Source organism: Aegilops tauschii, chromosome 3 (assembly GCF_002575655.3).
Source record: "Aegilops tauschii subsp. strangulata cultivar AL8/78 chromosome 3, Aet v6.0, whole genome shotgun sequence".
In the NCBI taxonomy this organism is placed as follows: Eukaryota; Viridiplantae; Streptophyta; class Magnoliopsida; order Poales; family Poaceae; genus Aegilops; species Aegilops tauschii.
In genome coordinates, this window is record NC_053037.3 from 365769062 (window position 1) to 365841150 (window position 72089).

Below are 72089 nucleotides of genomic sequence, written 5' to 3' on the forward strand. Positions count from 1 at the left end.
CTATTCATATGTATGCTGCCAAGCTAGGAGTTGATCCTCAGGCCGATTTCACGACCTGAATCTCAGAAACTACTAGGATCAATGGTTTCATATTTTCCTTCAGGTGCATCTCGGATTTTAGGCTGACAAACACCTTGAGGGCTACTGGCAATACATCTTGTCAGCAAATAAATTTATACGCATCGGAAATAAAATCCACAAACAATCAGCCCATGACCGAGGTGCTGAGCCACCTCGGAAGCAGTTCGGCATATAGCTCGGATGCAAGTGGCTGGCTCCTTAGAGGGCATTTCCGGCATTAAGCTCGGCTAAAACTTTTTGAACCAAGGAGATCTATGGCACCTCGGATGTAGTCCGGCGTTGGAGCTTGGACATAATCCGGCATTGGAGCTTGGACACAGTCCGGCGTTGGAGCTTGGAGAGCTTGGATACAGTCCGGCGTTGGAGCTTGGATGCAATCCAGCGTTGGAGCTCGGACGCAAGAGGATACTGCCGCACGGGAAACACTTCAAACCCGAGGTGCGGCATAAAAATAACAAGGCATTGATAAAGGCCGAAGACTTAAAGGGCTCCTCGGATACCCGACGTGTGAAATCTTCAGATTTAGCTCGGCAACCCGCCAGATGGAAGATTGGAAGATTTATTGAACCAGTATTCAAGACCGACGACCGAAGACGGAGAACAGTTTGAAAGAACCGAGGAGCATCCCCAACTTGAAGACCGGTTCAGGGGGCTACTGACGGTGTCCTGGATTATGGGGTACTCACCACGTCATCTCCCGATCAGTTGGATTGGGCCGAGTACCCCCATGGCTATGGGCCAGTTCGGATAGCCGATGTATACACAAGGAAGATTCCACAAGACTTGGTGATCAAGACAAGGACTCCTCCCCACCGGCGTATTCGACTAGGACTCTTGTTATCCTAGGCATCTGGTACATTATATAAGCCAAGGCTAGGCTAGTCGATAGGGACAATGCTAGATCATTATGACATTAATCATAATCAGACAGGCTAGACTTCTAGGGTTTAGCTATTATGATCTCATGGTAGATCAACTCTTGTAATCCTCATATTCATCAAGATCAATCAAGCAGGAAGTAGGGTATTACCTCCATCAAGAGGGCCCGAACCTGGGTAAACATCGTGTCCCCCGTCTCCTGTTACCATCGACCCTAGACGCACAGTTCGGGACCCCCTACCCGAGATCCGCCGATTTTGACACCGACAGGGGGCAGCGCGCGCGCCACGTCCCCTTGGCCTGCCTCCTCTTTTCCCGTATGGCCCAATAAGGCCCATTACTTCTCCCGGTGAATTCCCGTAACTCCCCGGTACTCCAAAAAACACCCGAATCACTCGGAACCTTTCTGATGTCCGAATATAGCCTTCCAATATATGAATATTTACCTCTCGACCATTTCTATACTCCTCGTCATGTCTGTGATCTCATCCGGGACTCTGAACAAACTTCGGTCATCAAATCACATAACTCATAATAGAAATCGTCATCGAATGTTAAGCGTGCGGACCCTACGGGTTCGAGAACTATGTAGACATGACCGAGACACATCTCCAGTCAACAAAAAATAGCGGAACCTGGATGCTCATATTGGTTCCTACATATTCTATGAAGATCTTTATCGGTCAAACCGCATAACAACATACGTCATTCCCTTTGTCATCGGTATGTTACTTACCCGAGATTCGATCGTCGGTATCATCATACCTAGTTCAATCTCGTTATCGGCAAGTGTCTTTACTCGTTTCGTTATGCATCATCCCGCAACTAACTCATTAGTCACATTGCTTGCAAGGCTTATAGTGATGTGCATTACCGAGAGGGCCCAGAGATACCTCTCCGATACACGAAGTGTCAAATCCTAATCTTGATCTATGCCAACCCAATAAACACCTTCGGAGACACCTTTAGAGCATCTTTATAATCACCCAGTTACGTTGTGATGTTTGATAGCACACAAGGTGTTCCTCCGGTATTCGGGAGTTGCATAATCTCATAGTCAGAGGAATATGTATATGTCATGAAGGAAGCAATATCAATAAAACTAAACGATCATAATGCTAAGCTAGGGGATGGGTCTTGTCCATCACATCATTCTCTAATGATGTGATCTCATTGATCAAAATGACAACACATGTCTATGGTTAGGAAACATAACCATCTTTGATTAACGAGCTAGTCAAGTAGAGGCATACTAGGGACACTCTGTTTTGTCTATGTATCCACACATGTACTAAGTTTCCGGTTAATAAAATTCTAGCATGAATAATAAACATTTATCATGATATAAGGAAATATATATAACAACTTTATTATTGCCTCTAGGGCATATTTCCTTCAATGTTGTGATGTGATATGGTCAAGACATGATTTGATATACGTTATTGTAAGAGATGATCGTGTTTTGTAAAAGTTATCGGCAACTCGCAGGAGCCTTATGGTTGTCGCTTTATTGTATGAAATACAAATGCCATGTAATTTCTTTACTTTATCACTATTCGTTAGCGATAGTTGTAGAAGCAATAGTTGGCGAGACGACCACGATGCTAAGATGGAGATCAAGGTGTCAAGCCGGTGACGATGGAGATCATGATGATGAAGGAAATATGCCCTAGAGGCAATAATAAAGTTGTTATTTATATTTCCTTATATCATGATAAATGTTTATTATTCATGCTAGAATTGTATTAACCGGAAACTTAGTACATGTGTGAATACATAGACAAACAGAGTGTCCCTAGTATGCCTCTACTAGACTAGCTCGTTAATCAAAGATGACTAAGTTCCTGACCATAGACATGTGTTGTCATTTGATGAACGGGATCGCATCATTAGAGAATGATGTGATGGACAAGCCCATCTGTTAGCTTAGCATTAATGATCGTTTAGTCTTATTGCTATTGCTTTCATCATGACTTATACATGTTCCTCTGACTATGAGATTATGCAACTCCCGAATATCGGAGGAACACCTTGTGTGCTACCAAACGTCACAACGTAAATGGGTGATTATAAAGATGCTCTACAGGTGTCTCCGATGGTGCTTGTTGAGTTGGCATAGATCGAGATTAGGATTTGTCACTCCGTGTTTCGGAGAGGTATCTCTGGGCCCACTCGGTAATGCTCATCACTATAAGCCTTGCAAGCAATGTGACTAATGAGTTAGTTGCAGGATGATGCATTACAGAACGAGTAAAGATACTTGTCGGTAACGAGTTGAACTAGGTATGGTGATACCGACGATCGAATCTCGGGCAAGTAACATACCGATGAAAAAGGGAACAACGTATGTTGTTATGCGATTTGACCGATAAAGATCTTCGTAGAATTTGTAGGAGCCAATATGAGCATCCAGGTTCCGCTATTGGTTATTGACCAGAGATGTGTATCGGTCATGTATACATAGTTCTCAAACTCGTAGGGTCCGCACGCTTAACGTTCGATGATGATTTATATTATGAGTTATGTGATTTGATGACCGAAGTTTGTTCGGAGTCCTGGATGAGATCACGTACATGACGAGGAGTCTCGAAATGGTCGAGACATAAAGATTCATATATTGGAAGGTTACATTCGGACATCGGAATGGTTCGGGTTGTTTCAGATGAGTTTCGGAGTACCGGGGGTTACCGAACCCCCCCCCCCCTCCCGGGAAGTTCATGGGCCTTCATGGGCCTTAGTGGAAAGGAGAGGAGGGCCACAAGGAAGGCCGCCACCCCCCCCCCATGGCTAGTCTGAATTGGACTAGGGAGGGGGCGGCGCCCCCTCCTTCCTTCTCCCGTCTTCCTCCTTCCCTCTCTCTCCCTCTTGGAAAAGGAAGGGGACTCCAACTAGGATTGGGAATCCTAGTTGGACTCCCCTATGGCGCGCCTCCTCCCTCCTTTATATACGGGGGCAGGGGGTACCCCAAAGACACACAAGTTTCTCTTAACCGTGTGCGGTGCCCCCCTCCACAGTTACACACCTCGGTCATATCGTCGTAGTGCTTAGGCGAAGCCCTGCGCCGGTAACTTCATCATCACCGTCGCCACGCCGTCGTGCTGACGGAACTCTCCCTCATCCTCAACTGGATCAAGAGCCCGAGGGACGTCACTGAGCTGAACGTTTGCTGAACGCGGAGGTGCAGTACGTTCGGTGCCTGGATCGGTTGGATCGTGAAGACGTTCGACTACATCAACCGCGTTACTAAACGCTTCCGCTTTCGGTCTACGAGGGTACGTGGACACACTCTCCCCGCTCGTTGCTATGCATCTCCTAGATAAATCTTGCTTGATCGTAGGTAAATTTTTTGAAATACTGCGTTTCCCAACTGTGGCATCCGAGCCAGGTCTATGCGTAGATGTTATATGCACGAGTAGAACACAATGAGTTGTGGGTGAAATAGTCATGCTGCTTACCAACAACGTCTTACTTTGATTCGGCGGTATTGTTGGATGAAGCGGCCCGGACCGACATTACATGACCGCGCTCATGAGACTGCTTCTACCGACGTGCTTCGCACACAAGTGGCTAGCGGGTGTTTGTTTCTCCAACTTTAATTGAATCAAGTTTGACTATGCCCGGTCCTTGTTGAAGGTTAAAACAACACACTTGACGAAAAATCGTTGTGGTTTTGATGCATAGGTAAGAACGGTTCTTGCTAGAAGCCCGTAGCAGCCACGTAAAACTTGCAACGACAAAGTAGAGGACGTCTAACTCGTTTTTGCAGGGCTTGCTGTGATGTGATATGGTCAAGACGTGATGAGATATAAATTGTTGTATGAGATGATCATGTTTTGTAACAGTTATCGGCAACTGGCAGGAGCAATATGGTTGTCACTTTATTGTATGAAATGCAATCGCCATGTAATTGCTTTACTTTATCACTAAGCGGTAGCAATAGTCATAGAAGCAATAGTTGGCGAGACGACAACGATGCTTCGATGGAGATCAAGGTGTCAAGCCGGTGACGATGGTGATCATGACGGTGCTTTGGAGATGGAGATCAAAGGCACAAGATGATCATGGCCATATCATATCACTTATTTTGATTGCATGTGATGTTTATCCTTTATGCATCTTATTTTGCTTAGTACGGCACTAGCATTATGATACGTCTCCAACGTATCTATAATTTTTGATTGTTCCATGCTATTATATTATCTGTTTTGGATGTTTAATGGGCTTTATTATGCACTTTTATATTATTTTTGGGACTAACCTGTTAACCGAAGGCCCAATGCAAATTGCTGTTTTTTGCCTATTTCAGTGTTTCGCAGAAAAGGAATATCAAACGGAATCCAAACGGAATGAAACCTTCGCGAGGATCGTTTGTGGAACAAGCGCAATCCAGGAGACTTGGAGTGGATGTCAAGGAAGCAACGAGGTGGCCACGAGGTAGGAGGGCGCACCTAGGGGGTTAGGCGCGCCCCCACCCTCATGGGCCCCTCGTGGCTCCACCGACCTACTTCTTTCGCCTATATATACTCATATACCCTGAAAACATCCAGGAGCACCACGAAACCCTATTTCCACCGCCGCAACCTTCTGTACCCGTGAGATCCCATCTTGCGGCCTTTTCCGGCACTCCGCCGAAGGGGGGATCGATCACAGAGGGCTTCTACATCAACACCATAGCCTCTCCGATGATGTGTGAGTAGTTTACCACAGACCTTCGAGTCCATAGTTATTAGGTAGATGGCTTCTTCTCTCTCTTTGGATCCCAATACAAAGTTCTCCTCGATCTTCTTGAAGATCTATTCGATGTAATTCTTTTTGCGGTGTGTTTCTCGAGATTCGATGAATTGTGGGTTTATGATCAAGATTATCTATGAAAAATATTTGATTCTTCTCTGAATTCTTATATGCATGATTTAATATCTTTGCAAGTCTCTTCGAATTATCAGTTTGGTTTGGCCTACTAGATTGATCTTTCTTGCAATGGGAGAAGTGCTTAGCTTTGGGTTCAATCTTGCGGTGCTCGATCCCAGTGACAGAAAGGGAAACAACACGTATTGTATTGTTGCCATCGAGGATAAAAAGATGCGGTTTATATCATATTGCTTGAGTTTATCCCTCTACATCATGTCATCTTGCCTAATGCATTACTCTGTTCTTATGAACTTAATACTCTAGATGCATGCTGGATAGCGGTCGATGTGTGGAGTAATAGTAGTAGATGCAGAATCGTTTCGGTCTACTTGTTACGGACATGATGCCTATGTTCGTGATCATGCCTAGATATTCTCATAACTATGCGCTTTTCTATCAATTGCTCTACAGTAATTTGTTCACCCACCGTAAAATATGCTATCTTGAGAGAAGCCACTAGTGAAACCTATGGCCCTCGGGTCTATTTTCCATCATATTATTTTCCTATCAACTAGCTATTTCTATCATTGTTTATTTTGCAATCTTAACTTTCCAATATACAATAAAAATACCGAAAATATTTATCTTATTATCTTTATCAGATCTCACTTTAGCAAGTGGTCGTGAAGGGATTGACAACCCCTTTATCGCGTTGGTTGCAAGGTTCTTGATTGTTTGTGCAGGTACTAGGGACTTGCGTGTAGTCTCCTGTTGGATTGATACGTTGTTTCTCAAAAACTGAGGGAAAGACTTACGCTATTTTGCTGTATCACCCTTTCCTCTTCAAGGGAAAACCAACACATGCTCAAGAGGTAGCAAGAAGGATTTCTGGCGCCGTTGCCGGGGAGATCTACGCACAAGTCAAGACATACCAAGTACCCATCACAAACTCTTCTCCCTCGCATTAAATTATTTGCCATTTGCCTCTCGTTTTTCTCTCCCCCACTTCACCCTTGCCATTTTATTCGCCCTTTTTCCGTTCGTCTCTTTTCGCTTGCTTCTTGTGTGCCTGTTTGCCCTGATGGCCTTGCCTAAAAACGTTGATCCTCACCTTAGAAGGTTGGAAGAAATTGAAAACAACGTTAGAAGCTTTATGACTTTGCAATTTGAGCATAATAATTTCTTTAGAAACGAGCTTAAAGAACAAAAAAGCTTTATGGAGTACATGAATAAAGAGCTTGATGATATGTCTAAGGAATTTTATGGTTTGAAATCTCAGTTTGCTCATCTTGAAAATTTAGTAGGCCAAATTTCGGATAAGCAAGCCACCTTAGTTAATAAGATGGCCGCCAAACCGGTAGAGCTAGAGGGTAATAAGGATGAAGATCTAAAAGTGATTGATGTGTCTCCTATTAAATCTTTGTTTTCTAATATGAATCTTGATAAAGATGGGACTGGAGATGAGTAAACTTTAGTTAAAAGGTGTCCCGATGATTCGGAGTTTTTAGATCTTGATGCAAAAATTGGTAAAAGTGGGATTGAAGATGTCAAAACTTTACATAGCAATGAACCCACTATTTTGGATTCCAAGGAATTTAATTATGATAATTGCTCTTTGATAGATTGTATTTACTTGTTGCAATTCGTGCTAAATTATCCTCATGCCTATAGTCAAAATAAAGCTTTTACCCAACATATCGTTGATGCTTTAATGCAATCCTATGAAGAAAAACTTGAATTAGAAGTCTCTATCCCTAGAAAACTTTATGATGAGTGGGAACCTACTATTAAAATTAAGATTAAAGATCATGAATGCTATGCTTTGTGTGATTTGGGTGCTAGTGTTTCCACAATTCCAAAAACTTTGTGTGATGTGTTAGGTTTTCGTGAATTTGATGATTGTTCTTTAAACTTGCATCTTGCGGATTCCACCATTAAGAAACCTATGTGAAGGATTAATTATGTTCTTATTGTTGCAAATAGGAATTATGTGCCCGTAGATTTCATTGTTCTAGATATAGATTGCAATCCTACATGTCCTATTATTCTTGGTAGACCTTTCTTAGAACGATTGGTGCAATTATTGATATGAAAGAAGGAAATATTAGATTCCAATTTCCGTTAAGGAAGGGCATGGAACACTTTCCTAGGAACAAAATTAAATTACCTTATGAATCCATTATGAGATCCACTTATGGATTGCATACCAAAGATGATAATACCTAGATCTATTCTTGTTTTTATGCCTCGCTAGGGGCGTTAAACGCTAGCGCTTATTGGGAGGCAACCCAATTTTATTTTTGTTCCTTGCTTTTTGTTCCTGTTTAGTAATAAATAATTCATCTAGCCTCTATTTGTATGTGTTTTTATGTTTTAATTAGTATTTGTGCCAAGTAGAACCAATAGGATCTTCTTGGGTGATAGTTGTTTGATCTTGCTGAAAAAGACAGAAACTTGGAGCTCACTTAAATAATTGTTAAAATTCACCAGAACGTGATAAAATACCAATTCTTTTTGCAGTAGATTATACATAAATTATCCAGGTTGTCCTAGTTTTTCAGAATTTTTGGAGTTCCAGAAGTATTCGAACAAATAAAATTTCTACAAACCGTTCTGTTTTTGACAGATTCTGTTTTTCGTGTGTTGTTTGCTTATTTTAATGAATCAATGGCTAGTATCGGGGGTATGAACCATAGAGAAGTTGGAATACAGTAGGTTTAACACCAATATAAATAAAGAATGAGTTCATTACAGTACCTTAAGGGTGTGGTTTGTTTTCTTATACTAACGGAGCTCATGAGATTTTCTGTTGAGTTTTGTGTTGTGAAGTTTTCAAGTTTTTGGGTAAAGATTTGATGGATTTTGGAATAAGGAGTGGCAAAAGCCTAAGCTTGGGGATGCCCAAGGCACCCCAAGGTAAAATTCAAGGACAACCAAAAACCTAAGCTTGGGGATGCCCCGGAAGGCATCCCCTCTTTCGTCTTCGTCCATCGGTAACTTTACTTGAGGCTATATTTTTATTCACCACATGATATGTGTTTTGCTTGGAGCGTCTTGTATGATTTGAGTCTTTGCTTTTGAGTTTACCACAATCATCCTTACTGTACACACCTTTTGGAGAGACACACATGAATCGGAATTTATTAGAATACTCTATGTGCTTCACTTATATCTTTTGAGCTAAATAATTTTGCTCTAGCGCTTCGCTTATATCTTTTAGAGCACGGTGGTGGTTTTATTTTATAGGAATTATTGATCTCTCATGCTTCACTTATATTATTTTGAGAGTCCTTTAGAATAGCATGGTAATTTTCTTTGGCTATAAAATTAGTCCCAATATGATAGGCATCCAAGATGGGTATAATAAAAACTTTCATATAGAGTGCATTGAATACTATGAGAAGTTTGATACTTGATGATTGTTTTGAGATATGAAGGTGGTAATATTAAAGTTGTGCTAGTTGAGTAATTGTGAATTTGAGAAATACTTGTGTTGAAGTTTGCAAGTCCCGTAACATGCACGTATGGTAACCGTTGTGTGACAAATTTGAAACATGAGGTGTTCTTTGATTGTCATCCTTATGAGTGGCGGTCGGGGACGAGCGATGGTCTTTTCCTACCAATCTATCCCCCTAGGAGCATGCGTGTAGTGCTTGGTTTTTGATGACTTGTAGATTTTTGCAATAAGTATGTGAGTTCTTTATGACTAATGTTGAGTCCATGGATTATACGCACTCTCACCTTTCCATCATTGCTAGCCTCTTCGGTACCGTGCATTGCCCTTTCTCACCTTGAGAGGTGGTGCAAACTTCGCCGGTGCATCCAACCCCCGTGATACGATACGCTCTATCACACATAAACCTCCTTATATCTTCCTCAAAACAGCCACCATACCTACCTATTATGGCATCTCCATAGCCATTCCAAGATATATTGCCATGCAACTTTCCACCGTTCCATTTATTATGACACGCTTCATCATTGTCATATTGCTTTGCATGATCATGTAGTTGACATCGTATTTGTGCAAAGCCACCATGCATAATTTATCATACATGTCACTCTTCAGTCATTGCCCATCCCGGTACACCGCCGGAGGCATTCATATAGAGTCATACTTTGTTCTAGTATCGAATTGTAATCTTTGAGTTGTAAATAAATATAAGTGTGATGATCATCATTAATAGAGCATTGTCCCGAAAGAAAAAAGAAAGGCCAAATAAAAAAAGGGAGGCAAAAAAAAGGAAAGGCCAAATAAAAAAAGGAAGGCCAAATAAAAAAAGAAATAAAAGGAACAATGCTATTATCATTTTTTTTCACACTTGTGCTTCAAAGTAGCACCATGATCTTCATGATAGAGAGTCTCTTTTATTGTTAGTAGCATAAACTAGTGGGAATTTTTCATTATAGAACTTGGCTTGTATATTCCAACAATGGGCTTCCTCAAATGCCCTAGGTCTTCGTGAGCAAGCAAGTTGGATGCACACCCACTTAGTTTCTTTTGTTGAGCTTTCATACATTTATAGCTCTAGTGCATCCGTTGCATGGCAATCCCTACTCCTTGCATTGACATCAATTGATGGGCATCTCCCTAGCCCGTTGATTAGCCGCGTCAATGTGAGACTTTCTCCTTTTTTGTCTTCTCCACACAACCCCCATCATTATATTATATTCCACCCATAGTGCTATGTCCATGGCTCACGCTCATGTATTGCGTGAAAGTTGAAAAAAGTTTGAGATTACTAAAGTATGAAACAATTGCTTGGCTTGTTATCGGGGTTGTGCATGATGAGAGCATTTTTGTGTGACGAAAATGAAGCATAGCCAAACTATATGATTTTGTAGGGATAAGCTTTCTTTGGCCATGTTATTTTGAGAAGACATAATTGCTTAGTTAGTATGCTTGAAGTGTTATTATTTTTATGTCAATATTAAACTTTTGTCTTGAATCTTTCGGATCTGAACATTCATGCCACAATAAAGAAAATTATATTGAAAATTATGTTAGGTAGCATTTCACATCAAAAAATCTGTGTTTATCATTTACCTACTCGAGGACGAGCAGGAATTAAGCTTGGGGATGCTTGATACGTCTCCAACGTATCTATAATTTTTGATTGTTCCATGATATTATATTATCTGTTTTGGATGTTTAGTGGGCTTTATTATGCACTTTTTTATTATTTTTGGGACTAACCTATTAACCGAAGGCCCAGTGCAAATTGTTGTTTTTTGCCAATTTCAGTGTTTCGCAGAAAAGGAATATCAAACGGAATCCAAACGGAATGAAAGCTTCGCGAGTATCATTTTTGGAACAAACGAAATCCAGGAGACTTGGAGTGGACGTCAAGGAAGCAACGAGGCAGCCACGAGGTAGGAGGGCGCGTCCAGGGGGTAGGCGCGCCCCCACCCTCATGGGCCCCTCGTGGCTCCACCGACCTACTTCTTTTGCCTATATATATACTCATATACCCTGAAAACATTCAGGAGCACCACGAAACCCTATTTCCACCGCCGCAACCTTCTGTACCCGTGAGATCCCATCTTGGGGCCTTTTTCGGTGCTCCGCCGGAGGGGGAATCGATCACGGAGGGCTTCTACATCAACACCATAGCCTCTCCGATGATGTGTGAGTAGTTTACCACAGACCTTCGGGTCCATAGTTATTAGGTAGATGGCTTCTTCTCTCTCTTTGGATCTCAATACAAAGTTCTCCTCGATCTTCTTGGAGATCTATTCGATGTAATTCTTTTTGCGGTGTGTTTGTCGAGATCCGATGAATTGTGGGTTTATGATCAAGATTATCTATGAACAATATTTGATTATTCTCTGAATTCTTATATGCATGATTTAATGTCTTTGCAAGTCTCTTCGAATTATCAGTTTGGTTTGGCCTACTAGATTGATCTTTCTTGCAATGGGAGAAGTGCTTAGCTTTGGGTTCAATCTTGCGGTGCTTGATCCCAGTGTCAGAAAGGGAAATGACACGTATTGTATTCTTGCCATCGAGGATAAAAATATGGGGTTTATATCATATTGCTTGAGTTTATCCCTCTACATCATGTCATCTTGCCTAATGCGTTACTCTGTTCTTATGAACTTAATACTCTAGATGCATGCTGGATAGCGGTCGATGTGTGGAGTAATAGTAGTAGATGCAGAATCATTTCGGTCTACTTGTCACGGACGTGATGCCTATGTTCATGATCATGCCTAGATATTCTCATAACTATGCGCTTTTCTATCAATTGCTCGACAGTAATTTGTTCACCCACCATAAAATATGCAATCTTGAGAGAAGCCACTAGTGAAACCTATGGCCCCCGGGTCTATTTTCCATCATATTATTTTCCTATCAACTAGCAATTTCTATCATTGTTTATTTTGCAATCTTTACTTTCCAATCTATACAACAAAAATACCAAAAATATTTATCTTATTATCTTTATCAGATCTCACTTTTGCAAGTGGCCGTGAAGGGATTGACAACCCCTTTATCGCGTTGGTTGCAAGGTTCTTGATTGTTTGTGCAGGTACTAGGGACTTGCGTGTAGTCTCCTACTGGATTGATACCTTGGTTCTCAAAAACCGAGGGAAATACTTACGCTACTTTGCTGCATCACCCTTTCCTCTTCAAGGGAAAACCAACACATATGGTCAAGAGGTAGCACATTATAAGATGATCTCTCACTAAATTTCAAGGTACAAGTGTTCTCCCTGAGTATGCACCGTTGCTACAGTTCGTCGTGCCGAGACACCACGTGATGATCGGGTGTGATAAGCTCTACGTTCACATACAACGGGTGCAAGACAGTTTTGCACACGCAGAATACTCGAGTTAAACTTGACGAGCCTAGCATATGCAGATATGGCCTTGGAACACTGAGACCGAAAGGTCGAGTGTGAATCATATAGTAGATATGATCAACATAGTGATGTTCACCATTGAAAGCTACTCCATCTCACGTGATGATCGGACATGGTTTAGTTGATTTGGATCACGTGATCATTTAGATGACTAGAGGGATGTCTATCTAAGTGGGAGTTCTTAAGTAATATGATTAATTGAACTTTAATTTATCATGAACTTAGTACCTGATAGTATTTTGCATGTCTATGCTATTGTAGATCAATGGCCCGTGCTACCGTTCCTTTGAATTTTAACGTGTTCCTAGAGAAAGCTAAGTTGAAAGATGATGGTAGCAACTACACTGACTGGGTCCGTAACTTGAGGATTATCCTCATTGCTGCACAGAAGAATTACGTCCTGGAAGCACCACTAGGTGCAAGACCCGCTGCAGGAGCAACTTCAGATGTTATGAACGTCTGTCAGAGCAAAGCTGATGACTACTCGATAGTTCAGTGTGCCATGCTTTACGACTTAGAACCGGGACTTCAACGACGTTCTGAACGTCACAGAGCATATGAGATGTTCCAGGAGTTGAAGTTAATATTTCAAGCAAATGCCCGGATTGAGAGATATGAAGTCTCCAATAAGTTCTACAGCTGCAAAATGGAGGAGAATTGTTCTATCAGTGAACATATACTCAGAATGTGTGGGTACCACAACCACTTGACTCAACTGGGAGTTAATCTTCCTGTTGATAGTGTCATTGACATTGTTCTTCAATAACTACCACCAAGCCACAAAAGCTTCGTGATGAACTATAATATGCAAGGGATGGATAAGACAATTCCCAAGCTCTTCGCAATGCTAAAGGCTACGGAGGTAGAAATCAAGAAGGAGCACCAAGTGTTGATGGTTAACAAGACCACTAGTTTCAAGAAAAGGGGCAAAGGGAAGAAGGGGAACTTCAAGAAGAACGGCAAGCAAGTTGCTGCTCAAGTGAAGAAGCCCAAGTCTGGACCTAAGCCTGTGACTGAGTGCTTCTACTGCAAAGGGACTGGTCACTGGAAGCGGAACTGCCCCAAGTATTTGGCGGATAAGAAGGATGGCAAAGTGAAAGGTATATTTGATATACATGTTATTGATGTGTACCTTACTAATGATCATAGTAGCGCCTGGGTATTTGATACTGGTTCTGTTGCTCATATTTGCAACTCGAAACAGGGGCTACAGATTAAGCGAAGATTGGCTAAGGGCAAGGTGACGATGCATGTGGGAAATGGTTTCAAAGTCGATGTGATCGCCGTCGGCACGCTACCTCTACATCTACCTTCGGGATTAGTTTTAGACCTGAAAATTGTTATTTGGTGCCAGCTTTAAGCATGAACATTATATCTGGATCTTGTTTGATGCGAGACGGTTATTCATTTAAATCAGAGAATAATGGTTGTTCTATTTATATGAGTAATATCTTTTATGGTCATGCACCCTTGATGAGTGGTCTATTTTTGTTGAATCTCGATAGTAGTGATACACATTCATAGTATTGAAGCCAAAAGATATAAGTTTAATAATGATAGTGCAACTTATTTGTGGCACTGCCATTTAGGTCATACTAGTGTAAAGCGCATGAAGAAACTCCATGCTGATGGGCTTTTGGAATCACTTGATTATGAATCACTTGATGCTTGCGAACCATGCCTCATGAGCAAGATGACTAAGACTCCGTTCTCCAGAACAACGGAGCGAGGAACAAACTTGTTGGAAATAATACATACTGATGTATGCGGTCCAATGAGTGTTGAGGCTCGCGGCGGGTATCGTTATTTTCTAACCTTCACAGATGATTTGAGGAGATATGGGTATGCCTACTTGATGAAACATAAGTCTGGAACATTTGAAAAGTCTAAAGAATTTCAGAGTGAAGTGGAAAATCATTGTAACAAGAAAATAAAGTTTCTACGATCTGATCGTGGAGGTGAATGTTTGAGTTATGAGTTTGGTCTTCATTTGGAATAGTTTCACAGCTCACGCCACCTGGAACACCACAGCGAAATGGTGTGCCCGAACATCGTAACCGTACTTTATTAGATATGTTACGATCTATGATGTCTCTTACTGATTTACCGCAATCGTTTTGGGTTATGCTTTAGAGACGGCTGCATTCACGTTAAATAGGGCACCATGTAAATTCGTTGAGACGACACCACATGAACTGTGGTTTGGCAAGAAACCCAAGTAGTCATTTCTTAAAGTTTGGGGCTGCGATGCTTATGTGAAAAAGCTTCAACCTGATAAGCTCGAACCCAAATCAGAGAAATGTGTCTTCATAGGATACCCAAAGGAGACTGTTGGGTACACCTTCTATCACAGATCCGAAGGCAAGATATTCGTTGCTAAGAATTGATCCTTTCTAGAGAAGGAGTTTCTCTCGAAAGAAGTGAGCGGGAGGAAAGTAGAACTTGATGAGGTAATTGTACCTGCTCCCTTATTGGAAAGTAGTTCATCACAGAAATCAGCTCTAGTGATTCCTACACAAATCAGTGAGGAAGCTAATGATGATGATCATGAAGCTTCAAATCGAGTTACTACCGAACCTCGTAGGTCAACCAGAGGAAGATCCGCACCAAAGTGGTACGGTAATCCTATTGTGGAAGTCATGTTACTAGACCATGAGGATCCTACGAACTATGAGGAAGCGATGATGAGCCCAGATTTCATGAAATGCCTTGAGGCCATGAAATCTGAGATGGGATCCATGTATGAGAACAAAGTGTGGACTTTGGTTGACTTGCCCGATGATCGGCAAGCAATAGAGAATAAATGGATCTTCAAGAAGAAGACTGACGCTGACGGTAATGTTACTGTCTACAAAGCTCGACTTGTTGCGAAAGGTTTTCGACAAGTTCAAGGAGTTGACTACGATGAGACCTTCTCACCCGTAGCGATGCTTAAGTCTGTCCGAATCATGTTAGCAATTGTCGCATTTTATGATTATGAAATTTGGCAAATGGATGTGAAAACTGCATTTCTTAATGGATACCTTAAAGAAGAGTTGTATATGATGCAACCAGAAGGTTTTGTCGATCCAAAAGGTGCTAACAAAGTGTGCAAGCTCCAGCGATCCATTTATGGACTGGTGCAAGCCTCTCGGAGTTGGAATATACGCTTTGATAGTCTGATCAAAGCATATGGTCTTATACAGACTTTTGGAGAAGCCTGTATTTACAAGAAAGTGAGTGGGAGCTCTGTAGCATTTCTGATATTATATGTGGATGACATATTGTTGATCGGGAATGATACTGAATTTCTGAATAGCATAAAAGGATACTTGAATAAGAATTTTTCAATGAAAGACCTCGATGAAGTTGCTTATATATTGGTCAGCAAGATATATAGAGATAGATCAAGACGCTTAATTGGACTTTCACAAAGCACATACCTTGATAAAGTTTTGAAGAAGTTCAAAATGGATCAGTCAAAGAAAGGGTTCTTGCCTATGTTACAAGGTTTGAAGTTGAGTCAAACTCAATGCCCGACCACTGCAGAAGATAGAGAGAAAATGAAAGTCATTCCCTATGCCTCAACCATAGGTTCTATCATGTATGCAATGCTGTGTACCAGACCTGATGTGTGCCTTGCTATTAGTTTAGAAGGGAGGTACCAAAGTAATCCAGGAGTGGATCACTGGACAGCGGTCAAGAACATCCTAAAATACCTGAAAAGGACTAAGGATATGTTTCTCGTTTATGGAGGAGACAAAGAGCTCGTCGTAAATGGTTACGTCGATGCAAGCTTTGACTCTGATCCGGATGACTCTTAGTCACAAACCGGATACGTATTTATATTGAATGGTGGAGCTGTCAGTTGATGCAGTTCCAAACAGAGCGTCATGGTGGGATCTACATGTGAAGCGGAGTACATAGCTGCTTCGGAAGCAGCAAATGAAGGAGTCTGGATGAAGGAGTTCATATCCGATCTAGGTGTCATACCTAGTGCATCGGGTCCAATGAAAATCTTTTGTGACAATACTGGAGCAATAGCCTTGGCAAAGGAATCCATATTTCATAAGAGAACCAAGCACATCAAGAGATGCTTCAATTCCATCCACGATCTAGTCAAGGAGGGTGACATAGAAGTTTGCAAAATACATATGCATCTGAATATTGCAGACCCGTTGACTAAGCCTCTTCCACGAGCAAAACATGATCAGCACCAAGACTCCATGGGTGTTAGAAACATTACTATGTAATCTAGATTATTGACTCTAGTGCAAGTGGGGGACTGAAGGAAATATGCCCTAGAGGCAATAATAAAGTTGTTATTTATATTTCCTTATATCATGATAAATGTTTATTATTCATGCTATAATTGTATTAACCGGAAACTTAGTACATGTGTTAATACATAGACAATCAGAGTGTCCCAAGTATGCCTCTACTAGACTAGCTCGTTAATCAAAGATGGTTAAGTTTCCTGACCATAGACATGTGTTGTCATTTGATGAACGGGATCACATCATTAGAGAATGATGTGATGGACAAGACCCATCCGTTAGCTTAGCATTAATGATCGTTTAGTTTATTGCTATTGCTTTCATCATGACTTATACATGTTCCTCTGACTATGAGATTATGCAACTCCCGAATACCGGAGGAACGCCTTATGTGGTATCAAACGTCACAACGTAAATGGGTGATTATAAAGATGCTCTACAGGTGTCTCCGATGGTGCTTGTTGAGTTGGCATAGATCGAGATTAGGATTTGTCACTCCGTGTTTCGGAGAGGTATCTCTGGGCCCTCTCGGTAATGCTCATCACTATAAGCCTTGCAAGCAATGTGACTAATGAGTTAGTTGTAGGATGATGCATTACGGAACGAGTAAAGAGACTTGCCGGTAACGAGATTGAACTAGGTATGGTGATACCGACGATCGAATCTCGGGCAAGTAACATACCGATGACAAAGGGAACAACGTATGTTGTTATGTTGTTTGACCGATAAAGATCTTCGTAGAATATGTAGGAGCCAATATGAGCATCCAGGTTCCGCTATTGTTTATTGACAAGAGATGTGTCTCGGTCATGTCTACATAGTTCTTGAACCCGTAGGGTCCGCACGCTTAACGTTCGATGAAGATTTATATTATGAGTTATGTGATTTGATGACCGAAGTTTGTTCGGAGTCCCGGATGAGATCATAGACATGACGAGGAGTCTCGAAACGGTTGAGACATAAAGATTCATATATTGGAAGGTTACATTCGGACATCGGAATGGTTCGGGTTGTTTCGGATGAGTTTCGGAGTACCGGGGGTTACCGGAACCCCCCCCCCCCCCCCCCCCGCGGGAAGTTCATGGGCCTTAGTGGAAAGGAGAGGAGGGCCACAAGGGAGGCTGTGCCCCCCATGGTCAGTCCGAATTGGACTAGGGAGGGGGCGCTGCCCCCTCTTTCCTTCTCCCCTCTTCCTCCTTCCCTCACTCTCCCTCTTGGAAAAGGAAGGGGGACTCCAACTAGGATTGGGAATCCTAGTTGGACTCCCCTATGGCACGCCTCCTCCCTGGCCGTCGGCCTCCTCCTCCCTCCTTTATATACGAGGGCAGGGGGCACCCCAAAGACACACAAGTTTCTCTTAACCGTGTGCGGTGCCCCCCTCCACAGTTACACACCTCGCTCATATCGGCGTACTGCTTAGGCGAAGCCCTGCGCCGGTAACTTCATCATCATCGTCGCCATGCCGTCGTGCTGACAAAACTCTCCCTCGTCCTCAATTGGATGAAGAGCCCGAGGGACGTCACCGAGCTAAACGTGTGCTGAACGCGGAGGTGCCGTACGTTCGGTGCTTGGATCGGTTGGATCGCGAAGATGTTCGACTACATCAACCGCATTACTAAACGCTTCCGCTTTCAGTCTACGAGGGTACGTGGACACACTCTCCCCGCTCGTTGCTATGCATCTCCTAGATAGATCTTGCGTGATCGTAGGTAAAATTTTTGAAATACCGCGTTTCCCAACAGATGATGCTTTGGAGATGGAGATCAAAAGCACAAGATGATGATGATGGCCATATCATGTCACATATTTTGATGTGATGCTTATCTTTTATGCATCTTATTTTGCTTAGTACGGCAGTAGCATTATAAGATGATCCCTTAACTAAATTTCAAGGTATAAGTGTTCTCCCTCAGTATGCACCGTTGCGAAAGTTCTTCGTGCTGAGACACCACGTGATGATCGGGTGTGATAGGATCTACGTTCACATACAACGGGTGCAAGACAGTTTTGCACATGCGGAATACTCAGGTTAAACTTGACGAGCCTAGCATGTACAGACATGGCCTCGGAACACTGGAGACCGAAAGGTCGAATGTGAATCATATAGTAGATATGATCAACATAGAGATGTTCACCATTGAAGACTACTCCATCTCATGTGATGATCGGACATGGTTTAGTTGATATGGATCACGTGATCATTTAAATGACTCGAGGGATGTCTATCTAAGTGGGAGCTCTTAAGTAATATGATTAATTGAACTTAATTTATCATGAACTTAGTCCTGATAGTATTTGCATATCTATGTTGTAGATCAATAGCTTGCGATGTAGCTCCCCGTTTATTTTTGATATGTTCCTAGAGAAAAATAAGTTGAAAGATGATAGTAGCAATGATGCGGACTGGGTCCGTGATCTGAGGATTATCCTCGTTGCTGCACAGAAGAATTATGCCCTTGATGCACCGCTAGGTGACTGATACGTCTGCGTCCTATCTATAATTTTTATTGTTCCATGCCAATATTATACAACTTTCATATACTTTTGGCAACTTTTTATACTATTTTTGGGACTAACATATTGATCGAGTGCCTAGTGCCAGTTCCTTTCTGTTGCATGTTTTTTGTTTCGCAGAAAACCCATATCAAACGAAGTCCAAACGGGATAAAAACTGACGGAGATTTTTTTTTGGAATATTTATGATTTTTGGGAAGAAGAATCAACGCGAGACGATGCCCGAGGGGGCCACGAGGCAGGGGGCGCGCCCTGGACCCTCGTGGCCACCCCGTAAGGCGGTTGGAGCCCTTCTTTCGCCGCAAGAAAGCTAATTTTTGGATAGAGATCCTGTCCAAAATTCAGCCCAATCGGAGTTACGGATCTCCGGTTATAAAAGAAACGGTGAAAGGCCAGATCTGAGAGCGCAGAAACAGAGAGAGACAGAGAGACAGATCCAATCTCGGAGGGGCTCTCGCCCCTCCCGTGCCATGGAGACCAAGGACCAGAGGGGAAACCCTTCTCCCATCTAGGGAGAAGGTCAAGGAAGAAGAAGAAGGGGGGCCCTCTCCCCCTCTCTTCCGGTGGCACCGGAACGCCGCCGGGGCCATCATCATCACCGCAATCTACACCAACAACTTCACCGCCCTCATCACCAACTCTTCCCCCCTCTATGCAGTGGTGTAACCCCTCTTTTACCCGCTGTAATATCTAATTAAACAAGGTGCTCAACGCTATATATTATTTCCCAATGATGTATGGCTATCCTATGATGTTTGAGTAGATCCGTTTTGTCCTATGGGTTAATTGATGATCGTGATTGGTTTGAGTTGCATGTTTTATTATTGGTGATGTCCTATTGTGCGCTCCGTGTCGCGCAAGCGTGAGGGATCCCCGCTGTAGGGTTTGCAATATGTTCATGATTTGCTTATGGTGGGTGGCGTGAGTGACAGATGCACAAACCCGAGTAAGTAGGTTGTTTGCGTATGGGATAAAGAGGACTTGATGCTTTAATGCTATGGTTGGGTTTTACCTTAATGATCTTTAGTAGTTGCGGATGCTTGCTAGAGTTCCAATCATAAGTGCATATGATCCAAGAAGAGAAAGTATGTTAGCTTATGCCTCTCCCTCATATAAAATTGCAATAGTGATTACCAGTCTAGTTATCGATTGCCTAGGGACAAATAACTTTCTCGTGACAACAAGCTCTCTACTAAAACTAACTTAGTTGTGTCTTTATCTAAACAACCCCTAGATTTTATTTACGCGCTCTTTATTTTCTTGCAAACCTATCAAACAACACCTACAAAGTACTTCTAGTTTCATACTTGTTCTAGGTAAAGCGAATGTCAAGCGTGCGTAGAGTTGTATCGGTGGTCGATAGAACTTGAGGGAATATTTGTTCTACCTTTAGCTCCTCATTGGGTTCGACACTCTTACTTATCGAAAGAGGCTACAACTGATCCCCTATACTTGTGGGTTATTAGTGACGGACCTATTGCAGGAGCAGATGCAGACGTTATGAACGTTTGGCAAGCTCGGAATGATAACTAGTTGATAGTTTAGTGCGCCATGCTTTACGGCTTAGAACCGGGACTTCAAAAACATTTTGAACGCCACGGAGCATATCAGATGTTCCAAGAGCTCAAATTGGTATTTCAGACTCATGCCCGAGTCGAGAGGTATGAGACCTCTGAAAAGTACTTTGCCTACAAGATGGAGGAGAATAGCTCAACCAGTGAGCATGTGCTCAGAATGTCTGAGTACTACAATCACTTAAATCAAGTGGGAGCTAGTCTTCCAGATAAGATAGTGATTGACATAGTTCTCTAGTCACTATCACCAAGTTACTGGAACTTCGTGATGAACTATAATATGCAAGGGATGGAAAAGACAATTCCCGAGCTCTTCGCGATGCTAAAGGCCGCGGAGGTAGAAATCAAGAAGGAGCATCAAGTGTTGATGGTTAACAAGACCACTAGTTTCAAGAAAAAGGGCAAAGGAAAAGAAAGGGAACTTCAAGAAAGAATGGAAAGCAGGTTGCCACTCCTGGGAAGAAGCCCAAGTCTGGACCTAAGCCTGAAACTGAGTGCTTCTACTGCAAAGGGACTGGTCACTGGAAGCGGAACTGCCCCAAGTATTTGGCGGATAAGAAGGATGGCAAAGTGAAAGGTATATTTGATATACATGTTATTGATGTGTACCTTACTAATGCTCGTAGTAGGGCCTGGGTATTTGATACTGGTTCTGTTGCTCATATTTGCAACTCGAAACAGGGGCTACGAATTAAACGAAGATTGGCTAAGGACGAGGTGACGATGCGCGTGGGAAATGTTTCCAAAGTTGATGTGATTGCCGTCGGCACGCTACCTCTACATCTACCTTAGGGATTAGTTTTAGACCTAAATAATTGTTATTTGGTGCCAGCGTTGAGCATGAACATTATATCTGGATCTTGTTTGATGCGAGACGATTATTCATTTAAATCAAAGAATAATGGTTGTTCTATTTATATGAGTAATATCTTTTATGGTCATGCAACCTTGATGAGTGGTATATTTTTGTTGAATCTCGATTGTAGTGACACACATATTCATAATATTGAAGCCAAAAGATGCAAAGTTAATAATGATAGTGCAACTTATTTGTGGCACTGCCGTTTAGGTCATATTGGTGTAAAGCGCATGAAGAAACTCCATGCTGATGGGCTTTTGGAATCACTTGATGCTTGCGAACCATGCCTCATGGTCAAGATGACTAAGACTCCGTTCTCCGGAACAATGGAGCGAGCCACTGACTTATTGGAAATAATAATACAGATGTATGCGGTCCGATGAGTGTTGAGGCTCGCGGCGGGTATCGTTATTTTCTAACCTTCACGGATGATTTGAGCAGATATGGGTATATCTACTTGATGAAACACAAGTCTGAAACATTTGAAAAGTTCAAAGAATTTAAGAGTGAAGTGGAGAATCAGCGTAACAAGAAAATAAAGTTTCTACGATCTGATCGCTGAGGCGAATATTTGAGTTACGAGTTTGGCCTTCAATTAAAATAATGTGGAGTAGTTTCACAAACTCATGCCACCTGGAACACCATAGCATAATGGTGTGTCCGAACGTCGTAACTGTTCTTTATTAGATATGGTGCGATTTATGATGTCTCTTACCGATTTACCACTATCATTTTAAGGAGATATGGGTATATCTACTTAATGAAACATAAGTCTGAAACATTTGAAAGGTTCAAAGAATTTCAGAGTGAAGTGGAAAATCATCGTAACAAGAAAATAAAGTTTCTACGATCTGATCGTGGAGGAGAATATTTGAGTTATGAGTTTGGTCTTCATTTGAAACAATGTGGAATAGTTTTCAACTCAAGCCACCTAGAACACCACAGCGTAATGGTGTGTCTGAACGCCGTAACCGTACTTTAAGATATGGTGCATCTATGATGTCTCTTACCGATTTACCGCTATCATTTTGGGGTTATGCTTTAGAGACAACTGCATTCACGCTAAATAGGGCACCATATAAATCTATTGAGACGACACCATATGAACTGTGGTTTGGCAAGAAACCTAAACTGTCGTTTCTTAAAGTTTGGGGCTGCAATGCTTATGTGAAAAAGCTTCAACCTGATAAGCTCGAACCCAAATTGGAGAAATGCGTCTTTATAGGATACCCAAATGAGACTGTTGGGTACACCTTCTATCACAGATCCGAAGGCAAGATATTCGTTGCTAAGAATGAATCCTTTCTAGAGAAGGAGTTTCTCTCGAAAGAAGTGAGTGGGAGGAAAGTAGAACTTGATGAGGTAATTGTACCTTATCTTTAATTGGAAAGTAGCTCATCACAGAAAACCGTTCCTGTGATGCCTGCACCAACTAGTGAGGAAGCTACTGATAATGATCATTAAACTTCGGATAAAGTTACTACCGAACCTCGTAGGTCAACCAGAGCACGTTCCACACCAGAGTGGTACGGTAATCCTGTTGTGGAAGTCATGTTACTAGACCATGACGAACCTACGAACTATGAGGAAGCGATGATGAGCCCAGATTCCGATAAATGGCTTGAGGCCATGAAATCTAAGATAGGATCCATTTATGAGAACAAAGTATGGACTTTGATTGACTTGCCCGATGATCAGGGAGCCATTGAGAATAAATGGATCTTCAAGAGGAAGACGGACGCTGATAGTAGTGTTACTATCTACAAAGCTCGAATTGTCGCAAAAAGGTTTTCGACAAGTTCAAGGTGTTGTACGATGAGATTTTTCTTACTCGTATCGATGCTTAAAGTCTGTCCGAATCATGTTAGCAATTGCCGCATTTTATGAAATCTGGCAAATGGATGTCAAAACTGCATTCCTTAATGGATTTATTAAATAAGAGTTGTATATGATGCAACCAGAAGGTTTTCTCAATCCTAAAGGTGCTAACAAAGTGTGCAAGCTCCAGCGATCCACCTATGGACTGGTGCAAGCATCTCGGAGTTGGAATATACGCTTTGATGAGTTGATCAAAGCATATAGTTTTATACAGACTTGTGGTGAAGCCTGTATTTACAAGAAAGTGAGTGGGAGCACTACAGCCTTTCTGATAAGTATATGTGAATGACATATTGTTGATCGGAAATGATGTAGAATTTTTTGGAAAGCATAAAGGAGTGTTTGAAAGGAGTTTTTTCAAAGAAAGACCTTGGTGAAGCTACTTACATATTGGGCATCAAGATCTATAAAGATAGATCAAGACGCTTGATAAGACTTTCGATGAGTACATACCTTGATAAGATTTTGAAGGAGTTCAAAATGGATCAGTCAAAGAAGGAGTTCTTGCCTGAGTTGTAAGGTATGAAGTTGAGTAATACTCAAAACCCGACCACGGCAGAAGATAGAGAGAGAATGAAAGTCATTCCCTATGCCTCAGCCATAGGTTCTATAAAGTATGACATGCTGTATATCAGACCTATTGTGTACCTTGCCATGAGTTTGGCAAAGGGATACAATAGTGATCCAGGAGTAGATCACTGGACAACGGTCAAAATTATCCTTAGAGGACTAAGGAAATATTTCTCGGTTATGGAGGTGGTAAAGAGTTCATCGTAAAGAGTTACGTCGATGCAAGCTTTAACACTGATCTGGATGACTCCGAGTCTCAATCTGGATACATATTGAAAGTAGGAGCAATTAGCTAGAGTAGCTCCATGCAGAGCATTGTAGACATATAAATTTGCAAAATACATACGGATCTAAATGTGGCAGACCCGTTGACTGAACTTCTCTCACAAGCAAAACATGATCACACCTTAGTACTCTTTATGTATTAATCACATGGTGATGTGAACTAGATTATTGACTCTAGTAAACCCTTTGGGTGTTGGTCACATGGCAATGTGAACTATGGGTGTTAATCACATGGTGATGTGAACTATTGGTGTTAAATCACATGGCGATGTGAACTAGATTATTGACTCTAGTGCAAGTGGGAGACTGAAGGAAATATGCCCTAGAGGCAATAATAAAGTTGTTATTTTATATTTCCTTATATCATGATAAATGTTTATTATTCATGCTAGAATTGTATTAACCGAAAACTTGATACATGTGTGGATACATAGCAAAAACACCGTGTCCCTAGTAAGCCTCTACTAGACTAGCTCGTTAATCAAAGATGGTTAAGTTTCCTAACCATAGACATGTGTTGTCATTTGATGAACGGGATCACATCATTAGGAGAATGATGTGATGGACAAGAACCATCCGTTAGCTTAGCATAATGATTGTTCATTTTTATTGCTATAGCTTTCTTCATGTCATATACATATTCCTTTGACTATGAGATTATGCAACTCCCGGATACCGGAGGAATGCCTTGTGTGCTATCAAACGTCACAACGTAACTGGGTGATTATAAAGATGCTCTACAGGTATCTCCGAAGGTGTTTGTTGGGCTGGCATAGATCGAGACTAGGATTTGTCACTCCGAGTATCGGAGAGGTACCTTTGGGCCCTCTCGGCAATGCACATCATAATAAGCCTTGCAAGCAATGTGACTAATGAGTTAGTTGCGGGATGATGCATTACGGAACGAGTAAAGTGACTTGCCGGTAACGAGATTGAACTAGGTATGAAGATACCGAGGATCGAATCTCGAGCAAGTAACATACCGATGACAAAGGGAATAACGTATGTTGATATTACGGTACGACCAATAAAGATCTTCGTAGAATATGTGGGAACCAATATGAGCATCCAGGTTCCGTTGTTGGTTATTGACCGGAGAGGTGTCTCGTTCATGTCTACATAGTTCTCGAACCCGTAGGTCCGCACGCTTAACGTTCGATGACGATTTTGTATTATATGAGTTATGTGATTTGATGACCATGTTGTTCGGAGTCCCGGATGAGATCATGGACATGACGAGGAGTCTCGAAATGGTCGAGAGGTAAAAATTCATATATTGGAAGGTTATATACGGACACCGGAATGGTTCCGAAGAGCTTCGGAGATTTTTGGAGTGCCGGGAGGTTATCGGAACCCCCGGGAAAGTTAATCGGCCTCATGGGCCATAGAGGAGAAGAGGAGGCAGGCCACGGGAGGTGGCGCGCGCCCCCCTTTGCCCAATCCAAATTGGACAAGGGGTGGGGGCGCGGCCCCCCTTTCCTTCTTCCTCTCCCCTCTTTCCCCTTTCCCCCCTTCGTTGGAAGGAAGGGGGGCCGAATCCTACTAGGAGTGGAGTCCTAGTAGGACTCCCCCCTTGGCGCGCCTCCTCCTGGCCGGCCACCTCCTCCCCCTCTCCTTTATATACGGGGGCGGGGCACCCCAAAGGCACACCAAGAATTCTCTTAGCCGTGTGCGGTGCCCCCCTCCACAGTTTACTCCTCCAGTCATAGCGTCGTAGTGCTTAGGCGAAGCCTTGCACTGATCACATCACTATCACCGTCACCACGCCGTCGTGCTGACGGAACTCTCCCTCGACCCTCTACTGGATCAAGAGTTCGAGGGATGTCATCGAGCTGAACGTGGGCTGAACACGGAGGTGCCGTACGTTCGGTACTTGGATCGGTTGGATCGCGCAGATGTTCGACTACATCAACCGCGTTAACCTAACGCTTCCGCTTTCGGTCTACGAGGGTACGTGGACACACTCTCCCCTCTCGTTGCTATGCATCTCCTGGATAGATCTTGCGTGACGTAGGAATTTTTTTAAAATTGCATGCTACGTTTCCCAACAAGTTGACTGTTCCTCAAAAATAATATCAGGTAACACTACCTTCAGGCGGTTAGCTATTATCTTCCGAGAGCGCGTTTTAGCTCCTAGGCTCAGATGAGCTCGGGTGTGAACAAAAAAAGTTAAAAATATTAAATAAATTCAAAAAAGTTTGAATTTTTTTGTGGTGAAAGCTGGCTGAGTGCGTGATGACCGTGCCAAATTTTAGAGCATTTGGATGTTCAAGTAGGTCTTAGCGAAAAAGAGAAATTTAAGGTCTAATTGAGTGTAGGCTTCTTTAAAAATGTGAATTGGTTCCTCCTATCCTATATAGAATAGAAATCTATTGCTTTAAACTAAAGTGATTCATAATATTTTTTCTCTTTGAAAATTCTATACTCCCTCCGTTTTTATTTAGTCCGCATATTAGTTTTGATCAAAGTCAAGCTTTATAAACTTTGACCAAGTTTATAAACAAAAATATTAACATATACAATAACAAATCAATACTATTAGATTTATTATTGAATGTACTTTCGCATCATATAGATTTGTTACAGTAAATGTTTATATTTTTTTTCTATAAGCTTGGTCAAACTTTATGAAGTTTGACTTCAGTCAATCTGATATACAGAATAAATAAAACGGAGGGAGTATTATGAATTTCTACAAGATTTCTACCAACTAAAAGAGGCCTGATGCTATTTTACAGGGCACTGCAAAGGCTGGTACGAAGCCCAAGAAGACCACATACGAGCCACCGACCACCCAGTGGAGTGAAGGAAGAAAAGGGCTCGATGTGGCGAATTCGCAGCCGCGTAAAAGTTATCGAGCCCATCACCACCATTCAAGAGCGTTGGGCAGCATATCACGCGCACCTACTCACCTCGATGCACGAGTCCATTACCCACCGTGTCCTCCTTCCTTCGTGTTTTTCGCAATTCTTTTCTCCCGCTGCATCAGTTTGAACCAAGCAAATGCGGACACCTGGGAACTCCCCGCTCTACACAACGCGTGTCCTACCAACGTGGCGCCCATCTACATGCGCCTGCGCGCCACGTGCCCCGGCATCTCTCCCAGCTCAACCGCTATAAAGACACCAGCCGATCAAGCTGCTCATCACAACAGCAAAGCATCCAGCATCGCCAACTTCCAAAATCAACCTACGTTGTACACTTTTCGAGCCCTATCCAGTTTTTGTTTCTATACACTTCTTGCGAAGACATGGCTTCTCGTCAGGATCAGGCTAGCTACCACGCCGGGGAGGCCAAGGCCCGCGCCGAGGTCAGTTTCGTGCCTGCTCCGCCCTGCCGGCGTGTCGGTTTTGACATGCACTCAAACTGTGGTTTTGGTGCGTGCGTTGCAGGAGAAGACGGGGTACGTCGTGGGCGCGGCGCAGGACAAGGCGAGGGAGGCCAAGGACACGGCGTCCGACGCCGCGGGCCGCGCCATGGGCAGGGGCGGCGACGCCAAGGAGGCGACCAAGGAGAAGGCGTACGAGGCCAAGGACGCGGCGTCGGACGCCACTGGCCGCGCCATGGACAAGGGCCGCGGCGCCGCGGAGGCCACCAAGGAGAAGGGCTACGAGGCCAAGGACAACGCGGCCGACACCGCGCAGCAGACCGGGAGCTACATCGCCCAGACGGCCGAGGCCGCCAAGCAGAAGGCGGCCGGCGCCGCCCAGTACACCATCGACACGGCCCGTGCCGGCACCGAGCAGACCGGGAGCTACATCGGGCAGACGGCCGAGGCCGCCAAGCAGAAGGCCGGCGCCGCAGCGCAGTATGCCATGGACACCGCCGTGGCCGGCAAGGACAAGACCGGCAGCCTCCTCGTACAGGTACATTGTCACATTCTTGCTCGTAGTAATTAATCATTTCATCTTGCAACCGACGTTCTGAAGATGATCCTGTGTGGATTTTTTGTGTGCAGGCAGGGGAGACGGTGAAGGGCGCGGCGGTGGGGGCGAAGGACGCGGTGATGAACACGATCGGAATGGGCGGCGGCACCAACGGCAGCACCGACGTCACCGCCAAGGACACCAGCACGTACAAGCCCGGGACCAGGGATTACTAATCGTGCCATTGTCAAGGCGACCCTGATGTATCTTTCTAAGCTGTAGTTTAATTTCTACGTGGCCATCTGCCGCCACTTTGGTTTCTAAATTAGCTCACCTCGTGGAGGTTGTAACTTGTCAGGACCTAGACAAATGCCCAATGAGGCATCCTGACTCCTCCCTCCCATACTTGTTTCCGTGTTTCAGAATCTAATAAAGTTGGAATCCTAGTGCATCTTTTGTAATCCTGTTCACAGTACTACTGTGATATGCACCCATTTGCCATCCTGGTGAATATAGTCATGTATACGGAGACACAACCTTGCAGTTTAAAATGCAAAACTACGACACTTGCATTGGATCGGAGGGAGTTAAAAACACAACCGTAACTTGTTCTTGCGAGTGCACACGGAGACACAAAACGATCTCACACAAGTCGGGTACAAAGACAGCAACAAACGCACGCTCTTGAAACGAATACGGATACTGCAGTGGATTGCATTACCAGCTGAACCCCCGCCAATATTCAGTGTCAGAAGCCGGCGAATTTGGATTTCATGGCGGTGACATCATCTTCGCCCATGAGGAAGGTCTTGGTGAGCACCTCCATCGGCATGGCCGGCTCGGTCGCGAAGAGCGCGAGCGTCGGCGTGACCAGGCCCGGCGACTGGGCGTCGAACATGGCCATGAACACGGCGTCCCCGGTGCCAACGTTGAGCTGGTAGTGCTGCAGGCCGCGGGGCACGACGTAGAGCTCGTTCTCCTTCACCACCTTGGTGAAGAGCCGGTTGGTCGCCGAGGTGAACCCGACCATGACCTCGCCCTTGAGCACCAGCACGAGCTCCGAGCCGCGAGGGTGCGAGTGCGGCGGATTGAGGCCGCCCACGGCGAGGTCGGTGCGCGTGATGGAGAGGCCCAGCGTGTTGAGGCCCGGGAAGACCGACACGGTGGCGCGCGTGGAGTTGACGCCGAAGGGGTTGGTGTCGGTTCTGGGCGCGGCGACCATGGCGTCGGAGAAGAAGTCGTCGTCCACCACCGTCGACGGCGCCTTGCAGGGGAACCCGTCCACCGCCGTGGCGGCCTTGAGGTCGGCTACGCAGAAGTCCTGGAGCGGCGGCGGGTCCGAGAGGACGCCCGGCGCCGCGGCGAGGGCCACCGCGAGCAGCAGCGCCTGGAGCATCGCGGAGCGAGCCGATGCCATCAGGCGTACGTATCGATCCTAGGCTCGAGTTGCTCCCTGGTGTTTGGTTCCGTGGAATGGCAACGTGCTCTTGGTAGTGGTGACATTGTCGTGCAGCTCGTTCAGTATAAATAGATCGCGATGCACGGGGTGATGACTGATTGACCGATGCTGTTGCAGGCGGTTTACTGGGTCGTAAAGTGCGTGAGGAACCCAACCAATGATAACGCGCGGAAGGGGCTATGTTGCTCGTCGTCACCGTTTGTTGCTGTCGAGATTATGACACCATTTGGCCCCGGATGGGACTCACTCAGATTTCCCGCAGCGACGGGTTCTGGTGTTTGTGAGCGGCGCGGTGCAGGTGCCGAATGGCTGGACGCAGGGTGCGCTGCTCTTCGATTCAAGCTGCTACGACGTCTGCTGCTTCCATTTGTGGTGCGCTGGTGACACACACCTTCTGGCTGGGAAATGGTCGGTCCACTTGCTAAGTATGGGTGCGGCTACCTCTTGTGGCCTGTGGTGCTCGTGCAGGAGGAGACCCCAAACCTGCCATATTTTCAAAATCAATAGTTAAGAGTACCCCTTTGTAAAGTTCATTCTCATCTTCTTTGGTGATGACAAGTGGCGCATTGTATGTGTGACATTTGTCACAATCAGAGAGTTTTGAGCTTTTTTAGATTCGCTTAAAACATTTTATCATTTAAACCGTGCGACCAAATCATGAATCGTTTTTATCGTTGCGTTTCTCACGTCACAATCAGAGAGTTTTGAGCTTTTTTAGATTCGCTTAGAACATTTTATCATTTAAACCGTGCGACCAAATCATGAATTGTTTTTATCGTTGCGTTTCTCACATCACAATCAGAGAGTTTTGAGCTTTTTTAGATTCGCTTAAAACATTTTATCATTTAAACCGTGCGACCAAATCATGAATCGTTTTTATCGTGGCGTTTCTCACGCCACAATCAGAGAGTTTTGAGCTTTTTTAGATTCGCTTAAAACATTTTATCATTTAAACCGTGCGACCAAATCATGAATCGTTTTTATCATTGCGTTTCTCACGTCACAATTAGAGAGTTTTGAGCTTTTTTAGATTCGCTTAAAACATTTATCATTTAAACCGTGTGACCAAATCATGAATCGTTTTTATCGTTGCGTTTCTCACGTCACAATCAGAGTTTTGAGCTTTTTTAGATTCGCTTAAAACAGTTTATCATTTAAACCGTGCGACCAAATCATGAATCGTTTTTATCGTTGCGTTTCTCACGTCACAATCAGAGAGTTTTGAGCTTTTTTAGATTCGCTTAAAACTTTTTATCATTTAAACCATACGACCAAATCATGAATCGTTTTTATCGTTGCGTTTCTCACGTCAAGATCTATGAACTAAATCCCCTGTTCATAGGTTTGGATGATTAAAAAAACATAAACACAAAAAAGCTGGAACCGAAAAAGGGAAACAATAAGCACAATTATGCTTCACACAAAGGCACATTTTGCGCTTCACTTCTTTGAGAAGCACTTTCTTTTCACGCGGAAACACAACTTTGCTTCACGTAGTGCACAATCGTGTTTTACACTTTTTGGGAAGCACACTGAGACACATCTGTACTTCACGCAGTGCAAAATTGTGCTATTCACTTGTTGGGAGCATAGTTTGTGAGTGCTTTTCACTTTTCGAGAAGCGCAATTTGTGTGCTTCACCATAAACCATAGTTGTTGCTTTCAGATGATGTGCTTCATGCAGGAACAAGAAAAAAAAAGCAAATTCTATTCTTCAAAAAATCTAGGGAAAATCAAGCAAAATCCGAAGAAGAAAAAACATGTGCAGCGAAAATCATACTGTCGGGACCAACATGCCTCCGCAAAGGCCCAAACTATCCCTATTTGTCTGGGCTATCTACACCGTCATAAGGGAGCTCCTTTTTTAGGCAAATAAGGGAGCTCCAATTGGGCGCTTCATGCGCCAGGGATGCTCCCTGGCGCCCACACGGCACCCTTGGTGGGCCAGCCCATGTAGAGTGAGATCGATCACATTTTATTTCCTCTAGGTTCGCTCTATCGCATTCGGAAAGAAGAAGAAAAAAGAATCATAAAAACGAAAACAAATCATAAATTCAAATGGATTTTGAAAAAGTTCATCAATTTGAAAAAGTTCATCAAAATTGAAGAAATGTTCATATTGTTTTAAAAAAATCATCAACTTTGAAAAAAAGTTAATAGAAAATAAATAAAATTCATCGGATTAAAAAAATCATTGATTTGAAGAAAAAATTCACGTATTTGTAAACAATTCATCGAACTAGGAAAAAGGAAAAAGAAAAAAGAAAAAAGAAAAATAGGGAAGGAAAACAAAAGAAGAAAAAAGGAAAAAGGAAAAGGAAAGAAGAAAAGAAAAAAAAAGGTTGAAGGTTACCAGATCCCGCTGGGTGTAGGGGTGGTTACACCAGCGTACCTAGATGATGAAGGTCGCTGGTTCCATTCACATACATTGCGCTTGTTCGCGGATTAAAACCTAGCTTGGGCCGACCCAACCAATGATAACGGGCGGAAGGGGCTATGTTGCTCGTCGTCGCCGTTTGTCGCTGTCGAGATCATGACAACATTGGGCCCCGTATGGGACTCAGATTTCCCGCAGCAACGGGTTCTGTTGTTTGTGTGCGGCGCGGCGCGGTTGCGAATGGCAAATGCCAAGCGGGTGCGGTGCTCTTCCATTTGTGGTGCACTGGTGACACACACACACACACACACACACACACATACACACACCCCTTCTGCCTGGGAAATGGCCGGTCCACTTGTTAAATGTTAGAGCATCTTCAACCTCCGCCTCATAGGACACCTTTTTAGGCTCAGTTTTAGGTTTGGACGGCGTTTTTTCCCCCAAAAACGGCCCACTCACGCCCCCGGCGCCCCCAAGGATGTCAAAATAGCGCCAGCGAACCCAGGCGAAACCCAGCGCGTTGGGGGGGGGGGGGGCTCTTGGGGACGCCGACAGAATTTCGGCGAATCATGTCGCCCCACATGTTCTTTTTCTTGGCCCACTTAATCATTTCCCTCACAAACTTTTGGATGGGGTGGGATGTGGCTGGAAGATGCCCTCCCCATGCACCCCTATTTCAGCCGGATGAAGCATTTGGCCCCCCAAGACACCAACTTTTTGGCTCAGTGGTGTTCTTCGAGGCTCCAACGGCTGGAGATGCTCTTAAGTATGGGTGCGGCAACCTCCTGTGGGCTCCGTTGCTCAGGCAGGAGGACCAAGGCGCAATGAAATACGAACATCTCCAAGTGGAGACCCAAAATTTTCGTAATCACTACTTAAGAGTGCTCCTTTGTAAAATTCATTCTTGTCTTCTTCGGTGATGACAACTGGCGCGTTGTATGCGTGATATTTGTCACAATATGAGAGTTTTGAGCTTTTTAGATTTGCTTGAAACATTTTATCATCTAAGCCGTGCGTCCAAATCATGAATCGTTTTCATCGTTGCGTTTGTCACATCAAGATCTATGAACTGAATCCAATGTTCATAGGTTTGGATGATTTAAAAAAACATAAAAAAAAAATGGAACGGAAAAAGGGAAACCAGAAGCACAACTATGCTTCACACATAGGCACATTTTGCGATTCACTTCTGTTAGAAGCACTTTTCTTTTTCACGTGGAAACACAACTTTGCTTCACGTGGTGCACGATCGCGTTTTTCACTTTTTGGGAAGCACGCAGAGGCACATATGCACTTCATGCAGTGCAAAACTGTGATATTCACTTGTTGGGAGCACAGTTTGTGAATACTTTTCACTTTTCGAGAAGCACAATTTGTGTGCTTCACCATAAAACACAGTTGTGCTTCAGACCATGTGCTTCGCGCGGGAACAAGAAAAAAAGGAAAATTATTTTCTTCAAAAACTTTAGGGAAAATCAAGCAAAATCCGACGAAGAAACAAACATATGCAGAGAAAATCGTACTATCTGGACCAACATGCTTCCTCAAAGGCCCAAACTATCCATATTTGTCTGGGCTGTCTGGACCGTCATAAGGGACTTCCTTCTTTTTTGAGGCAAATAAGGGAGCTCCAATTGGGGTGCTTCAAGCCCAGGGATGATGCTCCCTGGCGCCCACACGGCAACCCTGGTGGGCCGATCCATGTACAGCGACATCGATCACATTTTATTTCCTCCAGGCTCGCTCTATCGCTTTTAGAAAGAAGAACGAAAAAAACCTGAACTCAAAAAATTTATGGATTTTTTAAAAAGTTCATGGATTTTTTAATTTGCAAAAAAGCACGATGTATGTGAATGGAACCAGCGACCTTCATCATCCAGGTACGCTGGTTGGAAAGACAGCGACGACGCTGCGTTCTTCATTTTGTTTATTATTTTGTGGGTTTTACGTTGTTGCTTCGTTTCATTTTTTGTTTTTAGGTTTGGGTTTTCTTCCTTTTTTTCTTCCTTAAAGGTTATGTACTATAAATATTTTTCTAATATACAGTGACATATTTCAAACACATTTTGAACATTTTTTATACACGGTGAACATTTTTAAATACATACCGAACATTTTTTAATATACAATGAACATTTGTTATTTACAGTGCACTTTTTTTAATATACAGTTAGATTTCTTTCTAATACACACAAAAGTTTTTTAAGTACACGATATTTTTCATGTATTTCTACAAATAGTTTTTTTATTTGGATTGATTTTAGAAAGTCCAATGGTCTTTTCTTAGAAAAAGCGATGAGAAAAATATTGCAAGGCAAACCTGTGTGACTAAGTGCGCTAGAATGGTCGGCCTATTAGCGGCTTCGTTCAGGTGTCGCCTCCCCTACTAGACACCCTAGATGGGTCGGCCCAGCATGGGGGCGCTTGAGGCGCCCGTTTGCAAAAACACTAGTAATGGAGACGTCTGAAGCGCCAAATAGGAACCGCCCTGTCATAAGTAGTATAGGCAAACCATAATTGACACCAGCAGCGACGCGACATGGGCCAGCCCAGTTTCTATGTTCTCGCGTGTAGTGGCTCTATTTCATTTAGCAGATGGACCAAATCCTATCAATCTTTCCTTACGACTTGACTTACAAAAAAGGCCGGAGAGGGCTGAAGGTAGTATCTTTAGTCTACCCAACTCCCTTGCTCCCTATTTCCTTCTATACGGTCATTCCGTGGAGCCACAAGCACCATCAATTGTGTTATCCCCGGTACCACGCATCACTTCAATCAGAATAAGCGGGAATGCTGGTTGGAAAGACAGCGACGACGCTGCGTTCTTCATTTTGCTTACTATTTTGTGGGTTTTACGTTCTTGTTTTGTTTCACATTTTGTTTTTAGGTTTGGGTTTGCTTCCATTTTTTTCTTCCTTAAAGGTTTATGTACTATAAATATTTTTCTAATATACAGTGACATATTTCAAACACATGCTGAACATTTTTTATACACGATGAACATTTTTTAATATACAACGAACATTTGTTATTTACACTGAACTTTTTTTAATATACAGTTAAATTTCTTTCTAATACACACAAAAGTTTTTTAAATACACGATATTTTTCATGTATTTCTTCAAACAGTTTTATTTATTTGGATTGCTTTTAGAAAGTCCAATGGTCTTTTCTTAGAAAAAGCGATGAGAAAAAAATTGCAAGGCAAACCTATGTGACTAAGCGCGCTAGAATGGTCGGCCTATTAGCGGATTCGTTCAGGTGTCGCCTCCCCTACTAGACACCAATAGACGCCCACTAGGAGGTCTCGTAAATACAACCCAGACATGGGGTGGATATAGGGTTGCTCGGACATGTCTAGACATGTCCATCGCGTCGGCCCCACCTTAAACCCCAGAAAACCCCAGTCGTCTCCACCGAAACTATAGCCCCATCCTCATTGATCCACTCCTATTCGTCAGCACCATGTACGGATCAGAGGACAATGACGTTGATTGGGACCTCATGGCGGTGAAGGGCGTCGAGGACCTCACCCCCCTCTCGTGTTGCCCTCCGTTGGCCCTAGGTGGAAACCCGTGGCTCGAGCAGCTAGTAACCATCCCCGCCGCCCCGCCGTGATTCGAGCAACAGTGATCCATCCTCCGTCGCCCCGACGGTGGATGCTCACTTGTTGCTTTCCGTCCCCATCGCCACACGGGTGGAGCGTTGACGGTGGTCGTTCAATCTTGTCTGCTCTGTCCCGGCTACCCAGGTGGAGCAGAGGCAGTGGCAGGCGAAGCTACTGCATCTACCCCGAGTCGGCGGCACAGTGGCTGGCCATGCCCCTCTTTGTGGGGGTGGATCTAGCTCGCGCAACACCGGTGTGTTCTCCTTGACCACGAAGGAATCTGACGTCGCTGCCCGCGTTGGAAGAACACGAAAGCTCTTCGAGAGGGTATCAAGGCTTTGTAGTATGAGGTCGAAGCTGCTGCCCATGCCAAAGCACCCACCGACGAGCAAGCTTGCGCCGACCGAGCCCCCGGCGGACCACAGGACTCCGCGACCCCTACGACCCTTCAACCTGCACTTCCACTTCAAAGGAGGAAAACGCTGGTGAAATTTATTTTCGTCCCATGCCCTATTGCTAGTTTTTTTTGTTAGTACTTCATATGTTGTTGGACTATGTTTTTTTTGAACTATGTTCTTTTTAAACTATTCTTCAACTATGTCAATTTGAATGTCCTACGTCTGGATGTGTGTGTGTGTTGAACTATGTCCTCAATTTGCGAGGTTCTAGAACTAGCTGCGATTGATTGTATGAACCTTGTTGATGAGTAATGCAAGTTTTCACCCGCAAAATAAAATAAAATTGAACTATGTCTGATGTCAAAATGTGCCCGAGGTATGTGATACTCCCTCCCTTGAGGTTTACAGAGTTTATCTCAAAATTTTAGTTTTTTATTTTATAAGTCTCAAATTGATTGTTCTCAATCACATCTTCAGATTTTAAGATACATTAAATCATGCATGCAAGGATTAAGAGAAATTTGACTAATGCACGTAGAAGTTCTTAGTCATTTATTGTTTTTGCGTGCATGCATTACAATCAATGCATTGGTAAGCCCAACTCTTTAAGGAAAGTGAGCACAATAATGAGTACTTTTTCAGACTGCAAAAACTATTACACCACTTAGGCTGGTCATAATGGGGAGTAACTTATACTAGTGTCATGTATATGACACTAGTCTAAGTTACTATTTTCATAGTGCAAAGTAACATAGTACTAGTGTCATAGATGGCTTCATTTATTAACTTGTAGACTCATCTCTTTTTGGGAAGCGCTATGTTACAGTAACATATTATGTTACTCTAAACACATCTCTCATCATTAAATACATGCCACATAAGCAAATTTGTCTTGAAACCCGCTATGTTACTAGCTAAGTTACTCCCACTATGACTAGCCTTAGGCTACTTATAATGGGGAGTATCAAATACTAGTATCATGCATATAACACTAGTGTATGATACTACTCCCTCCGTTCCAAATTACTCGTCGTGGTTTTAGTTTAAATTTGAACTAAAACCACGACGAGTAATTTGGAACGGAGGGAGTACCTTTGTAGTGCATAGTACTCCCTCCATTCCAAAATATAGTGCGCCCGCGCTTTCCGAGGTCGAACTTTGACCATAAATTTAACGAACGAGACCGACTGCGGCGGGTGAAAAAATTACATAATTAAAAACTTCTTTCGAATACAAATTCACTGATATAATTTTTGCTCCCGCCGCAATCGGTCTTGGTAGTTAAATTTACGGTCAAAGTTGAAGCACGGAGATAGAGGAAGCACTACATTGTGGAATGGAGGGAGTATCATATATGATCATATTTATTGCCATGCATGAGATAAAGTAGCATATTATTTAACATGATACGGTATCTACCTATGTTACTGAAAGAAATATGCCCTAGAGGCAATAATAAAGTTGTTATTTATATTTCTGTAACACCCCAGTGTCAAGCTACAGAAACCCTCTGTAATTAAACTAATCATTTTTCCAAACAGTGCTTAATCACCTTGTTCAATATCCCATTTGAACATTCCAGTCAATTCAAATTCAAGTGAAGTTTGAAGTTGCTCAAAAGTTGCTGGAAAAATGTTCATCATTTGACAAAAAATCCATAACAATTATTTGTTTAGGAACACAACATCACTTCTGTGCAAAGATGAACATTAGCAATTATAACAGCATCAATTCAGCATTTTTAAATGCTATCCTTTTTATGAAAAATACCAAATGAATTCCCCTGGCCTCCAAACTTTTTGTGGCACTGGCTAAAAATGCCTTCGATTTTATGGGCCCAGTCCCATAATTTATTTAGGATATTTGGATGTCCAATTAACTTTCTTTCTTTCTTTCTCTGTTTATTAAACAAAAGGAAAACAGAAAAAGAGATAAGGCCTAAGTGCACCGTGCACTTAGGCCTGCTCGCTACAGGAGCCGGCCCAACCCATCTAGGCCCCCTTTCGCCTTCTTCCTGTTCAAGGGGGGTCGTGGCAGAGATCCCCCGGCCATGGCCGCGCCATGCCGCCGTGGCGGCCATCCGTCGCCTCCCCGCGCGTATAAGGTTCCCCTCTTGTCCCCTGGCAAACCCTAGAACACTCCTCCTCTCTCCCTTCCTCCCTTGCTCGCCTCTCTCTCGATCTGGATCGGAGCCGAGCGCCGCGGTCGCCGTGGCTACGAAATCGTCGCGACCACCCTCCAACCCGAGCTGCGCCAAGGCATCTAGGAGGACCGGTGCCCTTGTCCTCGTCCATCTCGAGCACCAGGACGAGCCGGGCCGCCCCGCAGCTCGCCGTCGCCGTCGTCCTTCCCCGCGCACGCTCCTCTGCTTCGCCATCTCCCTCGAAGCTCCCGACGCCCCCGGACCACCCCGCGTCCTCCCTCCTCGCCGGCAACCGCCGCTGTGAGCTCCCCTCGATCTCCCCTCTGTTTTTCCCATCGAATTCGTGTCGTAGCTCCCTGTCGCTCGCGCTCGTCACGGCCACCGATGCTCATCGTTGCTATCGCTGGTTCCGGCCACACCTGCGCTCCCTGCTGCGCCTTGCGGCCTCGGGGCCACGCCCAGCGCCCTCCAGCGCCACAGCGTGCGCGCGCGCTGTCGCTGCCCCTGTCCGCCTCGCCCCGCTCGCCGCTGCTGCCCGAGCGCCGCGCCCGACCGAGGCCGCTCCGCCGGCCGCACCCTCGCCCCGCTACGCGTCATCGCCCCCCTTTGGCCCGGCTACGCCCAGGCCCGCGCCCGCCGAGCCTTGGCTCGCGCCGGCCCCCGCCCCGCACACCTGCAACCGCCGCCGCCTCCCCTCCAGTTCACCGCGCCCCCGTAGCCCTCCAGCGCTTGCTCGCCACATTGTGCTCGCGGTCGTGCACGCCACCGGCCGCCGGTGCCGCGCCCGCCGGAGTCCCGCCCGCTGCTCCGGCCGGTCGGCCTCGCCGCGCCCTGGCTTCGACCAGTGGCTGGCCGGCTACTGGAGCCGCCCCTGGGCCACTGCCAGCAGGCCCCGCCCTTGTTAATTAGGGGCTAACCCCACTATCAAACTAACCCCCCCTTTTTTAGTTTTATTGCTTTAGTTTAGTTTGCTAGCCCTTGTACCTATGACATGTGGGCCCCTTCTGTTGTTTAAGCTAGACAAATAAAATCTGTTAAAATGAAAGCCTATGACATGCGGGTCCCCAGGTCAGTTTGACCAGTCAACCAGTTGACTGTTGACTGCTGACTGCTGAGTCAGCAGTCAACAGGGCCCACGGTCAGCCTCATGCACTCTGGTTGGGTACACTTTTGGGTACCCATAGCCATTTTGCTATTTCATTCGATTTATTAATTAAATCCAGGAATTCTAGAATATCGTTAAAACTTTAGAAAAGCATAGAAAATAATCCGTAGCTCGGATGAAAATGTTTTCTACATGAAAGTTGCTCAGAAAAACGAGACGAATCCGGATACGCAGTCCGTTTACCTGTCAGGTGCCTCTAACTATCTGAACATGGAACTTTCCCCCTCCGGTCATCTGTCTGACATAGGACCGGAACCAGGAATACATTCCCGGTTGAATTCCCCCTTCACCTTTATCGTGTAGCCATACGTTAGGTCACACCCGGCACAACATATTGCCATGTTATGCTTTGTGATGCTATGCTTGCTTTATATTTATTGTTTCTTCCCCCTCTTCTCTCCGGTAGACCCCGAGATCGATGCCGCCCCTGTGATCGACTACGTCGATGACGACCCTTCTTCCCTTTCAGCGGAGCTTCCAGGCAAGCCGCCCTCTTTGATCATCCCGATATTGCCCATTCCATTCTCTCATGCTTGCATTAGATTTTGCTACTGTTATTGTTTGCTCCCCTCTATTCTGGCATTTCTGCAGCCCAGTCCACATATACAGCCTTCCTTTGATAATGTTGCATATGTAGTGTAGATCATTGCTTGCGAGTACTTTGGATGAGTACTCACGGTTGCTTTGCTCCCCCCTTTTCCCCTTTTCTTCTTCTTTCTGGTTGATGCAACCAGATGTCGGAGTCCAGGAGCCAGATGCCACCGTTGATGCCTACTACTACGTGGAGACCGCCGACGAACAGGAGTAGTTAGGAGGCTCCCAGGTAGGAGGCCTTGCCTTTTCGATCGTTGTTGCTTTTGTGCTAGCCTTCTTAAGGCAAACTTGTCTAACTCATGTCTGTACTAAGATATTGTTGCTTCCGCTGACTCTTGTGTATTCGAGCTTATGTATTCGAGCCCTCGAGGCCCCTAGATTGTAATATAAAGCTTGTATTATTTTAATTTGTGTCTAGAGTTGTGTTGTGATATCTTCCCGTGAGTCCTTAATCTTGATCGTAAACATTTGCGTGTATGATTAGTGTACGATTGAATCGAGGGCGTCACAATTTCCTTATATCATGATAAATGTTTAATTTTCATGCTAGAATTGTATTAACCGGAAACTTAGTACATGTGTGAATACATAGACAAAATGAGTGTCAATAATATGCCTCTACTTGACTAGCTTGTTAATCAAAGATGGTTAAGTTTCCTAGCCATGGACATGAGTTGTCATTTGGTTAACGGGATCACTTCATTAGAGAATGATGTGATTGACTTGACCCATCCGTTAGCTTAGCACGATGATCGTTTAGTTTGTTGCTATTGCTTTCTTCATAACTTATACATGTTCCTATGACTATGAGATTATGCAACTCCCGAATACCGGAGGAACTCTTAGTGTGCTATCAAACGTCACAACGTAACTGGGTGATTATAAAGATGCTCTACAGGTGTCTCCGATGGTGTTTATTGAGTTCGCATAGATCGAGATTAGGATTTGTCACTCCGATTGTCGGAGAGGTATCTCTGGGCCCTCTCGGTAATTCACATCAAGATAAGCCTTGCAAGTATACCTGGCCATACCTCGGGCCGGGCCGGGCTTCGGGCCGGGCCTAGCCAAGCCCGACGCAAAAAAACCAAGGCCCGAGCCCGGCCCGGCCTGGCCGTCGGGCCTGTTTTCTGGGCCCGAGCCCGGCCCGAACACGTAAAAGCCCGTCAAGCTTCGGGCCGGCACGGCCCGTCCTTCAGGAAAACGCGAAAACGATGGGCCCGGGCCCGGCCCGGCCCGGTCTTCGGGCTCAAAATCTAGGCCCGAGCCCGGCCCGGGAGCGGCGTCGGGCCGGGCCGGGTCGGGCCGGGCTGTGTTGGGGAACGTAGCAGAAATTCAAAATTTTCTACGCATCACCAAGATCAATCTATGGAGTAATCTAGCAACGAGGGGAAGGGGAGTGCATCTACACACCCTTGTAGATCGCGATGCGGAAGCGTTGCAAGAACGCAGATGAGGGAGTCATACTCGTAGCTATTCAGATCGCGGTTGATTCCGATCTAAGCACCGAAGAACGGTGCCTCCGCGTTCAACACACGTGCAGCCCGGTGACGTCTCCCACGCCTTGATCCAGCAAGGAGAGAGGGAGAGGTTGGGGAAGACTCCGTCCAGCAGCAGCACGACGGCGTGGTGGTGGTGAAGGAGCGTGGCAATCCCGCAGGGCTTCGCCAAGCACCGCGGGAGAGAAGGAGGGAGAGAGGTAGGGCTGCGCCAAGAGAGACAGGAAAACTTATGTGTTGGGCAGCCCTAGACCTCAACTATATATATGGGGGGGGGGATGGGGCTGCGCCCCCTCTAGGATTACCACCCCAAGGGGTGGCGGCCAGCCCTAGATCCCATCTAGGGGGGCGGCCAAGGGGAGGAGAGGGGGGGGCGCCACTAGGGTGGGCCTTAAGGCCCATCTGGACCTAGGGTTTGCCCCCTCCCACTCTCCCATGCGCCTTGGGCTTGGTGGGGGGGCGCACCAGCCCACCTGGGGCTGGTCCCCTCCCACACTTGGCCCACGCAGCCTTCTGGGGCTGGTGGCCCCACTTGGTGGACCCCCGGGACCCTCCCGGTGGTCCCGGTACATTACCGATATCACCCGAAACTTTTCCGGTGACCAAAACAGGACTTCCCATATATAAATCTTTACCCCCGGACCATTCCGGAACTCCTCGTGACATCCGGGATCTGATCCGGGACTCCGAACAACATTCGGTAACCACACATATCTATTCCCTATAACCCTAGCGTCATCGAACCTTAAGTGTGTAGACCCTACGGGTTCGGGAACCATGTAGACATGACCGAGACGTTCTCCGGTCAATAACCAACAGCGGGATCTGGATACCCATGTTGGCTCCCACATGTTCCACGATGATCTCATCGGATGAACCACGATGTCGGGGATTCAATCCATCCCGTATGCAATTCCCTTTGTCTATCGGTATGTTACTTGCCCGAGATTCGATCGTCGGTATCCCTATACCTTGTTCAATCTCGTTACCGGCAAGTCTCTTTACTCGTTCCGTAACTCACATCATCCCGTGATCAACTCCTTGGTCATATTGTGCACATTATGATGATGTCCTACCGAGTGGGCCCAGAGATACCTCTCCGTTTACACGGAGTGACAAATCCCAGTCTCGATTCGTGCCAACCCAACAGACACTTTCGGAGATACCTGTAGTGCACCTTTATAGTCACCCAGTTACGTTGTGACGTTTGGTACACCCAAAGCATTCCTACGGTGTCCGGGAGTTGCACAATCTCATGGTCTAAGGAAATGATACTTGACATTAGAAAAGCTCTGAGCAAACGAACTACACGATCTTGTGCTAGGCTTAGGATTGGGTCTTGTCCATCACATCATTCTCCTAATGATGTGATCCCGTTATCAACGACATCCAATGTCCATGGTCAGGAAACCGTAACCATCTATTGATCAACGAGCTAGTCAACTAGAGGCTTACTAGGAACATGGTGTTGTCTATGTATCTACACATGTATCTGAGTTTCCTATCAATACAATTGTAGCATGGATAATAAACGATTATCATGAACAAGGAAATATAATAATAACTAATTTATTATTGCCTCTAGGGAATATTTCCAACAGTCTCCCACTTGCACTAGAGTCAATAATCTAGTTCACATCGCCATGTGATTAACACTCACAGGTCACATCACCATGTGACCAACATCCAAAGAGTTTACTAGAGTCAACAATCTAGTTCACATCACTATGTGATTAACACTCAATGAGTTCTGGTTTGATCATGTTATGCTTGTGAGAGAGGTTATTAGTCAATGGGTCTGAACCTTTCAGATCCGTGTGTGCTTTACGAATATCTATGTCATCTTGTGGATGCTACCACGCGCTACTTGGAGCCATTTCAAATAACTGCTCTACTATACGAATCCGGTTTACTACTCAGAGCCATCCGGATTAGTGTCAAAGTTCGCATCGACGTAACCCTTTACGATGAACTCCTTTTCACCTCCATAATCGAGAAAATTCCTTAGTCCACTAGATACTAAGGATAAGTTCGACCGCTGTCATGTGATCCATTCCCGGATCACTATTGTACCCCTTGACCAACTCATGGCAAGGCACACTTCATGTGTGGTACACAACATAGCATACTGTAGAGCCTACGTCTAAAGCATAGGGGACGACCTTCGTCCTTTCTCTCTCTTCTGCTGTGGTCAGGTCTTGAGTCTTACTCAATACTCACACCTTGTAACACAGCCAAGAACTCCTTCTTTGCTGATCTATTTTGAACTCTTTCAAAATCATGTCAAGGTGTGCGTTCTTTGAAAGTATCATCAGGCGTCTTGATCTATCTCTATAGATCTTGATGCCCAATATGTAAGTAGCTTTATCCAGGTCTTCCTTTGAAAAACTCCTTTCAAACAACCCTTTATGCTTTCCAGAAATTTTACATCATTTCGGATCAACAATATGTCATTCACATATACTTATCAGAAATGTTGTAGCGCTCCCACTCACTTTATTGTAAATACAAGTTTCTAACAAACTTTGTATAAACCCAAAACCTTTGATCACTCCATCAAAGTGTATATTCTGACTCCGAGATGCTTGCTCTAATCCATGGAAGGATCGCTGGAGCTAGCACACCTTTTAGCATCCTTAGGATCGACAAAACCTTTCTGCTAGCACACCTTTTAGCATCCTTAGGATCGACAAAACCTTTCTGATTGTATCACATACAACCTTTCCTTACGAAAACTGGTAAGGAAACTTGTTTTGACATCCATCTGCCAGATTTCATAAATGCAGCTAATGCTAACATGATTCCGGCGGAATTAAGCATCGCTACGGATGAGAAAATCTCATCGTAGTCAACTCCTTGAACTTGTGAAAATACTCTTTGCCACAAGTCGAGCTTCATAGACGGTAACATTACCGTCCACGTCCGTCTTCTTCTTAAAGATCCATTTATCTCGGATTTCATGGCTTTTAACCATTTGTCGGAATATGGGCCCACCATCGCTTCTCCATAGCTCGTAGGTTCATTGTTGTCTAGCAACATGACTTCCAAGACAGGATTACGTACCACTCTGAAGTAGTGCGCATCCTTATCGTCCTACGAGGTTTGGCAGCGACTTGATCCGAAGTTTCATGATCACTATCATGAGCTTCCACTTCAATTGGTGTAGGTGCCACAGGAACAACTTCCTGTGCCCTGCTACACACTAGTTGAAGTGACGGTTCAATAACTTTATCAAGTCTCCACCATCCTCCCACTCAGTTCTTTCGAGAGAAACTTTTCCTCGAGAAAGGACCCGTTTCTAGAAGCAATTACTTTTGCTTCCAGATCTGAAATAGGAGGTATACCCAACTGTTTTGGGTATTCTATGAAGATGCATTTATCCGCTTTGGGTTCGAGCTTATCAGCCTGAAACTTTTTCACATAAGCATCGCAGCCCCAAACTTTTAAGAAACGACAACTTAGGTTTCTCTAAACGGTGTCGTCTAAACGGAATTGCGTGGTGCCCTATTAAAGTGAATGCGGTTGTCTCTAATGCCTAACCCATAAACGATAGTTGTAATTCGATAAGAGACATCATGGTATGCACCATATCCAATAGGGTGCAGTTATGATGTTCGGACACACCATCACACTATGGTGTTCCAGGCGGTATTAGTTGTGAAACAATTTCCACAATGTCTTAATTGTGTGCCAAACTCGTAACTCAGATATCTCTATGATCATATCATAGACATTTTATCCTCTTGTCACGACGATCTTCAACTTCACTCTGAAATTACTTGAACCTTTCAATAATTCAGACTTGTGTTTCATCAAGTAAATATTCTCATCATCTACTCAAATCATCTGTGAAGTAAGAACATATCGATATCCACTGCGTGCCTCAGCACTCATTGGACCGCACACATCAAATGTATTACTTCCAACAAGTTGCTCTCTTGTTCCATCTTACTGAAAACGAGGCTTTTTAGTCATCTTGCCCATGTGGTATGATTTGCATGTCTCAAGTGATTCAAAATCAAGTGAGTCCAAACGATCCATCTGCATGGAGTTTCTTCATGCACATATACCAATAGACATGGTTCGCATGTCTCAATCTTTTCAAAAACGAGTGAGTCCAAAGATCCATCTACATGGAGCTTCTTCATGCATTTTATCCCAATATGACTCAAATAGCAGTGCCACAAGTATGTGGTACTATCATTACTTTTGGCATGAACATGTGTATCACTACGATCGAGATTCATTTTAGGTGCAAGACCATTGAAGGTATTATTCAAATAAACAGAGTAACCATTATTCTCTTTAAATGAATAACCGTATTGCGATAAACATAATCCAATCATGCTCAACGCAAACACCAAATCTCGATGGTAGAGGGAGCATGCGATGCTTGATCACATCAACCTTGGAAACACTTCCAACACATATCATCATCTCACCTTTAGCTAGTCTCCGTTTATTCCGCAGCTTTTATTTCGAGTTACTAACACTTAGCAACCAAACCGGTATCTAATACCCTGGTGCTGCTAGGAGTACTAGTAAAGTACACATTCGTATAACGTATATCCAATATACTTCTGTCGACCTTGCCTGCCTTCTCATCTACCAAGTATCTAGGGTAGTACTGCTTCAGTGACCGTTCCCCTCATTACAGAAGCACTTAGTCTCGGGTTTGGGTTCAACCTTGGGATTCTTCACTAGAGCGGCAAATGATTTGCTGTTTCATGAAGTATCCCTTTTGCCCTTGCCCTTCTAGAAACTAGTGGTTTTACTAACCATCAACGATTGATGCTCCTTCTTGATTTCTACTTTCGCGGTGTCAAACATCGCGAGTTGCTCAAGGATCATCATGTCTATCCCTGATATGTTATAGTTCATCACGAAGCTATAATAGCTTGGTGGCACTGACTAGGGAGAACCATCACTATCTCATCTGGAAGATTAACTCCCACTCGATTCAAGCGATTGTGGCACTCAGACAATCTGAGCACATGCTCAACGATTGAGCTCTTCTCCCTTAGTCTGCAGGCTTAAGAAACTTGTCAGAGGTCTCATACCTCCTGACGTGGGAACTAGTCTGAAATCCCAATTTCAGTCTTCGGAACATCTCATATGTTCTGCGACGTTTCAAAACGTCTTTGGTGCCACCATTCTAAACCGTTAGCAATACGCACTGAACTATCACGTAGTCATCAAAACGTGTATGTCAGATGTTTCGTAACATCTACAGACGACGCTGAGGTTTAGCACACCGAGCGGTGCATTAAGGACATAAGCCTTCTGTGCAGCAATGAGGACACTCCTCAGTTTACGGACCCAGTCCGCATAATTGCTACCATTAACTTTCAACTAAATTTTCTCTAGGAACATATCTTAAACAGTAGAACTAAAGCGCAAGCTATGACATAATTTGCAAAGACCTTTTGACTATGTTCATGATAATGAAGTTCATCTGATTAATGAACTCCCACTCAGATAGACATCCCTCTAGTCATCTAAGTGATACATGATCCGAGTCAAACTAGGCCGTGTCCGATCATCACGTGAGACGGACTAGTCATCATCGGTGAACATCTCCATGTTGATCGTATCTTCTATACGACTCATGCTCGACCTTTCGGTCTCTTGTGTTCCGAGGCCATGTCTGTACATGCTAGGCTCGTCAAGTCAACCTAAGTGTTTTGCATGTGTTCCGAGGCCATGTCTGTACATGCTAGGCTCGTCAACACCCCTTGTATTCGAACGTTAGAATCTATCACACCCGATCATCACGTGGTGCTTCGAAACAACGAACCTTCGCAACGGTGCACAGTTAGGGGGACCACTTCTCTTGAAATTTTAGTGAGGGATCATCTTATTTATGCTACCGTCGTTCTAAGCAAATAAGATGCATAACATGATAAACATCACATGCAATCAAATAGTGACATGATATGGCCAATATCATTTTGCTCCTTTGATCTCCATCTTCGGGGCACCATGATCATCTTTATCACCGGCATGACACCATGATCTCCATCATTGTGATTTCATGAAGTTGTCACGCCAACGATTACTTCTACTTCTATGGCTAACGCGCTTAGCAATAAAGTAAAGTAATTTACATGGCGTTATTCAATGACACGTAGGTCATACAAAAAATAAAGACAACTCCTATGGCTCCTGCCGGTTGTCATACTCATCGACATGCAAGTCGTGATTCCTATTACAAGAATATGATCAATCTCATACATCACATATATCATTCATCACATCTTCTGGCCATATCACATCACATAGCACATGCTGCAAAAACAAGTTAGACGTCCTCTAATTGTTGTTGCAAGTTTTTACGTGGCTTGTATAGGTTTCTAGCAAGAACGTTTCTTACCTACGTAAAACCACAACGTGATATGCCAATTTCTATTTACCCTTCATAAGGACCCTTTTCATCGAATCTGTTCCGACTAAAGTGGGAGAGACAGACACCCGCTAGCCACCTTATGCATCTAGTGCATGTCAGTCGGTGGAACCCGTCTCACGTAAGCGTACGTGTAAGGTCGGTCCGGGCCGCTTCATCCCACAATGCCGCCGAAACAAGATAAGACTAGTAGCGGCAAGAAGAATTGGCAACATCTACGCCCACAACTACTTTGTGTTCTACTCGTGCATAGAAACTATGCATAGACCTAGCTCATGATGCCACTGTTGGGGAACGTAGCAGAAATTCAAAATTTTCTACGCATCACCAAGATCAATCTATGGAGTAATCTAGCAACGAGGGGAAGGGGAGTGCATCTACATACCCTTGTAGATCGCGATGCGGAAGCGTTGCAAGAACGCGGATGAGGGAGTCGTACTTGTAGCTATTCAGATCGCGGTTGATTCCGATCTAAGCACCGAAGAACGGTGCCTCCGCGTTCAACACACGTGCAGCCCGGTGACGTCTCCCACGCCTTGATCCAGCAAGGAGAGAGGGAGAGGTTGGGGAAGACTCCGTCCAGCAGCAGCACGACGGCGTGGTGGTGGTGGAGGAGCGTGGCAATCCCGCATGGCTTCACCAAGCACCGCGGGAGAGAAGGAGGGAGAGAGGTAGGGCTGCGCCAAGAGAGACAGGAAAACTCATGTGTTGGGCAGCCCTAGACCTCAACTATATATAGGGAGGGGGGCTGCGCCCCCTCTAGGGTTCCCACCCCAAGGGGTGGCGGCCAGCCCTAGATCCCATCTAGGGGGGCGGCCAAGGGGAGGAGAGGGGGGGGGGGCGCCACTAGGGTGGGCCTTAAGGCCCATCTGGACCTAGGGTTTGCCCCCTCCCACTCTCCCATGCGCCTTGGGCCTTGGTGGGGGGGCGCACCAGCCCACCTGGGGCTGGTCCCCTCCCACACTTGGCCCACGCAGTCTTCTGGGGCTGGTGGCCCCACTTGGTGGACCCCCGGGACCCTCCCGGTGGTCCCGGTACATTACCGATATCACCCGAAACTTTTCCGGTGACCAAAACAGGACTTCCCATATATAAATCTTTACCTCCGGACCATTCCGGAACTCCTCGTGACGTCCGGGATCTCATCCGAGACTCCGAACAACATTCGGTAACCACGTAATCTATTCCCTAACCCTAGCGTCATCGAACCTTAAGTGTGTAGACCCTACGGCTTCGGGAACCATGTAGACATGACCGAGACGTTCTCCGGTCAATAACCAACAGCGGGATCTGGATACCCATGTTGGCTCCCACATGTTCCACGATGATCTCATCGGATGAACCACGATGTCGGGGATTCAATCAATCCCGTATGCAATTCCCTTTGTCTATCGGTATGTTACTTGCCCGAGATTCGATCGTCGGTATCCCTATACCTTGTTCAATCTCGTTACCGGCAAGTCTCTTTACTCATTCCGTAACTCACATCATCCCGTGATCAACTCCTTGGTCACATTGTGCACATTATGATGATGTCCTACCGAGTGGGCCCAGAGATACCTCTCCGTTTACACGGAGTGACAAATCCCAGTCTCGATTCGTGCCAACCCAACAGACACTTTCGGAGATACCTGTAGTGCACCTTTATAGTCACCCAGTTACGTTGTGACGTTTGGTACACCCAAAGCATTCCTACGGTGTCCGGGAGTTGCACAATCTCATGGTCTAAGGAAATGATACTTGACATTAGAAAAGCTCTGAGCAAACGAACTACACGATCTTGTGCTAGGCTTAGGATTGGGTCTTGTCCATCACATCATTCTCCTAATGATGTGATCCCGTTATCAACGACATCCAATGTCCATGGTCAGGAAACCGTAACCATCTATTGATCAACGAGCTAGTCAACTAGAGGCTTACTAGGAACATGGTGTTGTCTATGTATCTACACATGTATCTGAGTTTCCTATCAATACAATTGTAGCATGGATAATAAATGATTATCATGAACAAGGAAATATAATAATAACTAATTTATTATTGCCTCTAGGGCATATTTCCAACAGGCTGCCCATGGCCAGGACTACTTGCAAGCAATATTACTAATGAGTTAGTTGCGGGATGATGCATTACGGAACGAGTAAAGAGACTTGCCGGTAACGAGATTGAACTAGGTATTGAGATACCGACTATCGAATCTCGGGCAAGTAACATACCGATGACAAAGGGAACAACGTATGTTGTTATGCGTTTTGACCGATAAAGATCCTCGTAGAATATGTAGGAACCAATATGAGCATCCAGGTTCCGCTATTGGTTATTATTCGGAGATGAGTCTCGGTCATGTCTACATAGTTCTCGAACCCGTAGGGTCCGCACGCTTAACGTTCGGTGACGATCGGTATTATGAGTTTATATGTTTTGATGTACTAAAGGTAGTTCGGAGTCCCGGATATGATCACGGACATGACGAGGAGTCTCGAAATGGTCGAGACATAAAGATTGATATATTGGACGGCTATGTTCGGACACCGGAAGTGTTCCGGGAGTTTTCAAATAAAACCGGAGTGCCGGAGGGTTATCGGAACCCCCCGGGAAGTTATTGGGCCCTTAGTGGGCTTTAGGGGAGAGAGAAGGTAGCAGCCAGGAGGTGGCGCGCCCTCCCCAAGGGAGTCCGAATTGGACTAGGGGAGGGGGACGCGACCCCTCTTTCGCTCTCCCTCCCCCTCTCCTTCCTTCCTCCTCCTAGTAGGACTAGGAAAGGAGGAATCCTACTCCTACTAGGAGGAGGATTCCTCCCCCCTTGGCGCGCCCCCTAGGGCCGGCCGGCCTCCTCCTCCCCTCCTTGATATACGAGGGATGGGGGCACCCCATGGACACACAAGTTGATTGTTTAGTCGGGTGCGGTGCCCCTCCAAAGATTTCCACCTCAGTCATATCGTTGTAGTGCTTAGGCGAAGCCCTGCGTCGGTAACTTCATCGTCAGCGTCGTCACGCCATCGTAGTGACGAAGCTCTCCTTCGACACTCAGCTGGATCTAGAGTTCGTGGGACGTCACCGAGCTGAACGTGTGCAGATCGCGGAGGTGCCGTACTTTCGGTACTAGGATCGGTCGGACCGTGAAGACGTACGACTACATCAACCGCGTTGTCATAACGCTTCCGCTTTGGGTCTATGAGGGTACGTGGACAACACTCTCCCCTCTCATTGTGTAACGCCCCAAGACCGACGCTTCAGAAGACTTCCTTATTTTCGTGATCGCCGCGTGTTTCTTTGGTGCTTGCTCTTTTATTTTTGCATTGCATCATGTCATCATGCCATCATGTCATTAATCTTTGCATCAAAACTCAACTAAATAAATTGCATGGATCTTCGATCCATTTAAATCGTGGGAATTCACATGGTGATTTCTCTTTATAACATATCCTCCTAATATTTATGGAGCTATTATAAATATTCCATTAGTTTGGAATTAACCGGAACACACTTGCAAAATAATTCCCATGCCTATTTGCACTTCAAGTTTCACCTCCAAGCTTTGCCAACAATTCTTTTCCCTCTTATCGAGACCCTTCCTAAATGTTCAACATGTTGGACACTTTGTAATCCTACTCCTTCTTCTCATCTTCTTTTCTGTTTCATCTTGCCCTTTCCATCTAAAACATCATCTAGTGCAACACCCCATCACAAGCGTCTTCCTTTCTATTCTCACCCATTTATTACAAGTGGTATTTTTTCTGTCCCAGTAAGATGTTCACTTACTTTCTGTAAATCTTAAACCATGCCAACTACCTCTTTGTCAAATCTCATCTCTTTTAAAGTTGTTTTGGTTGGGTTAAAAAATGGCTCAAGTTTGAATTCAATTCAAACTTGAATTATTTTTCTTCCTCTAAAAATTGCCAAACCAATTTATTCAAATTGTGTATATTATCAAGACTTCAGAGATATTTTCTTTTTTGAAATATTCCACCTCTAGCACCTCCTTCTTTTCTCTAAAGTTCTGGTTGAGGAAATAAAGAAAAGAAGGAAGAAAGGGAGAGAGCCCAGCCAACCTCTCAGGCCGGCCCATCCTTCTCCGCTGCCTCCTCTCCTCCACGGCCCAAGGCCCATCCCTGCGGCCCACCTAAGCCAAACCCTAGCCGATCTATTCCCCATCTCTCCCTCTGCCGTCGCCTCTTGCCCGATCCCCTCTCCTCCCTCGCGCTCCTCCCTCCCCTCGCTCTCATGGCGCCGACCTCCTCCTCGCTCCCATGGCGTCGCCGCCCGTCAAGCTCCACCGCCGGCGCCCCGAGCCGTCCTTCTCCGCTGCCCGAGCTGCTTTGCCTCCCTCCTCCGTCGAGCGCCGCGCTTCCTGCCTCTCCGCGACCCCCGCTGCTTTTGCCTTCCTCCAGCCGCCGAGCATCCCCGCCGCCGCCTCGTCGTGGAGCCGCGTCCCCTTTGCTCCGCCCCGCACCTTGCCCTTGCCTCCCTTTGCCACGACCTTCTCCTCGCTGCCGCGACCGTCGCCCGCCTCCACCACGCACGTGCCTCGCGCCGGGCCTCTTCTCTCCAGCGCTCGCCCTCCTCCTACCATGCCCACCGCCTGCCATGGCCCGCGAGGCCATCAGCATCGCCGCGGCCCTGTTCGCGTGAAGCCCCTGCTCCACCACCATCAGTGCCTGGCGTCTCCGTCCCGTTCCACGCCTTGCTGCTGCTGCAGGCCATGAGCTCGCGGCTACCGCAGGGACGCCATGGCCGAGACCATCTCCAGCAGCTCGCCCGCTTGTTCCCGTGGACTCGATTCAGCCAAACGCCAGGTCCACGGGTCGAGGCCGCCTCCCCTTCCCTTCGCCAGTTCTGGCCTCCTGTTCACGTTGACCGGAATACCGCAAGAGATCTCTCTGTCTCCTGTACACGTTGTTCTCCAACAGTCTGATGCACGCCAAGACATACCCCCCTGGTTCTCCAAGTACACCTTCGTCAAGACCGTTGCTCGAACCAGCACCCTTCGCGTGGATTGCGTCAAGTACCACTACTCTCGTCCGTCGGGGAAATCGGATTCGTCAAGTTCCTCTTCAAAACGTGTGCCACTACTTCCACTACCGTCGCCAAAGACCCGTGTAACGGAACCGTCAAGTTTGACTACCTCCGCGTGTACCGCTACTTCCACTACCGTCGCGAGAACGACTACTTCCATGATGACCCCGTGAACAACTACTTCCACTTCGAATGCGTTCCGCTCCGAAAATGCATGCTTCGAAGGTATAACCCCAAGACGACGTCCGTGGACCGAATGCATGTGTGTTGTATGAGATGCTCGTGGTTGCACCGTTTCCGAGTTGTCATCCCATGTTCCTCCTTGTTGTCTTGCCGCCGTACCGTGGGAACCCGGTAACCGGGAGCACCCCACCATTCTCTTGCGTGTTTCACACATTCGCACAATTCTCCTTGTGCCGGTATCTCTGTGAGCTACCGGAACCGATATGTTGCCATGGCACCATTTTCGGATTCGTTGCCGTGGCACCCCTTCCTTCCGCCATGGTGACCAAATGCTTCATAACATGCTCCTGTCCACATTTTCATAAAATTGCATATACCTTGCTTATGTCATCCGCATCATGATAACAACATTTAAATGTAAATAATTGATGGTTGCATTAAAATTGCTAAATGACATGAGGATTTTTGGTATTGTCGTTTGTTATTTCCGGCCTCATTTAAACTTGCCTTCATAGATAGTTTCCATATGCCGCACCTCTTGCCATGGTTAAAAACATTTAATATTGTTGGGTACATAAATGAGAGAGAACTAAATAATTGATGTGGTGTTTCGTCAATATGCAACTCGTTGCATATTGAGCTCCACTTAATTTGTAGTGTTGTTTGTTGCACTTTGCCATGCCATGCTCATTAAACCGGACATGCATCATACTTGATTGTGCATCATGCCATGTGTATGTGGTGGTTGTTTACTATGTTGTTTGTTTCTTTCCGGGTTGCTTCTCTCGTTAGCTTCGGTTTCGTTCCGGAGTTGTGAGGATTCGTTCGACTACGTCCGTTTGTCTTCATGGACTCGTTCTTCTTCCTTGCGGGATCTCAGGCAAGATGACCACCCCTCGAAATCACTTCTATCTTTGCTTTGCTAATTGCTCGTTCTATTGCCATGCCGCGCTACCTACCTCTTGCTATATCATGCCTCCCTTATTGCCATGTCAGCCCCTAACCTTGTCACCCTTCCTAGCAAACCATTGTTTGGCTATGTTACCGCTTTTGCTCAGCCCCTCTTATAGCATTGCTAGTTGCAGGTGAAGATGAAGATTGCTCCATGTTGGATTATGTTTATGTTGGGATATCACAATATCTCTTATTTAATTAATGCATCTATATACTTGGTAAAGGGTGGAAGGCTCGGCCTTATGCCTGGTGTTTTGTTCCACTCTTGCCGCCCTAGTTTCCGTCATACCGGTGTTATGTTCCTTGATTTTGCATTCCTTACGCGGTTGGGTGATTTATGGGACCCCCTTGACAGTTCGCTTTGAATAAAACTCCTCCAGCAAGGCCCAACCTTGGTTTTACCATTTGCTACCACCTATCCCCTTTTCCCTTGGGTTCTGCAGACTCAAGGGTCATCTTTATTTTAGACCCCCCCGGGCCAGTGCTCCTTCGAGTGTTGGTCCGAACCGAGCAGCCTGCGGGGCCACCTCGGGGAAACTCGAGGTCTGGTTTTACTCGTAGCTTGACTTATCCGGTGTGCCCTGAGAACGAGATATGTGCAGCTCCTATCGGGATTTGTCGGCACATTCGGGCGGCTTTGCTGGTCTTGTTTTACCATTGTCGAAATGTCTTGTAAACCGGGATTCCGAGACTGATCGGGTCTTCCTGGGAGAAGGTTTATCCTTCGTTGACCGTGAGAGCTTATAATGGGCTAAGTTGGGACACCCCTGCAGGGTATAAACTTTCGAGAGCCGTGCCCGCGGTTATGTGGCAGATGGGAATTTGTTAATATCCGGTTGTAGAGAATTTGACACTTGACCTTAATTAAAACGCATCAACCGCGTGTGTAGCCGTGATGGTCTCTTCTCGGCGGAGTCCGGGAGGTGAACACGGTTTCTGGGTTATGTTTGACGTAAGTAGGGGTTCAGGATCACTTCTTGATCATTGCTAGATCACGACCGTTCCGTTGCTTCTCTTCTTGCTCTTATTTGCGTATGTTAGCCACCATATATGCTAGTGCTTGCTGCAGCTCCACCTCATTACCCCATCCTTTCCTTTAAGCTTAAATAGTCTTGATCTCGCGGGTGTGAGATTGCTGAGTCCTCGTGACTCACAGATACTTCCAAAACAGTTGCAGGTGCCGATGAGACCAGTGCAGATGACGCTACTGAGCTCAAGTGGGAGCTCGATGAAGATCTTGTTCGTTGTGTTGTTCTTTTCTGGTTGATCAGTAGTGGAGCCCAGTTGGGACGATCAGGGATCTAGCAGTTGGGTTGTCTTCTTTTATCTTGGTTCCGTAGTCGGACCTATGTGTGTATCTTGAATGATGTATGATTTATTTATGTATTGTGTGAAGTGGCGATTGTAAGCCAACTCTTTATCCCATTCTTGTTCATTACATGGGATTGCGTGAAGATGACCCTTCTTGCGACAAAACCACAATGCGGTTATGCCTCTAAGTCGTGCCTCGACACGTGGGAGATATAGCCGCATCGTGGGCGTTACACATTGCTATGCATCACCTAGATGGATCTTGCGTGTGCGTAGGATTTTTTTTGAAATTACTGCGTTCCCCAACAGTTACTCTAACCCTCCCTCTCTTGTTTAGTTCTTTGCCACCTCAGCATGTTTGCTATTCTCGAGTGCATTATACTGGCTAAGATACTACCACTATGACTAGCTTTACCATCTACCTTGGTTGATGAGATTTTTGAATTGAGCCCTATAAACCGGAAGAGAGGTAGTATGAGACTGTCTTATGCACGGTGCATGAATTTGAGGAGGCGAATTGGGATGGCAAATGGGTTTGCCCCTTTGCTATCCGTGGACATGCCCACAGACCAAATTTGATACTCTTTCTTGGAGATGCACTAGCTGGGGGTGCTCCTATTTCAAGCCTTCTGCGTACAATCTTCCCACAAAAATAAAGCATGGAGTGCTTCTGGTCGTCCGTCGCCTCTTTTTATAGAAACCCCCTGCCTTTTCTATTAATTAACCACAGTCCATCTTTAAGTGGGAACATTTTTTTTTGCATTTTACACAAAACCCCCTGACTTTAGGCTAATCAACCCGCGGTCCGTATTTAAGTCAGCCGAATCGTTTTTTGCTTTAACAGGAACGCCCTAACTATTCGGTTAATCAATCCGCGGTTTATCTAAAACAAAATTATACATATCTTTTAAACCGTAACTTCGATTCTAACATGTTATATATGAAATTTGAGTAGAAAAATGTGTAGAATCTAAATATGATGTTATTTTTAGCTGTTAAATATTTTTAAAATATTATTTTTAGTGCAAACTTAATATATAGTGCATGATTCTTTTTCTTTCGTACCAGCGGCGATCCGAATTGCAAATAAACACCCATTAAAACCAGATTGAGATAAAAGAAAACATCGATAATCAGGCATGCAAACATCTGAAAAACCTCGCGAGGAAAACAACATGTTTCTCATCTTATTCTGAGCGAATGTGTGTGTGTGTGAGAGAGAGAGAGAGACAGAGAGAGGCCTTAGGACTGGCCACATTCAAACGTGTTTTCGTTGTGTGAGCACTGAGGTATCATCGGCAACACAAATGTGATTCATGTGAAAATAAAGGACGTGAATCTATTAGGGTCTTAAGTCATGATTATTGGGTTAAGAGCGTGTGTTATTTTCTCTCTCGTTGCAACGCACGGGCTCTTTTGCTAGTAGATCCCAAAACATCCACACATGGGCTATGTGGGATCGACCCAATAGCGTTCATTGGCTCGCTCGACTCTGCTCTTGCGCCCGCCTTTGTTTTTTGTCTTCGCCTTTAAAAAAAACGTACCCCCGTAGTGATCTAAACGCTCTTATATTAATTTACAGAGGGGGTACATCTGTGTCGGCAGAAAAAAACCACATGCAACTCCTAGCTTTGGAAAAATTAGTTACGGTTTTCTAGCAGATTAAAAAATTCATGAATTTTAAAAAGTGTTTCACAAAGTTAAAATAGCTAGTGGATTTTAAAATATGTTCATGAACTTTAAAATGAATTTAAATATTCATATATTTTTCAAAATATTCATGAAGTTTAAAAGATTTTGAAATATAAAAATATTCATGAATGTTAAAAAGTGTTCAATTTTTTGAAAATTTTCATGAATAAAAATAAAAAGAAAGAAATCAGAAACAGCAAAAATGTAATCAAACATAATTTTTTTAAAGGTAAAATCGGTTGAGTAAAACCAAAAGAAGAATAAGGAAAGAACCAGGGGGAACCTTACCTAAAACCGGGCAACACCTTTCGAAAACCTGTTAATAACCAGGTAGAACATACATATTTCTTTTTTGAGACAAACTCGTAAAACTTTATTAATCCGTCACAATGTTTATAAAAACGAAGAGAAGATCTCCGGGTTGGCCTAACCGTACATGACGCCCAACCCCTAACGAAAGACCATGTTTTGCAAGATTGTGAGCTGCCACATTCGAGGTTCTAAATTAATGTCTAAAAAAAGCTAGAAGTAAAATCCAAAGAACCAGCTCTAATTTATGTGATGACAGCTCCATAACTAGTTGAACTTCCTGACTTGATTTCCTCTACGACCGTCTTGCAGTCCGATGCGACGATGGTATGGTGAGCATAAAGATCCTGGGCTAGAGCCTCAAGGGTTGGAGGGTCAACCACGTGTGTGAAAAACAGAGTAGATGCGCCCATGAAATTTCCTCCCTCATCTCTACAGATTGCACCAACCGAACCGTAAGCTCCATGCCTTATATTGTTGCATCCACATTGACTTTCATATAGTTTTCCTCCGGAGGGATCCCCTGGTTCGCCCTTGGTGCTCGAACTGTTGCTGGAGACACCATATGTTTCTGAAGAAACTGAAGGTGTGATAAAAAAGACAGAACAAAACCGTGGATAGTTACAGGACTCTGAAAATATGCTCGTGGATTGCTTTCCTCCGTGAGCTCTAAATTGCCCATAATGTAACGATCATCCGCGTGAACTCGCTCTCGGACATTGTATCATTCATAAAAAAAAGCCACTCCTTGGCGTTAGAAACTGTGACCTGGGACATATGCTCCACCATTTGTTCATCTGAGAGGGCCCAAACACTCCTTCACATGCTGCACTCTAGTAGACCATGTCTCCAGCTGTCAGCTGCTCCACACAACGCACAAACGGGTGTGGTAGCCATGTTATGGTGATGAAGCAAGTCCCCTGTCGGGAGAGACTGCCGAGACAACCTCCATGTAAAAACTTTTAGCTTAGAAGGAACACACATGCTCCAAAGTGAAGGACAGCCATTCGAGTTATGTTGCTCATTGGATATACCCTGTTGTGCCTCCAGCCATTCTTCACGCCGGATTTTTGTGTGAAGAATCATATTATATGCTGACCGAACAGAAAAGCAACCCTTACGATCTGCCGCCCAAGCCCAGAAATCCGAAATCCGCCTGGTGCAAATAGGTATTCTCACAATTGCTTCTGCATCATAAGGTACAAAAGTTTCTCGCACCAAATCTTCCCTCCAGGAGGCCGTCGAGGCGTCAATGAGCTCGGACACAACCAAAGGGGGATTAGTTGTTCGAGGCGCAAGAGGCCTCATCATTCGGTCCCTCGGGATCCAGTTGTCTCTGTTAGACTAATATGTCACGTATCGTGACATATCTCCTAATTCCCTAAATCGAGAAGAATCAGTATTATTGTGATTTTCCATAGTTAGAATTGTAATTGTGTCTTAACGCGCAATGGAAAAACCCAAGTGTGGCAAACATTCCTAAATCTTTCATGGTATTAGCCTAAGAAAATCCTCTCGCTTCCGCTCTCCTCTACCCCTAGCGCCGCCGGCCCCTGTTCTCGCGCTGCCGGCCACCACCTCCCTCCCCTCCCATGGTGCCCTCCGAACCACCTGCCCCCCCCCCCCCCCCCCCCCCCAACGCCGTCCTTTGGGCGCAAGCCACCGCCACCCCGAGCGTCCGCTCTCTCGTCCCCATCGTCCTCGAGTTCAAGAGCGCCGTCTTCCCCAAGTGGAGGACCTTCTTCACCATCGCCGTCACCACCTACGCCCTCGAGGATCACCTCACCACCGAGACACCCTCCACCGACCCCACGTGGATCCGCCTCGACGTCCTGGTGCTTTGCTGGCTCTACGGCTCCTTGGCTATGGACATCGTCGACCTCGTCATGCCAACCGACCCCGCCACCGCCACGGCGTACAAGGTCTGGACCTCCGTCCTCGCGCTCTTCAACGACAACAAAAAGAGCCGCGAGATTTATCTCGCTGAGGAGTTCCACAACATCAAGCAGGAGGATCGGTCCATCACCGATTATCTTCAACTGCAAAAGACGGCGGCTGACACCCTTGCCGAGGTCGGTGCGCCCGTCTCCGATCCCGAACTCGTCACCAACGTCATCAAGGGCCTTCACGAGCACTTCGACAGCGTCGCCGACATCGCCCCCCTCCTCACGCTGTTCCCGACCTTCCTCAACTTCCGCAACATGCTGCTGCTCCACGAGATGAAGGCCTCCCGGCGCTCCAACAACACCTCGACCTCCGCTCTCTACGCCGCCAAGGGACCCGCCCCCGCCCCTCCCAGCGGTGGCGGCTCGTCCTCCGGGGCCGGCGGCGGCGCTCCTTCCAGTGCGGGCGGAGGGTAGCCATGGAGGGCTCCTGCCCCCTCCCACAACCCCCACGCCACTGGCTATGGCAAGGGGAAGGGCAAGAACAAGGGCTACAGACCCGCCGGTGGTGCTCCTCCCATGCCAACTCCTTTCAATCCTTGGGCCGGCGCCATCCAGATGTGGTCCATGCTGTCCCGCCCCAACAGCACCGGCGTCACCGGCGTTATTCTTGGACGGGGTCCGGGATCACGCGCCCACGCCTACATGGCCGCTCCTCCGGCTGCTCTCGGCGCGCCCTATGGCGGCTACGGTCCAGCCTCCTACGGCGCCGTGCTGCCCTACGCCGCACCAACGACACCGGCACCATCATGGGACACCACTGCTCTCGCCCAACACTTCACCAACATGATGCTGCAGCAGCCCGCTCCCGAGTGGGTCATGGACAGCGGCGCAATCGCCCACCTTTCCTCCGACGCCGGTATCTTATCTTCTCTTTCTCCTCATCCCATATATCGTCACGTTGTTGTCGGCGACGGTTCCACCGTCCCCGTCACCACATCCGGCCATTCTTCCCTTCCCTCCCTTTTTCCCAACAAACCACTTCACTTACATCATGTCTTAGTCACACCAAGCATTATCAAAAATCTTATTCCGTTCGTCAATTCACTACTGATAACCATTGCATCGTCGCTTTTGACCCTTTTGGTTTCTCTGTGAAGGACCTTCATTCCCGGCGAGAGATCCTTCGGTGCAATAGTACGGGGGAGCTTTACACGTTTACATGCCCTCCGCCTCCTCGCGCCCTCGCCACGATCACCACCCCTCACGACGTGTGGCACCATCGCCTTGGTCACCCCGGACATGATGCTTACCGACGCCTCTCGCAGCATATTTCCCTTCCTTGTATTAGACAAATAAATCACACCACTTTATGTCATGCTTGTCAACTAGGACGTCATGTACGTTTGCCATTTTCTTCTTCCACTACTCGTACCACTCGACCATTCGAGTTAGTGCATTATGATCTTTGGACTTCACCGATTTTGAGTGTTTCTGGCAATAAATATTTTTTAGTCATTCTTGATGATTTCACACATTTTCTATGGGATGTTCCGCTTCGCCAAAAGTTTGATGCTTACGCCTCGCTCTCCGCTTTTCGCGCGTTCACTCATACTCAGTTTGGCTTACCTCTCGTGTCCATACAATGTGACAACGGTCGTGAGTTCGACAATAAAAAACTCCACTCTCTCGCCGCCACGCACGGTATTCATATTCGCTTCTCTTGCCCATACACTTCCCAACAAAACGGTAAAGCTGAACGCATTATTCGCACTGTCAATGACATTGTGCGTTCTCTCTTATTTTAGGCTAGCTTACCACCTCGTTTTTGGGCTGAAGCACTTCACACCGCCACTCACATCCTTAACCGTCTTCCCACAAAAACAATCAGCGCCCCCTCTCCATATTTTTCCCTTCACAACACCCATCCCGACTACTCGTCACTACGAGTCTTCAGCTGCCTATGCTACCCCAACATCGCCTCTACTATGCCACATAAACCGTCGGCGCGTTCGAGTGCTTGCGTTTTTCTTGGCTACTCCTCTCATCATAAGGGATTTCGGTGCATGGATCTCACTACCCAACGCATCATCATCTCTCGTCACGTTGTCTTTGATGAGATGACCTTTCCCTTTGCCTCCCTACAGCCTACCAACGCCGCCACGTACGACTTTCTCGCCGACGACGACACCCCACTCCTAGTTGTCCCACCCCCATCCGATTACTACTCCTACACCTAACACACCACCCTCCCCTCCTCCCGCCCCTCCCTCACCACCCGCCCCTCCCTCACCACCCGCCCCTCTCTCACCCGGCACCCCTCCTGCACCCACTCATCGCACACGCAGCACCTCCGGCATCCACCTGGGCCCTCGCGAGCGGCTTAACCTGCATGTTTCCCCTGTCAGCAGGTACTCTCCGGTTCCCACCTCCGCCCGTGCAGCTCTCAAAGATCCCAACTGGCTCGATGCTATGACTGCGGAGTACCGAGCTCTCCTCAGCAACAACACTTGGGATCTTGTGCCTCCTCCTCGGGATGCCAACATTGTCTCCGGCAAGTGGGTTTTTCGCCACAAGCTCAAGCCCGATGGCTCCCTCGATCGCTATAAAGCCCGTTGGGTACTTCGGGGTTTCTCTTAGGAGCCCGGTGTCGACTTCGATGAGACATACAGTCCGGTTGTCAAGCCGGCCACCGTGCGTGTCATCCTCTCCATCGCACTCTCTTAATTGGGGGACTCGTCAGCTCGACGTCAAGAACGCCTTTCTGCATGGCAAACTTGCTGAGGTTGTCAACTGTCGTCAACCCACCGGCTTCATCGACTCCACTCGTCCCGAGCACGTCTGTCGGCTAAACCGTTCGCTCTACAGTCTCAAGCAGGCTCCTCGTGCGTGGTACCAGCGCTTCATGGCTTTCATCACTTTGACCGGCTTCGTGTGCTCCCGCTCGGACACCTCGTTGTTCGTCCTCCGGTGTGCGGAAGGCACGGCTTTCCTCCTCCTATATGTGGACGATATCGTCCTCACCGCCTCATCGACCGGCTTGCTCGACAAGATCATGGCCTCTCTCCGCGCCGAGTTCGCCATGACGGACATGGGCAGCCTCCACTACTTCCTCGGCATCACGGTCACCTGCGACTCCTCCGGCATGCATCTTTCGCAAGCCAAGTACGCCGCGGAGATCCTGGACAGGGCCGGCATGACTGCTTGCAAGTCGGCCACGACGCCCGTCGACACATCTCCGAAGCTTGCTGCCACTGCCGGTCCCTCAGTGGCCGATCCCACGGAGTACCGGAGTCTTGCCGGAGCTCTCCAGTACCTCACCTTTACGCGCCCAGACATCGCGTATGCCGTTCAGCAGGTTTGTCTTCATATGCACGACCCGCATGAGCAGCACCTCGCGGCCATCAAGCGCATCTTGCGCTACGTCAAGGGCACGCTTTCTCATGGCCTTCAACTCTACTCGACTTCGTCGGACTCCATGATCGCCTACACTGACGCCGACTAGGCCGGCTGCCCTGACACTCGGCGCTCAACGTCGGGCTTCTGTGTTTACCTCGGTGACAACCTCATCTCTTGGTCGTCCAAGAGGCAACACACGGTCTCGCGCTCGAACGTTGAAGCCGAGTACCGCGCCGTGGCCAACGCCGTGGCTGAGGCGAGTTGGCTTCGGCAACTTCTCCAGGAGCTTCATCGACCATCTCCTCCTGCGACGATCATCTTCTGCGACAACGTCAGCGCAGTCTACATGTCCACGAACCCAGTACAACATCAACGTACCAAACACATCGAGATCGATCTCCACTTCGTTCGCAATCGTGTTGCCATGGGTCAGGTCCGTGTGCTTCATGTTCCCTCGTCACGCCAGTTCGCTGATATCTTGACGAAGGGACTCCCGTCGCCGTTGTTTCTGGATTTTCGGTCCAGTCTCAACGTCCGCTCTCCTCACGTTGTGACTGCGGGGGAGTGTTAGACTAATATGTCATGTATCGTGACATATCTTCTAATTCCCTAAATCGAGGAGAATCGGTATTATTGTGATCCTTCATTTATGGTTAGGATTGTAATTGTGTCTATATAATTAACACACACTAGAAAAGCCCAAGTGTGACAAACATTCCTAAATCCTTCAGTCGCGCCAAATGTACGCCGTCTCCCCGTCGCCTATTCTATGTATGATGCCTTGGTACAGAATGTCTCCCCTCGATCATCGCTCTCCAGATTTGAGAGGGGTTCGGCCCAAGCTCAGCTTGTAGAAAAGATGCGGATGGCATATATTTTGCCTGCAAAATTCTCGCACTCAGAGTTGTGGGATCATTGAGGATCCGCCATGCTTGTCTTGACAATAATATACGTAGCTATGGCCAAATCCAGCATGCGACCCTATCCTGTCCGCCCGCGTCCGTTTGGGCCAAAACAAACAGATGACACGACCCAACACGCGGCCGCATCTTTAAATTTTGTCCTTTTTGCGTCCGGCCAGCCCCATTTTCGGCGCAAACTTGCGCCCGGTTTGCGCCTAGACAGACGCCGAACGGACGGGCACGCGGTAGCTCCTCGCCCGCCATGGGGACGCGTGGCGGCCGTCCACCTACCTCCACCGTTCAAATTGAATGTGCATGCATGGCGGGACCCGGCTGTCATTGACACGGGCGTGTGGTCTCCGTCCTTCTTAATGTGGAAGCAGTGGACCGGCCGGTCCACAACTTCCACTTCCAAGCCGACCTGCCTCCTCCATTGCCGACACGAGCAAACCCTAGCCACCTCCCCGCCGCCCCGCTCACGCACCTCGCCGCCGACGCCATGGGCTGGCATTGGATCAATGAGAAGCATGACCGCGAGGCCGGCTCCTCCTCGGGCCGATGCCACTCCAGCAGACCCGCACCGCCTTCTCCGCCACCTGCTCCGCCAGCTTTCCAGATGGCGCCGCCAGCGGCCGGGCATCGCGACAGGCCATACATCCATGTGGATGTATGCCGTCGCTACTGGGAGACGGCGACGCCGGTGCCGTGGGGAGATGTCCACCTGCCAAATAACTGGCATCTCTCCGCCGACCGCGTGCCGATCCCTCCAGTGCTCGCGAGCGGCCGCGTCCGCCACGAGGAGATCAACCGACGGCGCCGATGCCTCCCATCAGATCTATTGGTGGACTCTAGGTACACCATAGATTCGCCTCTATGGGATACGTGGCTCCGTGATGAGCACGGCAAGCGGCGGCAATTCTTTTTTTGCCGGTCGTCCTCCTAGCCCGCACCGCCCGCGTCCTCCTCGTGCCGATGACAACCCTCCCCAAACGCGGGGCCGTAGGCTTGTGCGCGGCATCACGCCGAAGCCTTCTCCGTCCTCGTCCCCGCCACTGCCGCCACCCATGACCAAGGAGGAGGAGGCCCGTCTCATGAGGCGTGTCATGGAGGACTCCATGAACACGCATGACGAGCGGCAATGCGATAGCCTGGAAACCGCTCTGGCCCTGTCTGCGGCCGGAGACATGGCCATCCCGGAGATGAACGTCGACGTCAAGGAGGAGGTGCTGGAGGAGGCGCCCATCGTCACGTGGAACCCTCGTATGGTGGGCCAGCGGTGGAGCTGGTCGTGCACGGCGCCAGTGATGGCTGACGCAGTGGGTGTCGTCCCATGGTCAGCCCCACCGCCGCGGTCACCAGAGCACGAGCAGGAGCCACGGGAGGAGGTGGTGCAGGCGCCTCTAGCGCGGGCGCCCTGTCTGGCAGGGGCCGCCAGCCCACCTGTGGTAGCCACCGCCCTATGTCGACCTCACCGGCGACGACCAGTAGGACGACGACTCCTGAAGACGACGGCGGCCACCGGCGACGGGCCTTTATCTACTTTTTAATGTCTTTTATCAAGTTTTAGTTTAATTAAGACCTGCGTTGAACTTTGGTACTATCGACGTATGGGCGTATCGTATGAACATTTTATGTTCATATTCATGTTTTTGTATTATTTGCGAGTTTATTTTCCTTTTTTGGGGCAAAATTTGAAGTCCATGACCCCGGACGGTTTGGGACGAGGCGTGCCCGTTAGACGCATCGATGCCCGCACGACCGCAAGCGGATAGCCGTGTCCATTTTCCTGTCCCAATCGGACGAAAAACGAACGAACCAGATGTCCGTTTAGGGTGGCGCGTTGGAGTTGGCCTAACCTCCTCTAGTTGGGGACGGCCCCATGTGGCTCGCCCATGTGAAAGAAGGCTTGCGCGTTTTCCGATTTAGAGAAGCAGATTCGCTAAAATCCAAACTGTAAAACCCGTTTGCTGTACCGATGTACTGGTTTTACGGGCAGCAAAATCTCCAATCAGAACAGATCCCTTAAACGGCTCTGAATAATTTGAAAATTTATTTCATGTGAGAATTTGTTTGAGATCATCACGCGACAGTTCATCACAAACACAATGCACACAAACAGAGACAAGTTCATCAAACATACCGAAAGGATTACATAAGAAACCTAACCCTAGCTCACTCATCGTAGCCGATGTAATGCTTCACAGCCGACTTGCATAGCGCCACCGCGAGCTCGTGCTCGTTTTTGGCGGCTTCGAGGTGGACCGGAGCTACTTCTTCGTTGTTGGCCACAGGGCGCTCAACGGCAATGAGCTCTTCGTCGGCGGCGTGACACCGCTTGATGTGGGGCAAGTTGTGCTCATCGAGCAAATCGAACCCACTCCAGCGTCTCACCCGCCGCTCCGGGAGAGTCGGGCGGGGTCCTGGCCCTGCCTCGACCTCCACCCGCGCCGCTCCTTGTCCTCATCGTCAGTTGAGCTCGAGAGCGTCACAACGGAACGGCTGGAGCTCTCGGCCTCTGTGTAGTGCCGGGTGCGTGGATGTGCCGCCACGGCTTCCACCCGCGCCGGCGTGACAACCATGGATCTTCTGTTGATGGACAAAAAGTAGATGAGAAGCGTGAGGAATTGCTAGCCGAAGTTGGTTAAGGCTTGCGGCGAAGAAAATGAATCACGGCGGAGGGGATCCGGGGGGCTGACCCCAAATGCCCATCGGTACACTTGATATAGCGGCGGAGGGGGCGGATATGCGTGTCCCCTCATATTTTTTACGGGCCGGGCCGGGCCGATATGCGGTACCTGCTCGGGCTATAAAAAGGGCAAAACCCGCGTATTGGTCAGAATTTCCCGGCCAGCGTGCTTTTAGTGGATCTGCTAAAGATGCTCTTGGGCTGTATCTTATGCAAGGAGCACTCAGTAGGATTTTCCCTAGTTAGGTTTATCGGTATTGAGTCAAGCGACCAAACCAAATGATAAAAAGATACGTTTTTTGCGGGGCGATAAAATATACTTTTTTTGCAGGGAGATAAAAAGAAAATACTTGCTTCACTCATAATTTGTTTTCTTTTTGAATGAAGGGGTTACTCCCCGATCATTGACTATCACAATAATATTTTGTATTATACTCAATGGGCTTGTTAAACTCAACCGACTGAGATTTAATCAAGTCTCAGTCGACCTTGCAACATTTTGCCCCATTGTTTTGGAACATTTCTTCCTACCGGTTGCAGCATACTTCTTGCTGGTTGTAGCATGTTGTCCCTTATCAGTTGTCGCACATTATCTGACCGGTCGCAATGTCCTTCATTGACGGTTGTAGCATATGTCGTCGTTGCTTGCACTACTGTAGCAACATTTTTCATAGTCGTTTGAAGCATCTAGTTGTGCTGGTCGTAGCACCACAACTACACTGACGTCACTCGACTGAGACTTCGTTAAGTCTCAATCGAGTGAGTTCAGGAGACACCCTATAATCAGTGATATAGGCGTAGCAACATTTTTCATAGTCGTTTGAAGCATCTAGTTGTGCTGGTCGTAGCACCACAACTACACTGACATCACTCGACTGAGACTTCGTTAAGTCTCAATCGAGTGAGTTCTGGAGACACCCTATAATCAGTGATATAGGCATAGAGCTACGCAGCATGAAACCGACTAACCTGGACCAAGCCCAAAATCGCATTACTAACAGAAGTATGATATCCATTGGGCAATATTTTTGACCAAACAATTTGTTGAGAGTATTTCGGCCAATTGTTTGTGGAAGGTCAAACGTCTCTCCGTACGTCTATTTCAAAGTACTCGACTGACGACGGAATCAACCCTCGCATTCCTACTTCTTTTTGTCCTTAGACATATCATTCTGCGTAATGATTGATTAGTTTAAATTTTATGAGTACACCGTCACATACACACACAAAAAAAAACTGTACCACGCTGACTCGCCGAGAGCCAATGCCGTTCATGCACGGTCAGAACAGATCCGAAGACGCGATGCCGATCCCGGAGCCGAGTACGGTGGAGTCGTCCGTGCGGTCCAACGTAGCAACTAGCAAGCGCGCATGGCTTGAACACGTCTCCACTCCGCCTCGCCACGCCTCGCCCTATACGTACGTACACACCGGACTTGAAGTCCGCATGTCCCAATGGCCGGACGCCGGCATTTCTTCCGTCACCGAACGCCACCTCACATCTAGTATTGCTTATCTTGCTTTTTAATCATTATTATATCAATTTATAATTGCCGGTCAAAGCTTGATAACCTTGCATTCCTTTCCCGCTGGGATAGAATAAACAAGGTCTCTACGTCTACAGCCCAACAACTCCCTCGGATGGAGACGACCTCTACCAGCATCAGTTGCTGCTCCTTTGTCCGCCTGCGATTCCGATGCCAAACCCACACACGCAACGCAAGCACATATGGATTGACTGCTCCCCAACCCCAGCTCCAGCTCCTCCCATCCGTCTAGACGGTCATATATAGCTCAATAGCTGCTCCGGCCGCGCGGACCGGCAGGTAGAAAGGTCACAGGTCACAACTCACAAGCCGATCCCAGAGAAAGGAGGAGGGTGTTGGCTTAGCTAGCTGGAGATCCACCACAGAGCGAGCATCGATCAAGCGGGCTAACCAGAGAAAGGAGGAGGGTGTTAACCAGGCGGGCATGGCGGGGCTGCAGCGGTCGAGCGAGACGTTCCGGCGGTCGGGGTCGTCAGGGATGGTGTGGGAGGACAAGCAGCAGCTGTCGGCGTCGGGCAAGGAGGCGGCGGCCCCGGCGCGGATGCAGCGGAGCGGCTCCAGCGGGGGGCACGGCGGGTACAGGGCGGGGCACGTCCAGCCGGCGCTCGACCCACCCTCCCCGCGCGTCGCCGCCTGCGGCTTCTGCAGCCTCTTCGGCAAGCAGGCGCCCCAGCCGCAGCACCGCGCGGGCGGCGGCAGCGCCAAGGGGAAGCGCCGGTGAGCGAGGGACCAGCTTGCCGCTTGCGTTACTTGTGCGCGCAGCTATGTACATGTATGCCAGCCAGACTTGTGCCTCTGATTCTGTTGGACACGGCTCCTTCTTACGCTAGACTTAGTACGAATGATGCGGGGGCGTTGGTGTTGATGTCAACGTGTATGAGTTTTTTTCTTGAATATGCACGAGTGTGCATATCATATATTAAAAAGAAAGGCCAAGAATGCCTCCATCGTAATTTATAGGGTTTTGTTGTTACAAGCTAATCCTCATCACTTACCCACCTCTCTATCCTAGCGAAGAAGGGCATTACATTTCCTCGTAATAACCCAGCGGTTGACCAAGAGGAACCCTCAGAGCACACCTTTCTTAGTAACTGCTCAACCGAAGGATGCACGCCCTCAAAGACAATGGCATTTCTATGCTTCCACAACTCCCACCAAGTAAGCGCGAAGATGGTGCGAAGGTCCTTCGTGCTGACGTTGTTCGATCCATGCTTGTCGACTGCCCACTCCACCAGCGAGTCTTGGGCAGTAGGAATCCAACTCGGTGTCCCCAACGCAACGAAGATCGCTGCCCAAACTGTCCGAGCAAAAACACATGTGAGTAGAACATGATTGATCGTTTCCTCCTCTTGATCACAAAAAGGACATGCGGCCTGGTGAGGTAGGCCTCTGCGCGCAAAGCGATCCGAGGTCCAACATCTGTCCTTCATGGCTAGCCATGTGAAAAACCTGCATTGCATAGGAGCACGTGATTTCCATGTCAGGTCCGCCGTTGGGATCACCTCCCGGCCCCAGAAAGCTGTCGCATAAGCCGATTTCACGGAGAACTATCCATTAGTCTCCCACGACCATGCTATCTCATCCGGCTCCTCGTCAGAAAGTTCCCAACCATTGAGCACCTGCCATAGCGCTAGAAACTGATGCAAGGTTTCCGGTCCAAGGTTGGGGCTGATGTCCATCGCCCAAGAACCGTACTCCATGGCCGTACTGACCATCCTCAGGTTGCGAGTGCGCGGGGGGGGGGGGGGGGGGGGGGCACCAAATCATAGACTCGCGGCGCCAACTCCTGTATTCTTTGCCTATGTAGCCATCGGTCCCCCCAGAAGCGTGTTGTTCGTCCCGGCCGCACACTGCTCCTCATGGCTGCTTGGCATAGCATTTGTGCTTCTTCCGGGACTTTGATTTTGAATTCCTTCCAGGGTCTTGACTCATCAGTCCTCGTGAGCCACAACCAGCGAGCTTGCATGGCGATATTCATCCATCTTAGATTTGGCAACCCCAATCCACCTGCCCACTTCGGCGTACAAACCATATCCCATGCAACAGCACAGTTACCACCGTTTGCCTCAGCTCTTCGGCACCATAAGAAACCACGGCAAATCTTGTTCATTGCCGCTATAGTTTTCGTAGGTAGGTCCAACGCCATCATAGCATGGATCGGCATCGCACACAGGACAGACTGCACAAGAGTTAGTCGCCCACTCTTGGGCATCATAGCTGCCCTCCATTTCGGTAGCTGATTTGCCATGTGATCCACCAAAAATTGCAGCTGCGTTGCGGATTGCTTCCTTAGCGATAGGGGTAGCCCAAGATACTTGATCGGAAACGATCCCAAGGGGCATTGCAACTCATTGCATGCCATTGCAATCTCCTCCTTAGAGCACCTGATAGGTAGGGCCGCGGATTTGCTCATGTTGATTTTCAGCCCTGCTGCCTCCCCAAATATCTCAAACAGAGACTTGCACACCTCAAGGTCCATTGGATTTGGCTTGATAAATAGCACCACGTCGTCAGCGAAGATAGATAGGCGTTTCCTCATGCCAACACACGCCAGGGGTGACAGCACACCTCTAGCCATAGCCACCTCGAACAACCTTTAAAGGGGCTCCATTGTTAGAATGAAGAGCATTGGGGAGATCGGGTCTCCCTGCCTCAGCCCTTTACAATTGTATATCGTGTCTCCCGGATCACCATTCACCATGATCTTGGTGGTCGATGTTGCAAGTATCCCGCATATCCAAGACCTCCACCTTGGTCCGAAGCCCATTTGATTCAACACCTCAATAAGGAAAGGCCACTGGACGGAGTCAAATGCTTTGGATATATCTAGCTTTAGCAGCACACTTGAACTCCTCAAAGCATGCAAACGGCGTGCCATGCTCTGCACAAGCATGAAGTTATCATGCAGCGATCCGCCCTTAACAAACGCACTCTGGTGGTTCCCAACCAGCTTGGGGAGATCCTCCACCAACCGACAAGCCAAGACCTTTTCAAAGATCTTAATGGCCCCGTGGACAAGGTTTATAGGCCGGAAGTCACTCACCTGCAAAGCCCCCTCCTTCTTGGGCAAAAGTGAGACAAGGGACTTATTGATTGCGGCCAAACCTCTCATGTCCCCCTTGTAGAAACTGTTCATCGCTCTCATGAAATCCACCTTGATTATGTCCCAGCAAGTTGCATAAAAACGACCGGTGAACCCATCCGGCCCTGGAGCGTTGTCCATGGGCATGCTCTTGATTACTTTCTCCACTTCCTCATCCGTGAACGGGCTCTCCAAGTGCTCTAAGTCCAGATGCGGCAAGCCCAACATATCAAGATTGAGGGCATGTGACCTAGCCTCCGCAGCACCAAAAGCTGCACCAAAGTATGCGTCCACCGCCGATGCCACCTCGTCCTGCCCAGAGTACAAGTTGCCGTTGTGCTTCACTACTCTTATGATATTCTTTCTCTGCCTATGACTAGCTTGCTGATGGAATAGCCTAGTATTTCCGTCACCCTCACGTAGTTGCAACAGCCTTGATCGTTGCCTTGCTATCGTCCTCTCCAGAGAGCTCAAGCCCAGCAACTTCTTCTTTAGACATTTCCTTAGTGCCCTCTCAGCGTCAGATAGCGCTCTTGTCTCCATGGCAATGTCGAGCTGTTTGATAACTTCAAGCGCAATCAATATTTGCAGTTTCACATTACCGATCCAACGGTCACTCCACCTTTGGAGGCTCACAACAGTTGCCCTCAACTTGTTATGCAGCGTGAGGTAGTCATTGGTGGCCACAAGTGTGGTGGACCAAGCCAGCTTGACTACATCCATGAAACCCTCGGCTCGAATCCAGAACAATTCAAACTTGAAACGGCTCTTCATATTAATGCTCACATTCATATCTAGCATCAACGGGCAATGGTCAGACACAGCCGTGCCCAGTGCCGAAAGGAAACTTGTTGGATAGGCCTCGTCCCAGTCATTTGAAGCAAACACGTGATCAATCTTCTCGAAAGTAGCCACTCTTCGTTCATTCGACCAGGTGTATCTTCTGCCGTTCAAATATATCTCTTTTAGTTCCAAGGCGTTAAGCTTAGCCCGAAACCTCCCC

General features: G+C 46.6%; 3 protein-coding genes across 3 annotated transcripts; 2 read left to right on the forward strand and 1 right to left on the reverse strand.

Annotated features, from left to right (window-relative positions):
* The first annotated feature begins 27740 nt into the window (after window positions 1-27740).
* LOC109760562 (uncharacterized) lies at window positions 27741-28938 on the forward strand. The gene is made up of 3 exons (XM_020319373.3): window positions 27741-27921; window positions 28004-28477; window positions 28570-28938. The coding sequence occupies exons 1-3, from the start codon at window positions 27862-27864 to the stop codon at window positions 28711-28713; spliced, it is 678 nt and encodes a 225-aa protein (XP_020174962.1). The 5' UTR covers window positions 27741-27861; the 3' UTR covers window positions 28714-28938.
* Window positions 28939-29021: 83 nt separating this feature from the next.
* LOC109760567 (germin-like protein 1-2) lies at window positions 29022-29993 on the reverse strand. Its single transcript, XM_020319378.4, has one exon. It carries the CDS (start codon window positions 29892-29894, stop codon window positions 29226-29228), a length of 669 nt encoding a protein of 222 aa, XP_020174967.1. The 5' UTR covers window positions 29895-29993; the 3' UTR covers window positions 29022-29225.
* A 37867-nt stretch (window positions 29994-67860) lies between these two features.
* On the forward strand, window positions 67861-68957 carry LOC109760563 (MAPK kinase substrate protein At1g80180). Its single transcript, XM_020319374.3, has one exon. It carries the CDS (start codon window positions 68429-68431, stop codon window positions 68723-68725), a length of 297 nt encoding a protein of 98 aa, XP_020174963.1. The 5' UTR covers window positions 67861-68428; the 3' UTR covers window positions 68726-68957.
* The last annotated feature ends 3132 nt before the right edge of the window (window positions 68958-72089 follow it).

What these genes read in the sequence shown, in the direction of transcription:
- LOC109760563 (XM_020319374.3), top strand. Translation starts at nt 68,429, where the DNA reads ATGGCGGGGCTGCAGCGGTCGAGCGAGACGTTCCGGCGGTCGGGGTCG.
- LOC109760562 (XM_020319373.3), top strand. Translation starts at nt 27,862, where the DNA reads ATGGCTTCTCGTCAGGATCAGGCTAGCTACCACGCCGGGGAGGCCAAG. An exon ending in AGGCCAAGGCCCGCGCCGAG is followed by an intron (nt 27,922 to 28,003) that starts GTCAGTTTCGTG and finishes CGTGCGTTGCAG; the next exon opens with GAGAAGACGGGGTACGTCGT. An exon ending in CCGGCAGCCTCCTCGTACAG is followed by an intron (nt 28,478 to 28,569) that starts GTACATTGTCAC and finishes TTTTGTGTGCAG; the next exon opens with GCAGGGGAGACGGTGAAGGG.
- LOC109760567 (XM_020319378.4), bottom strand. Translation starts at nt 29,894, where the DNA reads ATGGCATCGGCTCGCTCCGCGATGCTCCAGGCGCTGCTGCTCGCGGTG.